The sequence below is a fragment of the Erythrolamprus reginae genome, chromosome 6, assembly GCF_031021105.1.
Source record: "Erythrolamprus reginae isolate rEryReg1 chromosome 6, rEryReg1.hap1, whole genome shotgun sequence".
Lineage (NCBI taxonomy): Eukaryota > Metazoa > Chordata > Lepidosauria > Squamata > Dipsadidae > Erythrolamprus > Erythrolamprus reginae.
The window spans coordinates 59380677-59441624 of NC_091955.1; the positions used below are offsets into that span (position 1 = coordinate 59380677).

The 60948-nt window shown below is 37.3% G+C and overlaps 2 protein-coding genes and 2 non-coding genes across 7 annotated transcripts; 2 read left to right on the forward strand and 2 right to left on the reverse strand.

Annotated features, from left to right (window-relative positions):
- Window positions 1-27624: 27624 nt before the first annotated feature.
- On the reverse strand, window positions 27625-27696 carry TRNAD-GUC (transfer RNA aspartic acid (anticodon GUC)). Its single transcript has one exon. It is a non-coding gene; the product is annotated as a tRNA-Asp (tRNA).
- Window positions 27697-28281: 585 nt separating this feature from the next.
- TRNAW-CCA (transfer RNA tryptophan (anticodon CCA)) lies at window positions 28282-28353 on the forward strand. Its single transcript has one exon. It is a non-coding gene; the product is annotated as a tRNA-Trp (tRNA).
- A 3243-nt stretch (window positions 28354-31596) lies between these two features.
- On the reverse strand, window positions 31597-56043 carry IRAK4 (interleukin 1 receptor associated kinase 4). Of its 4 annotated transcripts, none has more exons than XM_070755869.1 (13): window positions 55697-55781; window positions 52265-52434; window positions 51198-51343; window positions 49646-49795; window positions 47651-47811; window positions 46201-46265; window positions 45014-45128; window positions 43428-43537; window positions 43021-43204; window positions 41596-41658; window positions 39747-39905; window positions 38711-38747; window positions 31597-34229 (listed from the first exon to the last, which is right to left on the reverse strand). In XM_070755869.1, the coding sequence occupies exons 2-12, from the start codon at window positions 52423-52425 to the stop codon at window positions 38712-38714; spliced, it is 1350 nt and encodes a 449-aa protein (XP_070611970.1). In that variant the 5' UTR covers window positions 52426-52434; window positions 55697-55781; the 3' UTR covers window positions 31597-34229; window position 38711. The 4 variants fall into 4 exon arrangements, with proteins under 4 accessions (XP_070611970.1, XP_070611969.1, XP_070611968.1 ...); XM_070755868.1 differs by lacking the exon at window positions 55697-55781 and adding an exon at window positions 55335-55463; XM_070755867.1 differs by lacking the exon at window positions 31597-34229 and adding an exon at window positions 36885-38124 and having other exon boundaries at window positions 55697-56043.
- On the forward strand, window positions 52966-58829 carry LOC139169132 (transcriptional regulator ATRX-like). The gene is given in 6 exon segments (XM_070754957.1): window positions 52966-53037; window positions 56954-57109; window positions 57881-58012; window positions 58015-58421; window positions 58550-58554; window positions 58744-58829. Coding segments are annotated over 6 exon segments (858 nt in total).
- The last annotated feature ends 2119 nt before the right edge of the window (window positions 58830-60948 follow it).

A 60948-nucleotide genomic window follows, 5' to 3' on the forward strand; every position in this document is an offset into this window, starting at 1 on the left:
CCAACTTGCCAATGACAAAATGTAAAATCTAGCCTCATGCTACTCCCTTACCTTCATTTTTACATGTTATATTTATGTTTACTGACAAAGAAATAAAGCGACACTAGTTTAGATCTATTTTAAGTTATACAAATCTAATAAATACAAATTTAGCTCTCATCAGGTAGCCATGCTCTATCCGGGATTCAAACCTGGGCTGCTTGCATGTTAGGTAGATGTAATAACAGTAGTGGGTTGCACCCGGTACGGTAGAGTACAGCGCACCAGTAGCTCTTGGTGTGCTGTGTGTGAAGCTTCAGTTCACAAAAATATGCGTGCATTTGTGTGTCCCCATATATTTTTGCTTCGTGCACATGCGCAGAAGCAAAATCTTGTGAGGGGACACAAGCAAAATTTTGGTGGCTTTTTGTGCATGCGCGGAAGCAAAAAACCCACCAAAATCTCACATCCCCTTGCAAGATTTTGCTTCCTGCACATGTGCAGAAACAAAAACATAGTGGGATTTGCAAATACACAAGAGGAAGCTATGCACGTAGCGCACTGGTAGTAGCAGTAATGGAAATCCACCCCTGTGTCTACCTAAATATGGGAAAGATCATATTTTCCATTCATTCTTACATATCTTTCACAATAAAAGGGGAAGGAGAAAAAAAGGAACATATATAGTGCAAGGGAGAAAGCATCAGGGATACCACTCTGGCCGATCGCAGTCGGTGCTAGCAGGTGGCAAGAGGTCAACTCCTAGGTCCCTCCCTTGTGGGGTTCCTCAGGGGTCGGTCCTCTCGCCCCTGCATGAAATTGCTGGGTGAGATCATCCGAGGGCACGGGTTGAGTATGCTGACAATACTCAGCTATACATTTCCATCCTGTGTCCACCCAGTGAAGCAGTGGAGGTAATGTGCCAGTGTCTGGAGGCTGTAAGGGTCTGGATGGGCATTAATAGGCTCAGACTCAACTCTGACAAGACGGAGTGGCTGTGGGTTTTGCCTCTCAGGGACAATACAAACTGTCCGTCCATTACCCTGGTATTATGGCGGGAGGAGACAGGGTTAGAGAAAATAATAAGAGAAAAAAGTGAGGGGATAAAGGCGCAAGCAACTAATATATACAAACTGCTAGTGCAGTCAGATGGGGACACGATTGATGGATTGACTAAATGGTGGCAAAATGAGATATTAGTAGAGGTACAAGAAATGGAAAATATAGTAGAAGATATAAGGAAAATTAAAAATACAAGAATTAGGGAAATGAGAAGGAAAATGTTACATAAGTGGTATTTCACTCCCGTTCAATTTGCACATTTTCAGCAGAATGTCAGGGGGAATTGTTGGCATGGTTGTCAAGATAAAAGAGTGTTTATGCATACGTTTTGGGAATGCCCGATAGTGCAGGAATTTTGGCAAAAAGTGAAAGAGGATATCAATAGAATGTTAAATATACCATGCACAATCACTAAGGAAATGGCAGTACTAGTAAAAAGTAATGCGATGGGAGAATTTAGAGAAATAAAAAAAGCAGCAATAGAAAGCACTCAGACAGTAATAGTTTTGGGTTGGAAGGATGCGACAAAATGGACAATGCAAAATTGGTATAGGTACATGGTGGACCATATTCAATTTGAAATTATGGAAAAAAGGATAAATTCGGAAAATGAAACTGAATTGGGACAGCTGATGGGACGGTGGGACAAGGTAAGACGATATATGACGAGCAGAATCCGAGACCAAGCTACAAGAAATAAACTGGAATCACTCTATAATATGTAAACAGATATATTGCTCTTGGGTTAAGTGGATTATACAAGAAATACCCCCAATTTGGTGGTGGGGAATGTGTGTATGTCGGGGTGGTGGGCACAATTCACAATTCACTACGCACTTTTTTATGTTGTGTGATTTTAAATTGTTAAAAATCAATAAAAATATTAATTTAAAAAAAAAGAGGGTCCGCAACTTGGGCATCCTCCTCGATCCATAGCGGAGCCTAGAACACCATCTCTCGGCTCTGGCAAGGTGGATGTTCACAGTCACCTCGAGGTTTGATTACTGCAATGCTCTCTACATGGGGCTGCCTTTGAAGAGTGTTCAGAGACTACAACTTGTACAAAATGCAGCCACACAAGCTATAGTGGGGCTACCAAGATCTGCCCACATTTCAACATCACTTCGTGAACTGCAATTGGTCTCCAGGCCCACTTCAAAGTGCTGATTATGACCTACAAAACCCTACATAGCTTAGGACCAGATTATCTTTGGGACTGTCTTCTGCCTCATGTATCCCAGCGGCCACTTAGGTCCATAGAGTCGGCCTTTTCCAGCTGGCAGAGCCTAGGGGAAAAGCCTTCTCTGTGATGGCCCTGGCCCTTTGGAATGAACTCCCTCGGGAAATACATACCGCCCCCTCACTCCTGGTCTTCTGTAAAGCTTTGAAAATCTTCTCTGACAGCAGGCATGGGGGCCGTGAGTGATGGGGCTGTCTACGGCCGTTACTAGATATGATTGGATTGGATGAATATGTGTGATGGTACATGGGGTCTTTTAAAGTTCTTTAGAAAATCTCCATAATCTTTTATAGTTATTTAGACTTCTTACATATTGTTCTATTCAATGTTGTATGCCACCCTGAGTCGCCTTGATAAGAGCAGCATAGAAATCAAATAAATAAATAAACAAACAAACAAACAAATACTCTTCTGCTCAAAGCTATCTTGGCCACATTTTCATCAGAGCATCACCTGAACCACAAGTTAATTAGCCTAGCTTCAGATGTGCTTTCAAAAGACAGGTAACATTGTGCAGATACAAAAACATGTTACCAATATGAGACTGGATCACCTCCTGTGGGCAGAAGTGGCTTGGTTCAAATAAAATGATGATGACCAAGGCTCAACCGCACTTCCAAAGCCTTAGTCTCCAGAACTTCAGAGCATTCCCTCATTCTACAAATGCCTCAGTGATAAAACAAAGTATAGCAGATGTGCAAGTGAGTTAATGTTGAAAGACTTTCCTGAAATTTAAATATAGCAGCCTCTAACTTGCTCTGTGAAGGCCAATTCATCATCTATACCCACCAGGCAGCAATCTGCCATGCTGCTGCAAACCTTTCAGTTTAGCTATATTTCTTTTCCTCCTTTCACTGTCTCACCAGTTCTAACTTCAATTCCCTTTCCACTCTCTTTCTTAAGACACTACAGCAAATTGTACCAATCCAACTGCACTGCAACATCATTTTTCCTTTGTCTTTTTTCCCTTGCCATTTTAACTCGTCTTTAACAATGTAATAACTGTTATTTTTTACATCTTCTCAATAAAATTACATTTCTGGGCCAAATACTGAGCTCTTGTATATTGCATTCTTGAATAATCTTCAAAGTCATTTCACTATTAAAGCTACAGGATATAAAAAGGTTGGGAAATGATCAGACTTCTAATCCAGCTGTATGCTCCAATGCAAATAATGCCACAGGAAAAACTAGTCATTTTGCACATTAAGACAAAATGCCTACAGTGTAGAATCAAAAGTCCCAAACTAGCTTTGATATGTTACATTTATCTTATGTACATTACAGTGGAAAACTCTACCATTAGAGGTCAGTACTGCACCAAGCCTTTTGGCCTTCCAGAAAGGTATTAAAACTTGGCTTTGCTGGTTGGCCTGGGGCCTGAGGGCAGCACTTAGATGGGTAAGAAGATCTCACCCCTATCCTGTTCGTCTCTTAGTTCTGGTTTCAGTATAGTTTTAAAATTTTTCTACTGGTTTTATAAATTGAAAGCCACCCAGAATTATAAAGTAAATGAGAAAAGGAAGGAAGGAAGGAAGGAAGGAAGGAAGGAAGGAAGGAAGGAAGGAAGGAAGGAAGGAAAGAAAAATGGAAGGAATGATGGAAAGAATGATGGAAGGAATGATGAAAGGAAGGAAGAAAGAAAAAAAGAAAGAAGGGGAGGGAGGGAGGGAAGGAGGGAAGGAGAAAGACATAGAGAAGAAAGATGAAACCCTGGAAACTCTTTCTTTGTGATTCCTATCTACCCTGTCGTCACATTCCCATGGGCTTTAATGGTTGATTTTAACTTATTTATGTTTGGATGGATAGATGATTGATTGATTGATTGATTGATAGAGAGAGACAGAGAGATAGATTTATTTTTATAATTGTAAGCCACCCAGAATTACCCTATAGTAAAATGGGAAGCCAATAAATTTTATAAATTAATAAATTTCCTCATGTCTCTTCCAATCAATGGGAAATTACATAAAACACCCCAAATGATCCAATATGACCTAACACCAATCATGATGTGCCATGAAGTCAGTGTTCACTCTTAACCTAAAAATAAACAATACATATTAAAAAGGGAGGGAGGTATTCTCAATATCATAATCTAAATTGGAAAAACACCAAGAAGAGCCTGAACCTCTCACATGTGGCATACTCTCATCCCCTTGCATTATCACCAGGCCTGTTATGGCCTTCACTGTCCGAAATATATTCAATGAGCCTTCCAGTCATTAAAAAAATCAATTTCGTCTGTTTTTATGAGGTTTACCTTAAAATTGTGGGAAAGTCAATATTTATTCACACCATACTTCAAGAAATAATTTGCAATATTTTATGCACCGGGAGTACATAAACAGTTAGAAATGAAATAAGTGCTATAAAACTTTCCCAGATGCTACTTTTTCATTCAAGAATTATATTACTTCCTAAATTTATAATTGCACGGAGAGTTCTATCACAAGCTAACAAAAGTGGTCTTATTTTCAGGAAATAAAAGATTAAGGGAAGAAATGTAAAGGGTTGTTCTATTCAAAACCCAAGATTTCATTTTTATTTTCAACATGCAATCACATCTATTGTGGGATAAATTATGGGATAGATTTACCACGGCATTAAAAAAAATATGCAGTACATGCTTTTCAAAAGTGCTGTATCCTTAAGATTTTCTCAAAGAAGTATTTCTTCATGTAAAAAAATGTAAATCATTCATCTTCAAAACCCAATCATTTTTACAAATGTATTTGAGGCAATTTAAAATTACCTTTTAATCCAGTGGTCCCCAAACTACGGCCTGTGGGCCGCATGCATCTGCATCCTGTGCTCCTGGCCACTGTTCCCTCTAGCCTGTGGGGGCGGCAGCCGCACAGGCAAAAAACAAACTCCACGCAGGTTTTTCAAACCCCGCGCGGTAGAGCTGGCGCTGTTTCTCCTGCACGACAGCTGATCTGCTGTCAGCCGGGAGAAACCCCCGTGGGCTCTGAGCCCCGTCCGGCTTCTCCGACTGTGTCTGGGCACCACGCCCCGCCCACTCCTGCCGATATTCTTCCCACCACCGGGAAGAAACAGAAAGCAAAAAAAACCCCCAGGAAACAAGAGGCAGCAGTTGGATGGCCTCGCCACCCGCGCCCTGGGGAAAAAGCAGCGGGCATAGATGTGTGCCTACACCGGAGCTGCCGCCTCGCCCTCTCTCCACCTTTCCCATAAGTTGACTTGTGGGGAGTCTCATTTTTTCAGTAGAGAGAGAGAGACAGAGAAGCACCCCCTCAAGTTTATTCATCCTGCCTGCTTAGACTTTTTAATATTGGAATTGTTCATTGAAACAATGTGATTACATTACATGGGTCTCAGCTATGTGTTAAATTGAAAAAGCTTTCCCACAGAATATTTTGTGGCGATTTAAAAAAACCACCCTCATAGAAAACCACCTTCTTATTTGGAGTCCTCTCATTTTTCAACAATTCTCTCATATTTTTTAGACATTGGCTTTGTTAAACGTTAAGCACACTTTAAATACAGATTGATAATTTGGGCATTTGCGGTGGAGCCTCTCCCACCCCTGACCCCCCCGAGGCGCATGGCGGGGCACAGAGGTTTTTGTGAGAGAGAGGGAAAAGAGAGAAAGAGAGAGAGAAAGAAAGAAAAGGGAAAGAGAGGGAGGGAAAGAGAAGTGGAGAGGAAGGAAGGAGGGAGGGAAGGAAGGAAGGAAAGAAGGAAGGAAGGAGAAATGGAGGGAACAAGAAAGGAAGGAAGGGAGGAAGGAAGGAAGGAAGAAAGGAAGGAAGAATGAAATGAATGGAGGGACAGAGGAAGGAAGGACTGTTTTGGGGGGGGTAATTTTTTTAAAATTTTTCTCTTAACATACATTCAAACAATACAGTGTACCATCTAATTTTCCATGAATAAAATGCGGTATTTTGTTAGTAACTAATATCAAAAATCAAAAAAGTTGCAAAAGTTTTTGTTTCTAATTTTGTCATCCAGTTACATTCATTAAATTCCCTCCTTAATGTTCCTTCAAAAAGTACAACACCAATTATATTTCTAACTTGTTAACCATTATGCCAAAGTGCTTCCTTCTTTCTTTATACATTTTCTATAAGCCAAGAAAACTTTGTATAGCCAATCAGATGTTAACAAAAGAAAATTAAAAACAAAACATAAACATATGAATTTCAGACTTCTCCCCCCCCCTCTAAATAGTACGTTCCCATTTTGTTTTTTACTTTAAAATAAGGTATCTGCAGTGTGCATAGGGATATGTTCATAGTTTTTTTTATAGTCCAGCCCTCCAACAGTCTGAGGGACATTGAACTGGGCCCCTGTGTAAAAAATTTTGGGGACCCTTGTTTTAATCATTTATCATATTTAGCCTTCTGAAAAAATGTGCTTTCTTACTGATTTGATTTTAGATGGACTGCAACTGCAGTCACAGGCAAGCATAAAAATAGCTTTCCTATAATATGTCTATCAGTTCAATCAGATAAGACAGTGAAGATGGAATCAAATACTGCTGAAAAAAGATTTCTTTAGATGAGCATCTGTAGCTCCATCATTATTGAACTTCTTGAAAATAATAATAATAATCATAATAAATCTGTGAGGAAGCCTGCCACATAGTGGCATCATTTTTCACAACAATTTACACTATATGCTGGCTGATCTTTTTCCAGTTGTGGCTTTAAAACTACCTTTGAAAAATTTCCAAGCTGATGCAAACTGCAGTGACTAATTCACTGAGAAGAGTGCTCGATATGCCCATATACTACTTGTATTAGCTGCCACTTTGTTTCTGTATGCAATTGAGAGGTTAGGTAATCATCTGTAAAGACTTGGGTCTTGGTTATCTACAAGTTCACTTATTCCAAGAAAAATGTACTGACCTAAAGTATTTTGGGAGACAATGATGGAGAGAAAGCATGCTAAGATCTTCTGTACCCTATGAAGTATAGTACAGGGGAAAGAAATTTGGAAATGGATTGGGTGATGGAAGATCTCCTTTATTTCTACTTTTATTCACTTTTTCCCCCCAAAACAAAAACTAAGTTCATGAATACCTAAACAAAACAACTGATAAAAGAAGATAGTGACAACTCCAAGTAAGTAAAGACATGATTCAGAAGCCCTGGCAACCACAAGCAACTTTAAACATCAGTTCATCTGGGAGTCTTTTAAAAAATGTATGGATAGGGAATGTATCCTGAAGCTCCTTTCTGTCAAACATGGAGATTAAGATTAAATAGCCTTCTTATCTTCAGAGAGGAGAAAAGGGGGGATTTGGTTAACCACAGACTACATAGAACAGCTAATTTACAGCTAATTTGTGAGCATTTAAAAATAAATCCATTGCTTGCTCAGCCATGCTGAGTTTATAAAAATAAATTATGCCAATGTTTCTTTCTTTCTTTCTCTTCCTCTCTTTTCCTTCCTTTTATCAGTTTATTAACCAACATTCACCACAATGTCCTATAAAATTCAAGGAAAGTGCTCAAGTTAAGTGGGTGGATGCAGAGCTGGTATGTTCATCATGTCCCATAGTTGGACTTCATACTAGATTGTGTACCATATGAATTACAAAGTATTTGGATTAGAAACATATTGTACAGTAATCACATATGCAAACAACACAGATCTGAGGAGTAGAATAGCAAACACAAGTTCAAAGTTCATAGCCTTTATTATCATTGTACCTCATATATACAATGAAATTGCTTTAGCCTCTATGGGTGCAGTCCATACAAGAATACAAAACAACATTAATAATATAAAGAACAATCCTTATACAAGTAGTTGGTGGGGGGCACTAGTCATACGTTTCCATATGTACGTCATATTCTGTGCAACATGTGTACTTATTTGATGTAAGGCAGTTTCAATAGGGAAAAATATCTAGCCCTACAACTGAGTAAGAGTACTCAAAGGCAATTTGGAACAATGCACTTTAAATAAGATATAGACAATCTGAAGAATGTCTACGGGCAAGAAATCCAGATGATAAAGTACCTGGAAGGAAAAGCAACAGTGGGAGCACTGGAGAAGAAAAGACAGCAGGGTGACATCTTCAAGTATTTGAAGAAGCGGTAAAAAGAAAAAGAGGGAAGAATGACTCAGAGTTTTTCTATCAGCCAGAAGAAGAAATAAAAAGTTTAAACTATAAGGGAAAAATGTCCTAGTAGATGTTCAACAATGGAATGCATTGTCTCAAGAAGGAATAGGCTTCCTTCACTGGGAGTGTTTAAATAGAAGCCTGAAGGTAATTTATTCGAGATGCTGATGAGAAGGTTTCATACATTGGGTAAGGTATTGGACATTGATCTCCATGATAAGTTGTAGTATTTATAGTTTATGAATCTATGAAATGAAAAGCAGATCCTCAGTAGATCTTTCTGCAACATCTATTATTAAAATATACTTCATTTTCCTTACCAAATCCCCCAAAATCAAGCTGAAATCGCAGCTGAAGCTTGAATGCATTCTAACAAAGGCATAAAAACTGAATGCTTTTTTCCACTGTGAATTGTGTTCCCAAAGTGCCTTCCAAATACAGCTTTCTATATTTGAAAGGGTGGCTAGTTTCTGAATAAGAATTGAATGTACAGTGGTACTTCTACTTAAGAACATTTCTACTTAAGAACTTTTCTAGATAAGAACTGTGTGTTCAAGATTTTTTTGCCTCTACTTAAGAACCATTTTCTACTTAAGAACCCAAGCCTGGAAAAAATTCCCAGGAAATTTGAGAGTGACACGAAGGCCCGGTCAGTTTCCTGCCATTCCCCCTTTAATCCTAGCCATCTCGGGCTTTTCTGAGCTGCCCGAGGAGCCTTTTGCAAAGGGATAGAAATTTTAAACTTAAGTTCAAAATCAGTTTTGAAAAACTAATTTCAGCATAGAAATTGGAGGAAGGAAAGAGGATCAGCTACCCTTTGTAGACAGTCAGTGCCTACCCTCCTAGAAGAATGAAATATTTTGATAAATATTAAAAAGGCAGAATATTATATTTCCCTAAATGAGAAATGGAGAAACATGTTTTTTTAGAGGCAGGAGAAGATTCCTGCAAGTCCCTTGGACTACAAGGGGATCAAGCCGGTCAGTCCTAGAGGAGATCAACCCTGGCTGCTCTCTAGAAAGCCAGATCCTGAAAATAAAACTCAAATACTTTGGCACCCTAATGAGAAGGAAAGACTCACTGGAGTAGAGCCTAATGCTGAGAAAGATTGAGGGCAAAAGAAGAAGGGGACGACAGAGAATGAGGTGGCTGGATGGAGTCACTGAAGCAGTCAGCATGAACTTAAATGGATTCCAGGGGATGGTAGAGGACAGAAAGACCTGGAGGAACATTGACCATGAACATTGTCCAATGGGACCACGATGGGTCGGACATGACTTCACAACTAACATCAACAACAACTTGGTATTGTACATGCCAACAAACAATCTGCAGCCAAAAACCCTAGTCTTTTAAAATCCTGCAGGATAGGATCCCAAGCTTTATCTTAAGACATGGTTTTAAAATCTTTAATATCCTTTTTTAGTGCAGGAAAATTATTGTTATAAATTTGGCCACCAGGCATTACAAAACTGAGACTAATCAGTTATCATCAGTATCTTCCATGAGTATAGCTATGTAAGGAGTAAATTGTTGTGGTTAATTGCTTTAAGCAGTAGTCAGGTGAAACCAATAAATAAGGTGCTTGACTTATTGTTTGAATAATTTGGTCGACTTAGCTCAGAGCAACAATGGGTAATAAAGTATGAATTTTCAACTCTAGAACTCTGGCATAAAGAAAAAATGTTATTAAAGCAAATAAAAGAACTTAAGAAACAGTAGTTTTAGTCACAAACCATTAAAATCTGAAAACAAGAACTTATGTAATTCTTAGCCTTCAATACCAGTAATCATTCTGTCAAAGAATGGCTAATTTGGGCATATTATGAACTTTTTCAGATGCTTTTGCCAGGCTTAAATGTCATGCTTACCGCTGATGAAGGAGGAAGGAAATCAAATGCTGAATAAAGATCCAGAAAAAACCCAGCCAAGGCACAGTTCCCATATGAACAAAGCAACCTTCCTTAAAATTAGGGAGTTGTATATTAAGTGTTGGATGCTGTCATTCCTCTCTGATTTGTAGGGAAAGCTAACTTTCTTTGAGACAGAGATCTTGCAGGATTAAGTCTCCTGCAATTTTGATCAAATAGCTGCATCTGGGGTAAAAAAAAAAGATACCTTACATTACAGTATCAAATTTGCATCTTCTCCAATATGTATTAGAATTGAAACATAAATATGAATGGATATTAATGCTTCTTTTTAATGCTTTTTTAAAATGCTTCTTTAACAGTTGGGAATAGACCCTGCACTTTTCTCCAGATGCATCTAAAGGATAGGATTCTTTTGTCAAAATGACATAATGAATATTGCCCTAGAAGCTCAGACCCTCCTTAGATCAATACAACATCAGGACACATTTACAAAACAGGCAAAGATTGCATCATGATAGTGCAATTCTTGTTTCATTATTTGTCTTTTGAGACGGATATTTCTGCTACTCTCTGTGAAAGATACGTGCATAAGCTACGTTTTCAAACTTAGTTAAAAAAAAAAAAATTTATCAGAAAGCTGCCTTTTTAAGGGTCTTTCTGATTGTTGCATTGTCTGGGGATGGTTCTGTTGTCTGAAGCAGCTCAACCCCAGGAGCAAAAGATCTAGACTTTTTGACTTGTTAAAATTTGGCTGTTTTTAAAAGTTTTTAGGACTTGCATGTTGTGAATTAACTGTTTTGTGATGTACTAGATTTCGCTTGACATTATTTGTTTTACTCTTGTATTAGCTTGGCCCTAGCTGTTGTATATGTCTTTCAATTGAAATGGCATATAAATTCATAAATAAAATAAAAATAACATTAATGCTTCCCTTATACCTAATAAAGCACAGTTTTGACCAGGGAAAGCATTCCAGTAGGAACCCTATTTCTTTCAATAGATGAGGACCAAAGAGTTAATCCTTTTATCAATTTTTAACTTGCTCCAAAATATTGCCAAGTCCTTGGCTTTATTTCTGCTCCCCAAGAAGTAATCAATCTTATTTCTCCCCCATGTGGACAAAACAAACAAGACACTCTAGCATGTGAACAATAAAATCACCAATGTGTTTGCTTTTTAAGCTCTACAGAAAAGACTAAATAGCACTTGGATTCATGGGGGAAGAACATAACAAATACTTGATGGGAAGATAAAACAATTAATTTCGGGATCATAGGTACTTCCTCCTTTTCCTAATCAACCAAACTACTTCAGAAAACTGAATGTCCCATCAACCTGCATTCTTGTTATAGGAAAAATTGTTTTTATTTACTTTTTGGAGTATTAAAGAATATATTAAAATTTTATTTATTTATTTATTTATTTATTTATTTATTTATTTATTTATTTAGTTAGTTAGTTAGTTAGTTAGTTAGTTAGTTAGTTAGTTAGTTAGTTAGTTAGCTATTAGATGTGTATGCCCCCGTCTCCGAAGACTAATTGTTCTTACAAATATATGTCAGAAGACATATATTTATATATGTGTACTTTAAAAGTATCATTTAAAATCTATTTCTTAAATGCTTCAAATAGTCCTTAATAAACTGGCATATCACAGTTGTTATCCCTATTTAATTGGGTGTGCATAGCTGAATTTAAGGAACAACATATAACTAAGAAGTTCTTTAATGAAGAGAAGGTTGAAACAATTGCCACTTCAGTACAGTAACTTGTTGACATATAATCACTGTTTTGTGTAGAGTGGCAGTATAACAAATTTTATATGCAACATTCATTGTTAAAGAACTCCCTTCTTCCATCTCTCCCCCACTTCTTGATATCTTAGCCCATGGGCACTTTGAAATACATCATTAGCACAGCTAAATTATCAATATAAATTCTGAAATGATTCATCTGCAATTCAGAGACTAGCCTGGAAACTCAAACATGAAAATTCATATTGTTCAGGAAAAAAGCCCTGAGAAAAGGAAATAATTTGGTATAAAGTTTTATTCAAAATAAAATAATATATTAAATAGAGCGTGTTTATGTTTGTGTTAATTGATTATTCTAAACAGATAATGCATTCAGGAATGTGTACCTAAAATGTTTTTTCTGAACTGGAATATGTCTCCAATCTGTATTGTGAAACTAAACTAATTACTTTGAATTCAAATAAGGTTTATAAAAACAGTTCCATGCTGATTGAATATGTGTCTGTTCTACCTCCCACCTCCACCACCAAATCCCTCTTTCTCATCATGTGGCATGTTGTAATTCCTTGATTATTTTTTATTGTACAAAGCTCACATTATGTTAGTTATCTGGACCTGATTCTAAGTGGCTGAGTCTAGTTGACAATTTAAACTGCTATGATGTCCTGAAGCTATACTACATTCAGAAGCATTTAGGAAATGCCTATACCTATCCATTGCAGCAATACCTATCCATTGCAGCCTGCCATTAAGTCTGTTAGACTCATTAATGAAGGTGACACCATTCTCAGGTTTCTCTCTAAACAGCAAATACATTATTGGAAGAGAAGCTAAAGACAAATGCATTTAAATTGCATCATATTATCCTTACACCTTTTTGCAAATATACTTTGCTAACCGTCATTAAAACAAAACATATACATTCACAGGTTTGTTTCTAACAAACCATAGTTCTTTTTTCCAGATTATCATCCCCAGACATTTATAATTTCAGGTAAAATATAAGATAATTCTGCATATGACTCTTCTATCCTACAATCATATAGCTAACACAATGACATAAAGAAACATCTGCAGCTATCATCATCATATCACTGTCGTTACTTCTATATCTAATACAAGTCTACTTGGGAAAGAAGAAATAAATGGGCTCCTCGGGATTGTTGATTTACAATATATCTCACCTTAAAAGGACAAATCAACACCTAGTCACCCTTAAGGGAACACATGGAAGAAAATAACTAATGTGATAAACACAGAGGGGATCTTTTTACAATGGTTCTTCTAGAACATTGTAGCTCTGACACTACATTTTATGATGATCTTGCTGGGTTGATTATGCCTGGAAAATGTCATTGGGAGAGTTTCTCGTGGCTCTTTTTTCCAGCATGTTTGCAAAATCCCTCCTAGTTCGGTGCTTTCTGCAACTTCAACTGATGTACAATTTAATTATTCCCTTGCATCATTTATGAAGCTATTAAAGCAGGCAGGAGCCAATTAAGGAAGGGAAATACGATTTAGAAGAATGGAGAGACTGATGCTGTTTCAATGTCATGCTTTGATATTCTCTCTTGGAGGACTGCTGGGAAAATGTGCTATTTGAAAATAACTACAAAAAGTAACTAGTCATTTTCACTGCATCCTGAGGTTAATTCTCCAAGAACACTTGATTTATGCAGTCTTTGCCCCCTAACGCATAATGTATGTTTATGCTTAATTAGCCCCTAATCAAACTTTCTGACTTTCTGGACTAAATCACATTAAAAGGTAATTAAAAATAATCCTCAGGTTTCACCTTCCTGCTGGTTATTCTTCATTATCCTAGAAGCCTATTTATATTTTTAAAACTAATTTTGCCCTCTTCAAAACTTGTATTACTCCTAATTAAGGCACCTCTATATGAAGCAAAAGTGTGGAGAGATAATACACACATGTATGTATACATATACATATAAATGTATACCCAGGGCCGCCATCAGGAATTTTGGGGCCCCATACAGCCTAAGTGTCGCCCCCCCCCCACCATTTTAAAACTACTTTTTTAAAGTTTTTAAGAAGATGTTAGATAATCATCTGAAAATAGCTGTAAATAAAACCCGATGTTCCCAGAATTAACTTTATTCATAAGATTATGATAGCAACAACTTGACCTTAGTTTTACTGGAACTATAGAATAATCATATAATAACCGCTGATGTTACAGGCCGTATAACTATATAAAGAAGGAACTGTGAGGATAACAGTTCAAAGGGGACGGGGGTGGTGTTTGTTATGTTGTGTTGTTTTGTTGCTTGTCTTATAAAATGCAAATACAAAATTTAAACAAACAAATAAGTATATTGTAAAATGATAGATTATGTACTATCTTATTTTTTTAATGTTTACATAATAACTACTTTTTTTTAAAAAAAAGCATGTACGACGTCCAGCAGCACGTCCAACCGCCACGTCAGGGCTCCCGCTTGCAGTCAGCTGAGAGAGAGAGAGCGCTCCCTCTCGTCGCCGCCTGGAGCTCTCTCTCGCCGCCGCCATCTCCCCGCGACTGCCTGCGGCCGCTGCAACCACACACCCCTCCTACCGCCAGTGCCCTCCCACCGGGCCACAAAGGACACTTGCCGCCGACGCCAGGAAAGTTCCAGCTGGGCGGGGCGCTGCCGGTACTTCCGTCCTGTGGCTCCTGCTCGCAGCTGTCCCCCGGCTTCTGATCGATGCCGTGGTTTTCGGCGATCTCCTGCTGGGCCCCAAAGAAGGAAGGCAGGAAAAAGGCGCAAAGAATGAAGCTCTCCTTCTTCCTGCCTTCCTTCTTTGGGGCCCAGCAGGAGAGCGCCGAAAACCGCGGCATCGAGCAGGAGCGCACCGGTTGGGAAACGCTGGTATAAGTTACAACCGGGTTCTGAAGACCAGCCCCACACGACAACAAACCTCCCTTCTTTTGCTTTGGGAAGGCGCCTCGAGTTTCCCTCACGTCCATTCATCCGGGTTATTTTTCTTTTACCGAAGGGAATCTCTGATTGATGGCATTAATGCGGGGCCCCTCTAATCACCGGGCCCGGTACGGGGCTCCCTGTAGTACCCGTCTATCGGCGGCCCTGTGTATACCCACACCTACATATATGCACATTCAACTTCATACACACTCAACTGGTACTTTTAACCACCTGGAATTAAGGTTTCCAACAGATTTTTTGCTGGTGCAATTGGTGCCATTTATTAAACTTTTACCGGGCACTGTAACTCCATCATAAATAAATGTCTTACTCTACTTCTCTGCTCCTCTTTGGTGTACTACAAGCAGGACTAACAGAAACATTGACAATGTTTACAGAACACATGAGGGAAGCATCTCATGCTATAAAGCAGTCTGCCCAATCTGATAGGTTCTCCAGATGGACTGGGACTACAACTCCAAGTATTTCCAGCAAACATGGCATTAAGCCATGGGCATTGCAGTCCCAACACATCTGGAAGATATTACATTGGGAAAGGTTGTTGCACTCCTTCACATTCCCCTGTGTCTACATGGGATGTTTTGTAAAAAAGCATTCTAAGCTCTGCATATCAACTTTCTATTATTATATTCATTATATACTGTATTATATTTAGTTCAGTCCTGCCACCTGCAGATTATATCCATGTCCCATCTGGTTCTTTTAAGTGTTGCAGCTGGCAACTGGATTCAAGCAGTGGTAAATTTATCGTTTCGGGAAGAGGAAGCTGTACTTCCTTCTTTGAAGAAGATGCTAGTGCAAATTCCCCTCCTAAAGAAGCCATCTCTCTACCAATCTGTGCAGGATGATTTTTACCCTATCTCCAGTCTTTTGGAGAAGATTTGAGGGAAGATGATGGGATTGCAACTGCAAAGAATCTTCAATGAAGCAGATTTTTGTAGTTCTATTTTAGCCAAGTTTTTGTTGTTCTTGTGGATGACCTTTGGGATCTAGATAAAGGAAGGGCTGCTTTCTCATGTTAGTTATGTGATCTTTCTCTTAGTTATTTAAGCATGTTAGATATCATCATGGTTTTCAGAACTGAGCAGGTAGGTACAGTCAATAGTAAAGGAGACCGGACAATCAACCCATTCTATATCGGTTGCCATAGAGCTCTGTTCTTTTCCCCACCTTGTTTAACATCTACCTGAAACTATTGGATGAAGTTATCCACCACTTTAAAAAGAGATATAATTGGTTTCTTGATGATAACCAGCTATATATCTCCACACTGGATTCAACAATTACAACTAAATTTGTTATCCAGCATCTACTCTAGGTTTGCAATTGGATAGAATGAAATAAGTTAAAATAAATCCTAGACAGACATAGTTGCTGTTTGTCCAGAAGCCATCAGGTTTAACAATAGTCTCTAAACTAATATGAGCAAGTCCACAACTTAGAAACACATCCTTTGTTTGATGAACAAACAGGGAAGGCTAGACCATGGGAACTTTTCTCAACTTTGGCTTTTACTCTGTCTTTTTTAACTTAAGATTGGATTGCTGCAACCTGCTGAGGAAAACTATCTGGAAACTTCAGTTCATTCAGAATGCAACAACCTTCATTGTGTTGTTTTGACTATTTTGGGCCAACACATAGAGCTTAGAACACCTAAGAACATGGACAGGAATAATTTGAAAACATGAGCACGATTGAAGCAAGAAGTGTTTCTAGGTAGACAACTCCTACTAACAGCAGTTTAGAGCTCTAACTTTTTGTTTCTTTAATAATGAAATTTGGATATCAGAAATTTGCATCTGGACCTTTGTAAAATGTTCACAAATACAGTTTCAAAGTAAATATCTGAAACCATTAAAGTTCATATCAGAAACAAAGGTAGAATTCCTCCTGAAAGGAAATAAGATTAAATGTTTGATGATGACAGATTAATGAATCAAGGTAAACATGAACTGAATAGAAAATATTATTAATAATCTAATTAATTTTAATTTGTACTACACACAGTATGAAAATTATAACAAGACAAACCACAAAATTCAAGTAGAAAGATAAATGAAGTTAAGTTTCACTTGAACAGAAGATTTTTTTAAAATCTAAGAATCAGTACTAACAATACAATTAAAATATCAAAAATTGCAAGTATTTATAATGGCCCTTCATCCCCTTTGACTTTTTTCATCCAATGAGTTATAACCAATGTCTCTTTCTAGTTGTATGCTATTGGTTCTTTTCCTTATCCATTAATTCTCCACAGAATACACAAAACACAGCTGCTACCTTTGCTCCAAAGAAAAGCTACCAGGTGTTGAAAAGAGAATTGGCAAGAGTTAACCATGCTGTGATAATGCCAATTTCTACAAAAACTCCCTTATGGAGAGTCAAATGTAGTTATAGACAATTCATTTCATTGAGAATACTCTCTCTGGGAAGAAAAAGGAGGAAGGAAATATACTTTTGTTCTTGTATTGGAGAAAACCCCTTGTTTATACAGTACTTATGAACAGATCAACTGAACTACCAGCCAGGTAAACTGAAATTCATTTCTAGAACTAATGAAACAACAATTGTGCTTGAATTTTGTATGTATAAAATGTGTGTGTGTAAAAGAGAGAGCCAAGCACTTATGTTCTTTTAACGGCATCATATATTATCTCCTAATAGTTCACATAACTTGTACAAAGAAAAATAGTTAGAAATTTTGTATGGAACAAAATATATAGATGTGTTACTTGCTCCCCCTTCTGGTTTTATGTGTAGTAGCACAGAGTCCATCTATCAGAATGTTTATTTTGTCCTATACTGTACAGAAAAGAGGGGGTAAATCATTTAATAAATCTACTTGTATTGCATACAATTTCAAACACTATTTTTCATTTTTCATCCTTGTAACAGAAGACTATTAAAGAAATAAATGATTTGCCAAAACAAACTCACACACAAAAAGCACCTTCAAGAAATATGCTCAATTTCCCCTACTTGTTAGAAATAAAACAAAATGTGTTTAGATATCTCCGTGACTGATATGTTTCAGGATTTTTCCCCATGATCAGAGAGAAAAACTAATACTTGGGTACTGTTAGCTGGTTTAGGATAGTTAGTAAATGTTGAATGATATCTGTTGAATGAAATGTTGAAAGAATGTGTATTCCCAGCAGGGTCACACAAGTAGCCAGGTACAGCAAACAGACATCTGTATCAGGTAAAGATGTGTATAAAAGCATGCTGGGTGAGATGATAACTTCAGTAACAACAACACAGTCATTATTTCATACTGAGTGGCAGAAGGGAATAGTAAGCCATTTCTGTATTTTATCAAGAAAAGCTCATGGCTAGACAATATGAAGTGGTTGTTTATCCATTGCTGGGAGATGGAACCCTCAGTTCAAATGACACTTGACATAAAGCCTTTGGAATGTCTGGTTGCTAAATTATTAGGCAGAAAAGTTTATCTGAAGCTACAAAGACAAAATTACAGTGGGGACATGGAACTTTAGAAGCATAAATATGGAAAGCTCAGCAAAATGAAATATTAAAGGAGTCAGATATGGGTAGTCCTCACTTAACAGTGGTAATTGGTAAGTAACCATTGGTAAGTAACATGGCCGGTGTTGTGGTTCCGTCTGAGGCCCCTCAGGGAACGGCTGATCTTCTGTCGGTTTCCAGCTCAGAGGGAGAGGTGCAGGCAGACGAGGAGGAGGAATCCCAGGCTGAAGAAGAGGGAGGACAGCCAGAGTCCCCCCAGAGGGAGCTCTCCCCAGCAAGCAGCCTGGATTCCTTAGAGGAAAATGCACAAGCCATAATTGATCTGCGACAGAGAAGAGCTACATAGCGAAGGGACCAATTGGCTAGGTACTTTCAGCATTAAAGAGGCAACAGCTGGGTTTGGGTGTGGTGCTCTTTGGAAAGGCTAAAAGGCAGACCCACCCTTCCTGGCTTGTGGAGTTTTATCTTTGAGAGTCTTGGGACCTAGCTGTGAACTTTGGCGTCTTGGAATCCTGGTTTGTGCCTTTGACTACTGAAACCTTGGGGTGGGTGTGCCAGCAAGAAGCTTGCTGTATTGTCTGGACATCAGGACTCTGCTGTAAAGTATTATAGCCTGTCTGTTGGGAAGAACAGGTTTTCTTCTGTGTTTATTTTTTCCAGCTATAAAGTACTTTTGCTTTTACCAGAGTGTCTGGCTGTTTTTTCCAGTTGGTGTTGAGGTCTGGGGGAACCCAGACAGAACAGCCATAAAGCACAATGTCACATGACAACATCAACTTATGACAGTAGCTGCTGTCATTCCAGGAATTCTGCATGGTCAAATTCTGTGATTGCCATATTGCCGCCCGAGTCTTTGGAGAAGGGCAGCATACAAGTCTAATAATAATAATAATAATAATAATAATAATAATAATAATAATAATAATAATAATAATATGCTATGTCCTGCATGTTTCCCCATTGACTTTGCTTGTCAGAAGCTGACAGTGAAGGTTGGAAATGGTGATCATGTAACCAGCAGTTGGTGTAACTGTCATAATTGTAAGTTAGTTGTCCAATATCTGAATTGCAATCAGGGAATGCTGAAATCATCTCAACTATGAGCACCAACCATAAGTATCCTTTAGTTCAGGGGTAGGCAAAGTTGGCTATTCTGTGACTTGTGGACTTCAACTCGCAGAATTCCTGAGCCAATCATGCTAGCTCAGGAATTCTGGGATCTGAAGTCCACATGCCATAGAAGAGCCAACTTTGCCTACCCCTGAATTAGTTCAATGCCATCATAACTTGAAAGAGTCGTTGAAGGAATGGTCATTCAACAAGAATATACATACATATTGACATCTCAGACATTAGTGAATTAAAATGCATTGAATCTGAATGCTATCAGTCAGATTGTGCTGTTTACTACTCAGGACATGAAAACCAATGAGGAACAGTATTGCCTTCATAGTCAAGAAGGATGTAGCAGTGACACAAAGATACAAAGTTTTGGATATAAACCACTCAAATGATGAGGCAATATCAATTGGACTTCATGGACAATCCTTTAATATTTATTTATTTTATGTATTTGTCAAACATGTATAGGATAGTAGTAGTTTATATAAACATAACAAAAGTTTTTTTTTAAAGTAACGATAAAAGAGGACAATGGAATAGTAGTACAGGGCGGTAGGCAAAGTGGTGCACTTATGTACGGCCCTTACAGACCTATTAGAAATGTGGAAAGGTTGACTGTAGACACTCTAAAGTTAAAGTTTTGGGGGGTTGGGGAAGAAACCACAGAGTCAGGTAGTGCATTCCAGGCATTGATCACTTTATTGCTGAAGTTGTATTTTCTGCAGTTAAGTTTAGAGCGGTTTATATTTAGTTTGAATCTGTTACGTGCTCATGTATTGGTGCGGTCGAAAGTGAAATAGTCATTAACAGGAAGGACATTTTGGTATATGATTTTATGAACTATATTTAGATCAGATTGGAGGTGACGTAGTTGTAAATTGTCTAATCCCAGTATTTCAAGTCAGGTGAAATAAGGTATTTTGCAAGCAGAGGAGTGAAGAAATCTTCTTGTGAAATGTTTCTGGGCTCTCTGGATTGTTTTAATGTCTGATATGCGATGCGGGTTCCAGACAGGTGAGCTGTATTCCAGAATTGTGTGTCCTAACAAATGTTTTGTAAACTCTGGTTGGCAGTGTAATATTGCCAGAGAAGAAGCTATGTAAAATTAGATTAACAACTCTTAGTGCCTTTATGGCAATGTTGTATAGTGGGGTCCAGCACTTAGGTTCTTGGATATGAGTACTCCAAGGTCTTTGACAGAGTGAGGGTCATCTACAACTTTGTTTCCTTCAGGTTTGTATTTTGTGTTCTGATTCTTTTTGTCAATGTGTAAGACAGCATTTGTTGGTCGAGATTTGAAGTTGTCAGTTGTTTGACCATTCTGCTACATGATCAAGGTCTTATATAATGGTTATTCAGGTTTACACTCAGCTTCTGATGATGAAAAGGAAGGAGATTGACAAGTTTAACACGTGCTTACAATTTGAAATCAACAAAACATGCAAGCTTGATATGCTGCTTCTGTTTAGGGAATGGAATGCCGAAGTTGGTAATATTAGACTGCCAAAGACCAAGAAAGCACAAAGAGTTGAAACTTTTACAAAGATAGAAGCTAAAGCCAAGAAAAATAAATCTGTCATGAAGGAATTTAACAAGAATTTCAGAAAGGTGTTAGAAGAGTCAAGGAACTATATAAAAATGATATGTATTAAAAGGAAGATTGAAAGAGACAAAGAAAAACAAAGAAAGGTTTCTAAAATATCTCCAAACTCAAAAGAAAGTTCCAACCTTGAACTGATACACTAAAGGATGTCAAAAGCTAGACAGTAACTGATTCAAAGAAGTTCTAACAAAAATGGAAGGAATATATTACATTCTATATGGCGGGTGTGATAATATCCAAAGTAACTTAGAAAATATTCCATTTTTTAAAAAAGACTCTATTGCTGCAAGAGGAAGCCCAAAGACTGGATTCATGGAATACATACAAAAACCTTGCAAGCAACGGAAGAAAAATCAGTTAAGGAGTTTGGACAATAACACAATGGCCAAAAGACTGAAAATTATCAGTGTAAATATCAATGCCAAAGAAAAGAGACTTAAAAGATTTTGCAATATCCTTAATATCCTTAATTTCATATTGTAGCAAAATAATGCTGAGAATTGTCCAACATAGCTGGAAAAGGAAATGACCAAGTGCTTGAATTTCTTTTCATGAAGGCTGGGGAACAAGAGGTATTAGTATTAATGCATGCTGAAAAACACAGATAGCCACAGTATACTAAAAAGAACTCTGTGCGTTCTTCATTAACTACATAAAAGCCTTTGACTATATCATTCATATCAAATTATGGAAAATGGGGATTCCAGAACTTTTCATTGTCCTCAAATCTTATACACATATTGTTCCAAAGTTATAGTTATGGAGTCTGCCAATTATAGTTGCAAGTCATACTTGTTGTTAAGTGAGATTAATGATGTGATCATTAAACACTGGCCCAGGTCATTAAGTGTGCCTCAGTGGTTGGGAAGACCTGAGAGGCCTAGCTCAGGCCCACACTGGTCTGCCTTAGACTTCAAAGGCCTCTCACAACCCTGAGACACTCCATGCCCTGCTTTCCATCCTTCAGGGGAAGCAGCCTTGGGCCTGGTCCCTACCTCATAAGTTTTCATAGGCCTTGGCTTGCTTCACACTCAGTCACTCAGCCACCCAAGGAAGCGTAAAGTCAGCAGCAGAAACCAACCAGGGATTGGAAGCACTCTGCCTGCTCCTTAGTCACATCCACAGTCCAGAGAGATGCCCGCTTGATGCAATGTTATAGGATGTTCAGCTTTCCTACAGAGGCTGCCTCATGGCAACCATTTGTGATTCTGGAGTCACCTTAAAATGGGAGCCCCTTGTTGTAAGGAATATTCTTCTGGGTTCAGTTCCAAGTGGGAAAAAGACACTGGGTTCGTGGAAGTTGCTTGGAAAGAAGTTTAATGGTAGACAGGAGCACATGGCTTGAGTTCCTGAACAGAAAAGGTGGATCACATGCTTCCAGATGTTGAGTGAGGAAGAAAAAAGCTCGAGATGCTGGGAGTTTCTTGTTTTATGCCCCCTCTTGGGCTCCGCTCCAGGAGCCTCCTGCTCCTGTGCAAGAAATTCACTCTGATTGGCTGTTAGACTACCATGGGGCCATGCAGGGGCAATTCTGTAGACTGCATTTTTGAATTCAAGTTTGACTAAGCCTTGCTGGGTGATGGTGTAATGAAAGCACTTTAGGCAATTCTTAATACGGCTGTCCGAAGGAGGTAAATCTTTGTTATGCAGAATAGACTTGTACTGTTAACAAAGGTGGGCGGAGATGTGTGAGCTGGGCCATTCCTTGATGGCACATTGACAAAGGTGGGGTTATTAAGAGTGAGTCTTTTTTTCTGCCTAAAAACATGTTTCCAGGGATATTCTATATAATATTCTGCCTTTATATTTCCTAGGATATTTCATTTTTCTAGGAGCGGGATGGTGCTAACTTCCTACATCCTTTAAAAACCTGTGTATTGTTGTGAGTGCTCCTCGTCCAACTCTGGTAATGATAGATTCTGAGGAGGGTGAGCCAGGCCCATCTTGGTACCCTGGGCCAGTGGTGTTGCCAGCTGATGCAACAATGCCAGTGAGTGTGAGGGAGAAATAGACCTAGATGAACCTGAAGGACCCCCAGAGGTAGCAGATATGCTAATGACAGTAGACTTTGACTTAGAAAAAGACAAGAATACATGTATGGGAAAAGGAAGTAGTCTGTAGTTTGTAACTCTAGGGAATTGTTGACCATTTCCTAGAGGTATTTAAGGGTGGCGTATGGGTAATTCAGGGTGGAGCTCCAATGTTTTGCAATGGAGTCGGATGATGTTTGAGCTTTTAGCCAAGTTGAGTTAGTCACCTGTTATTTTCCTGCTAAAATCCTTGGAGTAAAAGTGCCCTGTCTGCAGAGATGCTGGGAAGCTGTAAAAGTAAGTCTGTGAAACTGGAGACTCCTTATCTCATGAAGGAATGCGCAAATAGCTTTTTATTTTTATTATTATTTATTAGATTTGTATGCCGCCCCTCTCCGTAGACTCGGGGCGGCTCACAACAGTTATAAAAACAATACATGGTAACAAATCTAATAATTAAAATCTAAAATAACAGTTTTACATTACAAAGTCTAAAAAGAAAAAAAACTCAATAGATAGAATACATACAGCTTTGATCTTTGGCAGCAGCCTAGTGGTGGAACTATTATTTCTTAATTACCCTCACTGAGAAACTGCCAAGATTATCTCACTTCCATGACTTTGGCTTGTAAAAATGAGACTTTATATATAAAAAGATTGATTTGAAATATCAGCGCATGGATTCCTTCTTTGTTTTTAAGCTGCGTAGGCCCGGGATAGAACACATATAAGGGAGCTTCTGGGTCCTGGAGATGGTTGACTGGCTGGGTTGGGAACAGACCAAAGGACTGCGGGCACTTGGTGGGATGGAGGAGGGAGATGGGGGAGGGGCACTTCAGAATTCCTGTAGCTGGTCAAAAGGGTAAACAAGCACTGGATCAACACAAAGGCCACGGCTTATGTAAGGCCACAATAACCTGCTTTTTGGAAAGTCTGTCATAACTTCAACTATATGTCAAGGACTAACTGTCTAGGACAGTGATGGCAAACCTTTTCCCCCTTGGGTGCATGCGTGAGTGCCCACACCCATAATTCAATGCCTGGGGAGGGTGAAAACAGCTTCCCCCACCCTTCCAGAGGCCATCTGGAGGCCGGAAATGAACTGTTTCCCAACTTCTGGTGGGCTCAGCAAACTCATGTTTCGCCCTCCCCAGGCTCCATAGGCTTCCCTGGAGCCGGGGGAAGGATAAAAACGCCCTTCCCTATCCCCCCGGGAGGCTCTCTGGAAGCCAAAAACACTCTCCCAGAACCTCTGTACAACCCAAAAATCAGCTGGCCGGCACACACATGCACGTTGGAGCTGAGCTAGGGCAACGGCTCACGTGCCAGCAGATATGGTTCCATGGGCCACCTGTGGCACCCGTGCCATAGGTTCATCATCACTGGTCTATGACAAGGTACTATATTCTGGCTGGAAAATAATAATAGACTTGCTCTAGATCAGCAAATGTGTGAGACAGGGCTACATATTCTCTGTTTATTCAAAGCACGTGCCAAATATATATTGAAGAAACTTAGACTGGCAAGAGATGAACATTGTGTTGAAATTGCAGGAATAAACATCAATAAAATGCTGTATTGATATGATAGTTGAAAAAGGATATGATAAAACTCACAAAAACACAAAGAAAAAATGGAACTAAGATCAAGTGTAAAGAAGATGTAATTAAGTAATAAATACAGCAACTGGCCTTAGAAATAACAATGAAGAGATTTCTCAAGGAAGAGGAGTGAGTCATTTCTGCCTTTTATAAATCAACAATTGACAGTAAAGGAAACAGCAGTGAAGAAATCTTGTCATTACACCAGGGTTTCTCAATTTTGGGAACTTCAGAATTCTTTTACTGTTTTGTATTTATTCTTATACTTGTACCGCTGTTGTAAGCTGCCCTGAGTCCTTCGGGATTGGGCGGCATAGAAGATGATAGATAGACAGACAGACAGACAGACAGACAGACAGACAGATAGATAGATTACATTAGATAGAATAGATAGATAGATAGATAGATAGATAGATAGATAGATAGATAGATAGATAGATTACATTAGATAGAATAGAATAGATAGATAGATAGATAGATAGATAGATAGATAGATAGATAGATAGATAGATTACATTAGATAGAATAGATAGATAGATAGATAGATTACATTAGATAGAATAGAATAGATAGATAGATAGATAGATTACATTAGATAGAATAGAATAGAATAGAATAGATAGATAGATAGATAGATAGATAGATTACATTAGATAGAATAGAATTGAATAGAATAGATAGATAGATAGATAGAATAGATAGAATAGATAGATAGATAGATAGATTACATTAGATAGAATAGAATAGATAAATAGATAGATAGATAGATAGATAGATTACATTAGATAGAATAGATAGATAGATAGATAGATAGATAGATTACATTAGATAGAATAGAATAGAATAGATAGATAGATAGATAGATAGATAGATAGATAGATAGATAGATAGATAGATAGATAGATAGATTACATTAGATAGAATAGAATAGATAGATAGATAGATAGATAGATAGATTACATTAGATAGAATAGAATAGATAGATAGATAGATAGATAGATAGATAGATAGAATAGATAGATAGATAGATAGATAGATAGATAGATTACATTAGATAGAATAGATAGATAGATAGATAGATAGATAGATAGATTACATTAGATAGAATAGATAGATAGATAGATAGATAGATAGATTACATTAGCTAGAATAGAATAGATAGATAGATAGATAGATAGATAGATAGATAGATAGATAGATAGATAGATAGATAGATTACATTAGATAGAATAGATAGATAGATAGATAGATAGATAGATAGATAGACAGACAGATAGATAGATTACATTAGATAGAATAGATAGATAGATAGATAGATAGATAGATTACATTAGATAGAATAGAATAGATAGATAGATAGATAGATAGATTACATTAGATAGAATAGATAGATAGATAGATAGATAGAATAGATAGAATAGATAGATAGATAGATAGATAGATAGATAGATAGATAGATAGATAGATTACATTAGATAGAATAGAATAGATAGATAGATAGATACATAGATAGATAGATAGATAGATAGATAGATAGATAGATAGATAGATATATTACATTAGATAGAATAGAATTGAATAGGATAGATAGATAGATAGATAGATAGATAGATGGATAGATAGATAGATAGATAGAATAGATAGATAGATAGATAGATTACATTAGATAGAATAAAATAGAATAGATAGATAGATAGATAGATAGATTACATTAGATAGAATAGATAGATAGATAGATAGATTACATTAGATAGAATAGAATAGAATAGAATAGAATAGATAGATAGATAGATAGATAGATAGATAGATAGATAGATTACATTAGATAGAATAGAATTGAATAGGATAGATAGATAGATAGATAGATAGATAGATAGATTACATTAGATAGAATAGAATAGAATAGAATAGATAGATAGATAGAATAGATAGATAGATAGATAGATAGATAGATTACATTAATTAGAATAGAATAGGATAGATAGATAGATAGAATAGATAGATAGATAGATTACATTAGATAGAATAGAATAGATAGATAGATAGATAGATTACATTAGATAGATAGATAGATAGATAGATAGATAGATAGATAGATTACATTAGATAGAATAGAATAGATAGATAGATAGATAGATAGATAGATAGATAGATAGATTACATTAGATAGAATAGATAGATAGATAGATAGATAGATAGATAGATAGATTACATTAGATAGGATAGATAGATAGATAGATAGATAGATAGATAGATAGATAGATAGATAGATAGATTACATTAGATAGGATAGATAGATAGATAGATAGATAGATTACATTAGATAGAATAGATAGATAGATAGATTACATTAGATAGAATAGAGATAGATAGATAGATAGATAGATAGATAGATAGATAGATAGATAGATAGATAGATAGATAGATAGATTACATTAGATAGAATAGATAGATAGATAGATTACATTAGATAGGATAGATAGATAGACAGACAGACAGACAGACCACCCAGCATGTCAGACCATAGGCTGCTGTTTTACTAGGGAATTAAAATCCAACACATCTGGAGCATACTAAATTGGCAGCAATTATTTAGATTTTGATTAACATCTGTATAAACAATTGCAGCACCCTGGCCAGAATAGAGAAAAAAGGCAAATTTACTAAACAAAAACACACAAGCAAAGCGTAGTGATAAGCATTGCCCGTGGAAAAAAAGAGAATTGAATTTAAGTTGTAACCTTCACTTTTAACTGGCAGTAAAATATTTAAAATCATGCAGTGGGCCGATCAGCTCGTTAAACTGACAGGGAAAAAAATATTCCATTCTCCCCGTCGGGGAATCGAACCCCGGTCTCCCGCGTGACAGGCGGGGATACTTACCACTATACTAACGAGGAGGTGGATAGCTTCGCCTTTTTTTTCTCCCACCCATATCGCTGTTAAAAGGTCGTGCCTGAGGTAATTGAATTTTGTGGAAATTTTCCAGGCATCCTGCGAGATGTTGGATACAAACAAAACACCGAGTCTCTAACGAAATATTAACAGTGGAAGCCGCGCAGAGCGACGTCTGCTCGGGAAAGGAAGGGCGCTCTTAGGTTAAAACTCTTTTATGTTAAAAAAAAAAACAGTCTGCAAATGGACGGCGCGTAGAAATGTGACCGCTTTCCTCACAAGGCTGCTTGAATTCAGGAAACCAAGCAAATAGGAAAGGAACAGAAAGGCAAATAAAATAGGCGGTTTTTGTTACGAGCCGAAAGTAAGGAGAAGACTTCCACTTAGTTGTTCATCCTGCTATTCGAACCCAGCCGGTCACCTGGCCCTGCGGGAAAAGAATTGGAATATCGGAATTCGTGTCTAATGACGAGACTGACCAAGCTTTTCTCTTTTTCGCGCGCTCTGCTCTTTTCTAAACCACTAGACAACTTTACGCGAGGAAGTAACGTTCAGGCAGTTGTACAGCTTTGCCTAGTGCAAATCCGCAGGACCTCGTGGCGCAACGGTAGCGCGTCTGACTCCAGATCAGAAGGCTGCGTGTTCGAATCACGTCGGGGTCAGCTTTTTAGCCCAGTTTCCTGGTTTGTTTAAAATTCTTGATCCCCCCCCCAAAAAATTAAAACGTTGCTTTCTTTCGTGAAAGCAGTTCACCGTTCATTATAATTAATGGAATAAGTGTATCGCCTTCATATATATTTTACCCCATTTCCCTTTACCTTCCTGCCTTTTCTTAAACTAGGAAAAACATAGAATCATAGAAGACTGATGGCAGAAAAAGACCTCATGGTCCATCTAGTCTGCCCTTATACTATTTCCTATATTTTATTTTAGGATTTATATATGTTTATCCCAGGCATATTTAAATTCAGTTACTGTGGATTTACCAACCATGTCTGCTGGAAGTTTGTTCCAAGCATCTACTACTCTTTCAGTAAAATAATATTTTCTAACATTACAAAAATTTGCGTTAAAAAATGGCTGGGATTTGAGAGTGGACAGTACAGGTAGTCCTCAATTTATAACCACAGTTGAGCCCATTTCTGTTGCTAAGTGAGACACTTGTTAAGTGACTTTGGCCCCGTTTTACAGCCTTTCTTGGCACAGTTGTTAAGTGTATCACTGCATCGGTTAAGTTGCGACACGGCTGTTAAGTGAATCTGGCTTCCTCATTGTCTTTGCTGGTCAGGAGGTCGCAAAAGCTGATCCCACAGATATGAGCCATTTGCCAAGTACCTATATTTTGATTCTGTGTCCATGGAGATGCTGCAAGGGTTGTAAGTGTGGAAAAAAAATCATAATTCACTTCTTTTAGTGCTATTGTAACTTGACAGTGTCACTGAACTGCTGTTAATTCAAGGACTTAATACAGCATTCAATGCATATTGAATGTAGTAAGTTGCTCCCGGTATGGATGAGATAGCTGCACCGGTGGTGAAAACTGAGCTGTGTCCAGGATGTGCGCGGGGCGGCATACAAATTTAATTAAATAATAATAATAATAATAATAATAATAATAATAATAATAATAATAATAATAATAATAATAATAATAATAATAATATTTTTGCTTCTGCACATGTTCAGGAAGAAAAATATCGTGAGGAGACGCAGCTGTGTGAGATATTTTGGCAATGTATTGCTTCTGTGCAGGAAGCAAAATCTCGTGAGGAGACGCACTTACGTCAGATATTTTGGTGGTTTTTTGCTTTTGCACATCCACAGGAAGCAAAATCTCACCAGGAGATGCACCTGCGTGAGATATTTTGGCGATTTTTTGCTTCTGCGCATGTGTGAAAGCAAAAAATGCACATGCTTTTGCTAAGTTGCTACCGGTATGGATGAGATAGCTGCACCAGTAGCGAAAACTGAGCTGCGCACACAGTTTCGTGTCTCGGGTGTGTGCGTCCCCCCACATAATTTTGCTTCTGCACATGCTCAGGAAGCAAAATCTTGCAAGGAGACTTACCTGTGTGAGATATTTTGGCGATTTTTTGCTTCTGCACAGGTGTGAAAGCAAAAAATGCACATGCTTTTGCTAAGTTGCTACCGGTATGGATGAGATAGCTGCACCAGTAGCAAAAATTGAGCTGTGTACACAGCTTCGTGTCTCGGGTGTGTGCGTCCCCCCACATAATTTTGCTTCTGCACATGCACAGGAAGAAAACTCTCGCCAGGAGATGCACCTGTGTGACATATTTTGGTGGTTTTTTGCTTCTGCACATGCACAGGAAGCACACTCGTGAGGAGACGCACCTGCGTGAGATATTTTGCCGATTTTTTGCTTCTGCACATGTGTGAAAACAAAAAATGCACATGCTTTTGCTAAATTGCTACCGGCATGGATGAGATAGCTGCACCAGTAGCAAAAACTGAGCTGCGCACACAGCTTCGTGTCTCGAGTGTGTGCGTCCCCCCACATAATTTTGCTTCTGCACATGCACAGGAAGCAAAATCTCACCAGGAGACGCACCTGTGTGAGATATTTCGGTGGTTTTTTGCTTCTGCGCATGCGTGGAAGCAAAAAAAATCGCCAAAATCTCTCTCCTGTGTGTGTTCTCTCATGAGATTTTGCTTCTTGCACATGCACAAAAGCAAAATGTTGCTCAGATGCACACGCGCACGCACTGGAGATGCAAAAGTGCATGTGCAGCGCACCAGTAACAGCGGGAACAGCCTGTGTCTCACATTTAGATTCTTGCCAAGGGAGCCTACCATTTGACTGGCAATGTGGCCAGCATCTTTGCCTCTGAAGATGCCAGTTATAGTTGCTGGCAAAATATCAGGAAATCTGTTCTCCTGGAATCCTGAAATCCAACATTGCCCAACAAGAGCATTAGATCATATTAAGTTAGTGTTCTTCCGAATAAGGAAATGGTTTCATATTTCAAATTTTATTTAATAAACATTGTAATTTAATAAATCAAAGAATTTAATATAATTTAATTTTGATTCTCCCCTTTAACTGCAGAAGCATAGTCTTAACTCATAAGGGGCTTTTTTATATCACCTTTCCAAAACTACTATGGGGAGTGTGTTGAAAAATACAGTACTGTAGACTGGTGTAAGATTTCACAGCTGAAATCAAATATATATATTTGTTTTCCTAGATTTTCACGGGTATATGTATGTAGATTGTTCTGAGTTCGGGTTTTGCCCCGTGTAATATTTTGAGTGTCTATGCGAAATATATATATAGAAATATTCTATATTTACAGCAGCACGAAGCTTATAACTTCAGCCTGATGATGGTGAATGTGATTTCACTGAAACGTCGCATAGACACTCAAAATATTACACGGGGCAAAACCCGAACTCAGAACAATCTACACACACACACACACACACACACACACATATATAAAGAAAACAAATGAAAGTTGTTGAAAACAAAATAGGTGACTCAATCTATGGAATATAGAATAATATAATGTATCAGTGATATTTCAATAACAAAGATAGCAATATTATAATTTGTAAATATTTAAAAGCTGTAAAAGATTGTCTGATTTTTGTTTTAGATGTATATTTTATGTCTTTTTAATATGTTGGTTTTAAAAGAAAAAATCTAATAAAGTTTATTTTTAAAAAACAAAAATTACAGCTGGTGTCCTCTTATACGTTACACTCTATAGATTCTACTGACCCACCATATAACTTTTTACTTGATAGAACACCTGGCTGATTTTGTTATTTACAGTCCCTGCTTTCAGATCAGTATGATTTAGTTTCCTTGATCATAGACAAATTCTGTTTTACGATCTGTAAAATTAGACACTGAAAAAACCAGCAACCAATTTTAACAATTTATTATTTTGCAAATTCTTATTTTATTTTTAACATGCTTTATTTTGAACTTTGTAATAAACTCTGTATAAATCTGTAGCCCACATCTCATAATACATCCAGATTTATTGAAAAATTTATACATTCAGTTAAATGGCTATATTATTTATTTTATTTTTATTTATTTTGTCAAACATATATTAAATAACAGATATAAGTATAAACATACCGTAACTATGAAAACTTGAAAAGGATATGAATAAAAGGGAACATGGATGGTAGGTATACTGGTGCGCTTATGCACACCCCTTAAAAACCTCTTAGGAATAGGGTGACATCGATAGTAAAGTCTAAGGATAATGTTTTGGGGATTTGGGGAAGAAACCACAATGTCATGTAGTGCATTCCAGGCATTGATCGTTCTGTTGCTGATATCATATTTTCTGCAATCAAGTTTGGTACATTTTACCATAAGTTTGTATCTATTATGTGCTTGTGTATTGTTATGGTTGAAGCTGAAGTATTCATTGATAGGTAGGACATTGTAGCAGCTAATTTTATGTACTATGCTTAGATCTGAACAAAGATGGTGAAGTTCTAAGTTGCCTAAGTCTTAAGTTTCAAGACTGGTGGCATAAGATATTATGTTATGAGGAGTGGAGTGGAGGACTCTTCTCGTGAAATATATCTGGACTCATTCGACTGTATTAATGTCTGATAATGCAGGGCAGGTTCCATAAAGATGAGATGTATTCGGGAACTGGTCTGACAAAAATTTTGTATGCCCTAGTTTGCAGTTCAATATTACTGGAAAAGAAGCTACTCAATATCAGGTTAACTACTTTTAATGCTTTTTTGGCAATGCTGTTACAGTGAACTCTGGCACTTAGATCATTAGAGATGAATACTCTCTAACGTCCTTGAAGGTCCTTGACAGAGTGAGGGTCATCAATTGGGTCGCATCTGCCAGATTGCATTTTGCGTTTTGATTTTATTTTTATTCTTTTTGCCAATGTGTAAGACAGAGCATTTCTTGGTTGAGATTTGGAGTTGCCAATTGTTTGACCATTTGACAGATAGGTTTTTTTGTAGGGTAGCAGTATTGTCGGTGGTGTTGAACAGTTTTCCATCATCAGCAAAGAGAACGGAGTTGCTTATAATCTGATCGCAACGGTCATTTATGTAAAGTATAAAGAGTGTGGATCCTAAAATGCTTCCTTGGGGAACACCACTGAAGAGATTTGATAGGTACAATAGTACAGTTCTATGTACAATTGTACAATTGTATACAATCTAAAGATTGCAGAGGTTATGCTGGTGGAGAAATCATAGTTCTACTCCAGGTTTCAGAAAGCTCAGGGTAATGAATAGCATAGACTAGACTAGATTAAATTAGGCTCAGCTAGGCTAGGCTAGGCTAGGCTAGGCTAGGCTAGGCTAGGCTAGGCTAGGCTAGGCTAGGCTAGGCTAGGCTAGGCTAGGCTAGGCTAGGCTAGGCTAACTAGACTAGACTAGACTAGAACAAAATAGAATTCTTTATTGGCCAAGTGTGATTGGACAGACAAGGAATTTGTCTTGGTGCATATGCTCTCAGTGTACATAAAAGAAAAGATAGGGTTGTCAAGAATCATGAGGTACAACATTTAATGATTGTCCGGGTACAAATTAGCAATCAAATCATATTAGGAACCAGTCAATATAAATTGTAAGGATACAAGCAACAAAGTTACAGTCATACAATCATTAGTGGGAGGAGATGGGTGATGGGAATGATGAGAAGATTAATATTAGTGCAGGCTTAGTAAATAGTCTGACAGCATTGAGAGAATTATTTGTTTAGCAGAGTGATGGCATTCGGGGGGAAACTGTTCTTGTGTCTAGTTATTCTGGTGTGTAGTGCTCTACAACATCGTTTTGCAGGTAGGAGTTGAAACAGTTTGTGTCCAGGATGTGAGGGCTCTAAATATTTTCACAGCCCTCTTTTTGACTCGTGCAGTATTCAGATCCTCAGTGGAAGGAAGGTTAGTAACAATTGTTTTTTCTGCAGTTCTTATCCTCTGAAGTCTGTGACTGTCTTGTTGGGTTGCAGAATCAAACCAATTATAGAGGTGCAGATGACAGACGCAATGATTCCTCTGTAGAACTGTATCAGTAGCTCCATGGGCAGTTTGAGCTTCCTGAGTTGGTGCAGAAAGAAAAATTTTTGTTGTGCTTTTTTTGATGATGTTTTTGATGTTAGGAGTCCATTTTAGATCTTGCAATATGGTAGAACCTAGAAACTTGAAGGTCTCTACTGTTGATACTGTGTTGTCTAGTATTGTAAGAGATAGAAGTATGGGAGGGTTTCTCCTAAAGTCTACCACCATTTCTACAGTTTTGAGTGTGTTCAGTTTCAGATTGTTCTGGTCGCACCAGGTTAGTTGTTCTACCTCCTGTCTATATGTGGATTCATCATTGTCTCGAATGAGACTGAACACTGTTGTGTCGTGTCGTCTGCGAACTTCAGTAGTTTAACAGATGGATCGTTAGAGATGCAGTCATCGGTATAGAGAGAGAAGTGGAGAGAGCACACAGCCTTGGAAGTGCAAACTTTATCTTCATTTTCTTCTGTGTGTGAGCAAATTTGAAATAAACTCAGCACCATCTGACTGTCCTGCAACGGGAAAGAAACCTTGCTGAAATCCTAATAGCTGTGGGAGATTGAAACATCAGCTAGCCAATCATAATGTAGCTTACAGGATCTAAAGAATCAAGTCCGTGTATTTTTTCTTCAGAAAGAGCAATTTTTTTTTGAAAAATTCTGACTCACAAATTTTATTTCTACTTAAGGAACAAAATACTATTCATTAGGATGATTCTGCCACTAATATGCTTTTAATGAACACAGTAAAGACTTGTCTAATCTCAATAAATTCAATTTGTCTACAAAAATTGCTACTTTGTCACTGTTAGCACCAATACTATTCAGAAGCAAGGAAAAATGTGAGCCCTATTGCAGTTATAGTATCTTAAGAAAATTAAAATACAGTGGTCCCTCGATTTTCGCGGGTTCAAACTTCGCAGAAAGTCTATACCACGGTTTTTCAAAAATATTAATTAAAAAATACTTCACGGGTTTTTTCCCTATACCATGGTTTTTCCCACCCGATGACGTCATATGTCATCGCCAAACTTTTGTCTGCCTTTAATAAATATTTTTTTAAATAAACTTTAATAAATAAACATGGTGAGTAATAATCTGAATGGTTGCTAAGGGAATGGAAAATTGCAATTTAGGGTTTTAAAGTGTTAAGGGAAGGCTTGGGATACTGTCCATAGCCAAAAATAGTGTATTTACTTCTGCATCTCTACTTTGCGGAAATTCAACTTTCGCGGTCGGTCTCGGAACGCATCACCCGCGAAAAGCAAGGGAACACTGTATTCCTATTATTTCTAAGTGTCTCAAATTGTAAAAATTATAGTGATTATATTTTTTAGAATAAAAGGGTGAAATTTTGGGTGTGTCTTAAACAACAAATGTAGCCCCCACCCCACCCTTCAGTCATTTTTGGTCTCTATAAATCACATGTTCCAGGCTGTAGGGATTGCCCTCTATGCCTCTCATTTTCAGCCTCCAAATGCCCTGTTTTTTTGGTTTAGGTTTAGGTTTATTGGATTTATATGCCGCCCCTCTCCGCAAACTCGGGGCGGCTCACAACAATAATAAAAAAAAACAGTACAGTACACAATACCTTTTTGCCTCTGTGTGTTGCGTTTTGGGGCAGTTCCAGGCGATCCCCGCTGGCTGGAGCCATCCGAAAACGTGATGTGCAGAGGCCAAAACTGGGGCATGAGGAGGCCAAAAACGCAATGTGCAAAGGTTCAAAACGCAATGTGGAGGCAGTGATCGGCGGCAATGTGCTCTGGCAATCCGTGCAACCTTGAATGGGTCTGAAACTGAATGATCAGGGGCTGAAAATGCGAGGCACAGAGATCAATAACATGAGGCACAGAGACGGCCGATGGTCTGTGGCAATCCCTACAGCCTGGAACAGCTGATTGGGATATTCCAGGAGGCTGATCCACCTGCCAATCATCTGCTCTTGCCAAATCAGGCTGCAATGTGTTGAAGTTATTGAATTTCTGACCTGACCTTCAGAAAGCACACACAAGTAACTGATTCAGCAGGATTCAATAACTTCTCTTTATATATAACATAACACGTGAAGTAAATATACAATACCAAAAGCAAGTATTCCAACGTGGTAATAAATACAAGCAAGACACATGCAGAGGAGAAGAATTGCAATTTCAGTTTCAGTGATCAGCACAGCATGCAGCTTTATAGTTGAGCTAAGCCATGCCCAGACTCCTTCCTGTCTCCTTGTCACACAACAAGTACTGCTTCAATTTGCAAACAGCCCTCATCGGTTGACTTAGTTGCTATGTCTATTCATTGGCTGACCTTGTTACCATATCTTCCAAGTCATGAATTCTCACACAAACTGACAGGACAGTAGCCAGATGAATGGATGCTAGGAGTTCTTTTTTGGAATGTTTTTTCTTATTTTCCTCTCCAAAAAGTAAGGAACATCTTACACTCTGAAAAATATGGCAATCTTATCAAGTGTCTTCTAACATGCCCATTAGAAACTGAAGCCTCAAACTTATTAAAGAGGGCCAAATTCACACAGTATCCATTCAAAAATAAAAACACTGATTAATGTAGTCTTAATCTATGGGTTATTTATAGGAAGTAATACTCCTATATTCATTGGCTTTTGCTTCCTTGTAAATATGCAGGTTTTATATTTATTAAATAAGCATTTTATATGCAATGAATGAGAAATGTGTAAGCTATGTTTCTAGAGATTAATTTCATTTCATTTTTTTCTCTTCTTGTCCCTATATAAAATGTATATCAATAAATTCAGTAACTGATTAATAAATAAGGTTTAATTTGAATTATTAATAAAGTTTAACTTGAATCGTTTGTGAATCAGCATTGATGCTATCCTTAATTTTAAACACATAAAATAAAAATAGAATAGAATTTCAGTTAATTTATAAAACCTTTAGAAAGCAAACTGCCATTTATTTATGCATTTTTTTACAGTATATGCTGTGGAATGCAACACTACGGTTTTAATGATAATAAGGTCGATTATTAATTCATAATAGTGACAGGGTTGTTAATTTTTCTAATAACATATCTAATACTTTAGGGATTTTTGCCCATAATAATTATTCAAAAATAGCATCAACTGGAAAAAAAAGGGTAACTGATCCAAAGCAAATAAAGATTGCCTTGTAAACCAAAAAAAAATCCTTTTTTAAAGTTTTTAAAAGTTTTTTTAATTGAACACACAAAACAAACATATAACAAACAAGTGGGGTATTTAAAGCCCCCTATCTTCACCAGTTGTCAGATATATACATTTTACACAGTATATTGCTCTCAAATTACCTATCCTATTTATACAGCATATCTTCTAAAACCTTTATAAGATTACTTGAGAATAAACCTTTATACTTTTATTTATTACCTCTCTTTCAATCAATTATAAAATTTGTCCCACTTTATAAAAATCAGACTCCTTTTTTCTTTCAGTTTTCTAGACTAGTGTTTTTCAACCAGTGTGCCGTGAGACATGGTCAGGTGTGCCGTGGGGAAATTAAATATGGGTCCCCAAACTATGGCCCACGTGCCGGATACAGCCTGTAGAGGCCATTTAACCAGCCCGCCGCCAGCCGCATCTATGCGAACATAAACATTCCCCTCACAATCCCTCCAGCTATCAGCGACAAGAAGAGTGGAGACACAGGGAATGCTCACTGGCCAATCACCTTCTAGGATTAATCCTGACCACTAGCAATGAACCAATAGCAGGCCGCCTCTCATCCATACCCAGGAAGGTCCCCACTCGGGCTGCCGCGCACTTGGCCGTGGTGAGTAGTTGAAGCTGCTACTCCTCCCCATGGTCCCGATTTTTAATCCTGGTCAGGACTGGAGGTAAATGTTGCCATCACTAGATGAAGCCTCAGCCTCAGCTGGCTATGTCTATCCTGATGGTGTATATAGATATTTGACCTTTTTCTTTTAACTATATGTATAATATGTACTGTGTTGGATTGCCATTTGTGTCATTTTGGTTGATTGTGTGTCTCAGGATTTTGTAAATTAAAAAATGTGCTGTGGCTCAAAAAAGGTTGAAAATCACTGCTCTAGACAACGTCCATTTCCACGGAGTCCATTATTTTATTATTATTATTATTATCATTATATCTCCCTCATTAGATATCTCGTTATTTTTCCAGTACTATGCATATGTAATTATTGCTGCAGTTAAATATGAATGATAAGATTCTTTTTATTTCTTTTTTGTACTTTTTATTAAAGATACCTAGTAAAAACAGTTCCAGGTTTTATTTCTATATCTTCTTGTATTATTTCTTTTAACCAGCTGGTTATCTTGTTCCATTTGTTTTTTTTGCCTCCACACAGGTCCACCATAAATGATAGAATGTGCCTGTTTCTTTTTTACATTTCCAAAATTCAGGTGATGATGCTGTTAAATAATTAAATAGATGAGTGCTTAAGGGCGTGAATGAGAAAAGCAATACCTGCTCTGCTACATTAATATATCATAGAAACATAGAAGACTGACGGCAGAAAAAGACCTCATGGTCCATCTAATCTGCTCTTATACTATTTCCTGTATTTTACCTTATATGTTTATCCCAGGCATGTTTAAATTCAGTTACTGTGGATTTACCAACCATGTCTGCTAGAAGTTTATTCCAAGGATCTACTACTTTCAGTAAAATAATATTTTCTCATGTTGCTTTTGATCTTTCCCCCAACTAACTTCAGATTGTGTTCCCTTGTTCTTGTGTTCACTTCCCTCCTGAACCTTATTTAACCCTTTAGCATATTTAAATGTTTTGATCATGTCCCCCCTTTTCCTTCTGTCCTCCAGACTATACAGATTGAGTTCATTAAGTATTTGCTGATACGTTTTATGCTTAAGACCTTTCACCATTCTTTTAGCCTGTCTTTGGACCCGTTCAATTTTGTCAATATCTTTTTGTAGGCGAGGTCTCCAGAACTGAAAACATGTTTGTTTAAACACAAAGTTAATATACAGAACTGACCTTATTCAATCAACATTTCTTTTAAATGTTCTTTGACCTGAAACAGAAGAAATATAAAATTCATACTGGCAAATTTAAAAAGTGTGTGTATACATATATACATAAACATACATATATACATATTATATATAATACAGTGATACTTCTACCTACAAATGCCTCTACTTACGAACATTTTCTAGATAAGAACCGGGTGTTCAAGATGTTTTTGCCTCTTCTCAAGAACCATTTTCCACTTACAAATGCGAGCCTTCGAAACTGTAACCGGAAAAGGCAGGGAGAAGCCTCCTTGGGGCCTCTCTAGGAATCTCCTGGGAGGAAACAGGGCCTCCACCCTCCTTGTGGTTTCCCCAATCGCACACATTATTTGCTTTTACATTGATTCCTATGGGAAAAATTGCTTCTTCTTACAAACTTTTCTACTTGAGAACCTGGTCATGGAACGAATTAAGTTCGTAAGTAGAGGTACCACTGTACATACACACACTCACATATACAAACACATACATATATGTACTGTGTTTCCATGAAAATATGACCTCCGAAAGTAAGTCCTAGCTAGATTTTTACACATGCACCAAATATAATAAGACTCCTCCCAGGGATAAAAATTAAGCTACGGTGGGGATGGAGGGTGAAGCTGCCCTACTACTTACAACTGGACAGCTGCAGCCAGGCCTCACAAACCCTGACACCTGTCTTGATAGCCCATTTTTCTGCAGCCCGCAAGGCTTTCCTGAAGGCCTCTAACTCAATCCAGAGCTCTATAATTGGCTGCAGAGGCCTTCAGAAAAGCCTTGTTGGCCTTTCGGGCTACAGAAGAAGTTCCTGAAGGCCTCAGACAGTGAAAAGGAGGCCGGGCAATGTGCACAAATGAGGTGAGTCAGTGGCCGACATCCCCTTCCCCCAAAATAAGACCTAGTGCCTCTTTTGGTGACAAAAAAAAAAGACAGGGTCTTATTTTGGGGAAAACACGGTATACATACATATGTGCATGTGTGTGTGTGTGTTGCATCACCATATTTAAAATTGGTACCCTTTCAATATCTGGCCTCCGGTTCTTCTTCTCATGGAGACACATGGAAGCAATTGAATACATATGTTCAATTGAGGCGATGTTCCAATTGCTCATTTTTTTATCAACATAATCTTCAATAGTTTTTTCTTCATCTTCAATTTCCTCTTTGATGGACAGCTGAATGGAGCAGCAAAGGATTAAAATAATATTACTTAATAATATAGGAATCCAATAAGGAAGAAAAACAGATTGTTCTTGTGAATTGATTAAATGGAATAATACTAGCTAGGATTGAATGGGCAATGGGGGAGATCATACGTTTGTATCACCCTATAGGTCATCTTGTACATTCATTCCAAGAAAGGCTGTTGAATGCCCCTACCCTATGGAGTTAAAGGAGTAGGTACCCCTATATTATAGAATGCAAATAAATACAGTTTTCAGATTTCCATGTTATGTTTTGCTTAGATCCTGATAAACTTTTTCTATCCTATTTTTCACATTATTACAGGTTCCCTTCTTCTGGAGGAATATTTTTAAGTTAATGAACAGTTACATTTGAATCCCATTAAACATTTGCTTATCTGAACTTGCATATTTTTTTCTTACTTAGAATTGAATAAGTTGGAAGGGACTTTGGAGGTCTTCTACACCAGCCCCCTGCTCAAGCTGGAGAACCTATATCAATTTAGATAAATGATTGTCTAGGCCAGTGATGGCGAACCCATGGCACGGGTCCCCCATGTGGTACGTGGAGCCATATTTGCTGACACGCAAGCCATTGCCCTAGCTCAGCTTCAACGTGCATGTGAGTGCTGGCCAGCTGATTTTTGGCTCTCACAAAGAGCCTGGGAGGGTGTTTTTGGCTTCCAGAAAACCTCCGTGGGGATGGGGGAGGGTATTTTTACCCTCCCCCAGTTCCAGGGCACTCACGCAGGTGTGCATGCTATTTTGGCACCTAAGGTCTAGGCTCTTTGGCATCACTGGTCTAGGCTCTTCTTAAAAACCTCTAGAGATGAAGTTCCCACAATTTCTGAAGGCAAGCTGTTCCACTGGTTAGTTGTCCTCACTGTTAGGAAATTTCTCCTGAATTCAAGGTTACTTCTCTGACTATTTTCCAACCACTTAACATCTTCATTACTTTTATTGATAAGAAATTATTATTATTATTATTATTATTATTATTATTATTATTATTATTATTATTATTACTATTATTATTATTATTATTATTTATTAGATTTGTATGCCGCCCCTCTCCGCAGACTCGGGGCAGCTCACAGCAATGATAAAAACAATATACAGTAACAAATCTAATATTAAAGTTTAAAATAATAATTTTACATTAAAAAGCCTAAAAAACCCCAATTATTATCTCCAATTAGGCTAATGCCCACAGTTTCCTTCCTCCATGATTCATATTCAGATACTTCTTCAGTTTCCAAAAGGAATCAAGAAACTGCTTTATTCTATGACTTGATCGTTCTGGTACTACCAAAGATTCCACAGAAACACACTGCCACACTGGTTCTACATGGATCTAACTTTAAAATAAGCCAGCATAAGGGCAAAAGTATTTTTTTAATTCCCCAATATTGATATTACAAATATTTGATGTTCACTTCAATAATCATTCTGAATCCATGTTTTAACTACAACTTGTTAAATAAGCCACAAGCGAATCATAATACAAGTTAGGGCAGTATGTGAATTTGGCAAATGTTAGCTTTTACAAAATCTGCCAAACCCACTGAAACAGTAGACCAGCTTTTCTTAGTCTTGTGCCCTCCAAAGATGCTGAACTTCAGTTGGCATGGCACTGGCACAGTACTGAAACTGACACACAAAACTATATATATAAACATACCAGTAACTGGGGATCCCGATTTTCATCCATAGGGCTAAGCCCAGTTATTATTTCAAGTAATACCTGGAAACAGGTGAAAATTAATAAATGAAATAGATGTCACAAGTTTTCATCAAATATCACTGTACAACAATCAATGTAAAAAAGTTATTTTATTTCACCGAGGGACACTTAATTACCTTAGCAACAAAGTTAGTGAGCTTTGATACAATTCCCTAAAGACTTAGTTTATAACTACTGATCAAAAGGGTACCATTGAATATATGAACAAGCAGCATTTTCAAAATCTCTGTATGGCTATCAATAGACCAAGGATTATATCAGAAATTTTTTCAAATTCTACAAATTTGGGGGATTTGAAGCCTTTTCATAATAAACCAATATTTAAATAAGTAAGTATCTGATATCTGCCTGAAAAAGAAATAAGATATTATTATTATTATTATTATTATTATTATTATTATTATTATTATTATTTATTGGATTTGTATGCCGCCCCTCTCCGCAGACTGAGGGCGGCTAACAACAACGTTAAAAACAGCATGTACAACCCAATTAATAAAACAACTAAAAACCCTTATTATAAAAACCAAACATACACACAAATATACCATGCATAACTTGTAATGGCCTAGGGGGAAAGAATATCTTAACTCCCCCATGCCTGGCGATAAAGGTGGGTCTTGAGTAATTTGTGATAGACAAGGAGAATGGGGGCCGTTCTAATCTCTGGGGGGAGTTGATTCCAGAGGGCCGGGGCCGCCACAGAGAAGGCTCTTCCCCAGGGGCCCGCCAAACAATATTGTTTGGTCGACGGGACCCGGAGAAGGCCAACTCTGTGGGACCTTATCGGCCGCTGGGATTCGTGCGGTAGAAGGCGGTTCTGGATGTATTCTGGCCCAATGCCATGTAGGGCTTTAAAGGTCATTACCAACACTTCGAATTGTGACCGGAAACCGATCGGCAGCCAGTGCAGGCCACGGAGTGTTGTAGAAACGTGGGCGAATCTAGGGAGCCCCATGATGGCTCTCACGGCTGCATTCTGCACGATCTGAAGTTTCCAAACACTTTTCAAAGGTATTATTGGATTACTGTATCCTCTGACTACTAGGAGTCAGGCTATTTCGAAAACTCTAGCTAGAGATAAAATAATGGGCAATTCCAACTAAATACCATTCATGACTTTCTTAGTGAAGAAAAATGATGTCTGTCTGCAAAAGCAGAGCAATTCAACAACAATTGAGACACTGGCATTACCGGAAACGTGGAGTTAAATTTAGTTATGCATTCCAAAGTTGGAAAACAAGATAGAGTTTGTAAGCTAACAATAATTTTCATTAGGCAAGATGGTTTAAGAAACAGAAAGGGAACAAAAAAGGAAAACAACCGTCATTTACTGACTTATTTTAAAAAATAGCAACTTACCACACCAAAACTGAAGATATCCGATTTAGGAGTTATCTCCCCTCTTAATGCTTCTGGAGCCATATAAGCTGCTGTTCCGACTATTCTATCTGTTAGAATAGTATGTGTAAATCTTACCGATGCCCTTGCAAGCCCAAAGTCAGACAGTTTTGGTACAAATGTTTCTGTTAGTAAGATATTTGCACTGGGGAAAAAATAATAAGCTAAACGTTATTTTTTGTCCTCTCCCTGAAAAAGGGACAATATATCAAACAGAAATAACAGCTGGTTGAATCCAAATGGTGGGGAACCTTTCTGGAACTCATTTCACAAGGAACTCAGAGGAAAGGGATAAATCTTATAGCCTTTTTATCCTAGTGCCATCCTTTTAGGATGCTTTTTACAGAAATGAATTTTACAGATTCTACCTTTTAACATCTCGATGAATGTGGTTATTTTCATGTAAGAAGGAGATTCCATTTGATGTCCCGTACGCAATGTTACATCTTGTTTCCCATGGTATTGGTGAAGAGTTGTCCTTTATAATCAGGGAGAGTAGAAAAATCTTAGCACTTTATTGGGATCACTTATTTTATTCAACAAAATTAAAGTAACAAAAGACGAAAAACATTCCCAAGAACAAGCAGCACTGACCAAAGCTACAATAGCTTCTTATTTATTTTTCAAGATAAGCTGCAGCTTATAAATTTGGATCTTATTTTTTCATGTCAGTAATTCCATGAATCATATTTGGCAATTTGGAAAAGAAGTATATTTCTATCTCATTTTTATATATTATGTAAATTATATAATTTTATATATATACTAATTATATATTATGAAGTCCAATCTTTAAAGTTTATCCTTAATTTGCTCAATTAGTATTAGCAGGATTAGTAGTCACTAGTCAAAGAAAACTGGTCATCTTATAATGAACTTTTTGACTACAAAATTTATGAATTACAATACAAGTAGTCCTCAAGTTACAACAACAATTGAGCCCAAAATTTATGTTGATAAGTGAGATATTTGTTAAGTTAATCTTGCCCTGTTTTACAACCTTTCTTGTCTCAGTTGTTAAGTGAATCACTGCAGTTGATAAGTTAGAAACCTGGCTTTCCCATTGACTTTGCTTATCAGAAAATCACAAAAGTTGATCACATGATCTTGGGACACAACAATGGTCATAAATATGAGCCAATTGCCAACCACCGAATTTTGATCATATGGCCATGGTGTCGATAGAATAGTCACAACTGTGAAAAATGGTCATGTCATTTTTTTCAGTGCCATTGGAATTTTGAAGTCACTAAACGAACGGTTGAAAGTCAAGGACTACCTGTATTTTATATCTAGTAAAAGAAAATTTGGAAATATATTCAAAAGTAAAACAATAAAATATATTTTAGCATTACATGAATAATATGGCTAAGATATGTACCGTACCTTTCCCACTACTTCCAATAACACTAAATAAAGAACAGAACTCTTTATTAAAGTTTTTTTATGCCTTAACTCATTAAAGTACCATGTTTTGAAAAACAAAAACTAAATTCGCCCTGGATTTTGAACCATTTTTTCCAACAGATACTATACTTTCAGCTAACAACATTTTGCTCCTGTTCAAGCATTAAAATCTCTAATTATTTTTAAAGATAGTAAAACATCTAAAGATAGCACTCCTTCCAGCTGTGCTAAATGAAGAATAATAGTTTAACATTATGTCTGCAAAGGCTACAGCTTTTTCTGAAATCTTGAATTGATTCATAAAACATTTATTAGGAATTCAAACATAAATAAATCTTATGTAGAAAAAGTTATATTAAATAAGTTTTTTCTCCAAAATAGTTAATTGAGAAATAGTTGACAATGTAATAGAAAAGCAGTCTTAATAAGCCATATGGTTTCTGGTTTTCATAGTAAAGTTTTAAAAAGTTAATATTTAAAAAGCATAATCCTGCATGAATGGTGAAGTTTTATACCTTTAGACCTGAATACTGAAGCAAGTACTCACCAGGCAAGCTAATCTATCAAGCAAGGAGCCTTGGGGCATATAATCATATACTAAGCAAGGCTGATCAAAATCATTTGAGAAACCAAGCAATTCTACTAAGTTCTCATGTTGGCACCTATAGACAAAAGTAGATAGTTTTTTTTCAATATGTACCATTCTAAAAAAAATAAGCAATTTAAACTACTTCTAGCCTTCACTGTAAATTGACTATGTAGCATAGAAACTATTCAATTGTCTTCAAGTGACTGATCTCATATTTTCTACACAATATATTCTCTGTTAATTTCTATGGATAGACCTGAAAATATTCCTTTCCAAAAATCTGATTACTGAACACCAAATTAGACATAATACTTAAGTTTTCAACTTTACCAATACCCCACCGATGTTAATTGATCAGATCTGTAGGTGAAGCTCTCAGTTTGGGCCTCTCAATTTTGAGAGCAATTTATCTTAAAATCTTACATGAACATTGTAAAGATATGTCACCTGTCCTATCTGGCCTGAATTTGGGCATTAACTGATCTAACTAGATACAAAGTAATGTTTAAACCTAAAAACTGCAATCTCAAGGATATTTGTATATATAAAATAAAAAACAAATATTTATTTTGACACATGAATGACCTAAAAAATTCCACGAAACTTCAAAGGTTTAAAAAGAGTAAATTTCAGTGGAAATTATGTTTTAGTTCATATATTAGAATAGATCACAGAAATTGTTCAAAGAAAGCTCCCTAAACGTCAAAAATGGGTACGTAAAACAATTGGGAAATATGTTTTTCAAAATTAATAGTTCAGATCAACAAAATAGTTGACTTCTGAAGAAGTCATGAGCACAAATCATGTTCATTTCTGCAGAAATTTCCTCTCACGTTAGAATTGAAACTAAGTTTCTTTCAGCTACCTTATCTTTATTTTTATTTTTTTTAAATTAAAAATTAAAAAAGTTATGGCCCTGTTAGTCCCTTTCCCTAAAGAACTGGCCATTCTAAGCTACTTGTATATTATCAGTAATTATTTCCCTAGTTTCTAATGCGCCTTCTTAAATTTTACCATTTGGAACTAGAAGAAATATCTAATATTTCTATATATTTTCTACTAAGATTTCAACTTTAGTACTAAGACCCTGGCAATTTATTGCAGATATATGTTGCAACAATATTGTAACAATTCTTACTACTTACTTTGCCATAATCTTTACTTCTTGCTCAAATTGTTTTTTCAGGTCTTCAACACTTATATCAGCCAACTACAATAAAATAAAAATAAATGTACATGTGGTTGATAGAAAAGATATATATTTATTTTTGCAGAGCCCTGTTATGGTTGGTTCACACATGCTATGCCTTTGATTTCATTACCTAAGAGAAAGTATATAAACTGTAATAAATTACCAGAAAAGAAGCTACGTAAGATTAGGTTAACAACTCTCAAAGCCTTTTTGACAATGTTGTTGCAGTGGGCTTTGGCATTTAGGTCATTTGATATGAGTATCCCAAGGTCTTTGATAGAGTGAGGGTTGTCTGCAAGGTCTATTAAGCTTGTATTTGGTATTTTGATTCTTTTTGCCAATGTATAATGCAGAGCATTCATTGGTTGAGATTTGGAGTTGCCAGATATTTGACCATTCTCACACAAAGTCAAGGTCTTTTTGGAGGGTAGCAGTGTTGTCGGTGGTGTGGAAGTGTTTTACATCATCGGCAAAGAGAATGCAGTTGCTTGTAATGTGATTGCAAAGGTCATTTATATAGAGTATAAAGTATAAAGAGTGTTGGTCCTAGTACACTGCCTTGGGGTACACTGCTGTTAACAGGAACAGGATTAGATAGGGCACTCCCTATTTTGACCACTTATTGTCTGTTTGATAGGAACACAGTTATCCAGTCATGTAGGGATCCAGAGATACTGTAGTATTTCAGTTTCAGAAGTAGTTTATCGTGAACCACTGAATCGAAAGGTCTATGTAAATTGCGTCTATTGATTTGCCCTGGTCAAGTTTTGAGGTCCATATGTTTTTGCAGTATAGTAGTTGTAGATTGCAGGATTATTTTTTCCTGAAACCAAATTGCTTATTTGAAAGTAGGTTGGTCTGTAGTTTTCTACTATACTGGGATCTCCCTTTTTGGAGATCTTTAGTTAATGAGGGAGTTCTAAAAATGTTTTATGATTCAGCATGTTATGTGAGTTCTGTTAATTCTGGCTGATTTACATATGCATTGTTATATTTCAACATAGTGTGAACAAAATAAATCAATTATGCTCTCAGAACCAGTAAATATCCGAATTTCTACTTATGCCAGCTTTATTTTGTTAAGATCAAAATGTTTGTAGAACAGTAAATTGAAGAATTTTGTTATAAATAATATTTTCTACATAGGATTATTAAAATATGTTAGCAACTTAAAAATTTATGAAGCAAAATTGTTTGAAATAATTTTCCTACTTGACCTGTTAAAGGATTTTGCTCTTGCTCTAATTCCTCTATTAGATACTATAAATGTAGTAAGAAAGGTAGCATAAACTAATTATTATTACATGATTTACTGGTCTCATTTTATTACATAATTTTTAAAATTAAATAGTCAGCATAGAATATATCAGAGATTACTATTAGCAAAACAATTGAAAACTTACAGCTGTAAGTTTTTTCACTGCCACTGTTTGGCCATTGATGCATCCTTTATAAACCACTCCAAAGCCTCCTTCGCCAATCTTGTTTCCACCAGCAGACACAGTTTTGTCATCAAAGTTATTTGTGATACTTTTCAGCTCACAAAACCAGAAGCTTTTCAATCCTGGGCAGAAGCGGGGAGTCAGCAAGAACAAGAGTGAATGCAAATCACAAAACCATTTTAAGCATGGAGATCTTATAAACCAAATTCTACATTAATTTATTTACATATTGTAAATTACATGTCCCAGTGCAATGCCACAATCTAAATATAATAAACAACATTACTCATAGGGCTCAGAGGTTTTCTAATAACTATTATAGTGACCTCATCTCCAAAGGAAGCCCATAACATAGTGACTTACAATAATCTAACCAAGTACTGTAGTGACCAATATACAACAAAGTGGATCAAATTAAAGTTTCTAGATAGTGGTTGGAATCACATACCTAAATGAGGTTCAGCACATACAATTAATTTAATATACTGATGTAGGTTTTCAAGGCTAATATCTGTTGGACTTCAAGGTTTAATTACTGTGGTCTAGACAACAGATTTATTGATGTTTTGAAAGCAACCAGAGCTGACATTGTAGGATTAGTGGAGATTTCCATTATTCTTAGGCATGATATCTTTCCAGTTTAAAGATTTGGTGGTTTATTAGGTTACTAATAATCAAATAAATTAGGTTACTAATAAATAATCAAATAAATAATCAAATAAATAGTAAATAATTAACTAAATTAACATTCGCCAGAGCCAATACATCATGTGTGCCTTTGCCTGCTAGAAATAACATTGGCACAGCAGGTAGTGTGCAGTACTGCAGGCCACTAAAGCTGACTGTAGATCTGTAGGTCAGCGGTTCAAATCTCATCACCGGCTCAAGGTTGACTCAATCTTCCATCCTTCCGAGGTGGGTAAAATGAGGACCCGGATTGTGGGGGCAATATGCTGGCTCTGTTAAAAGGTGCTATTGCTAACATGTTGTAAGCCGCCCTGAGTCTAAGGAGAAGAGTGGCATAAAAAATTGAATGAATGAATGAATAAATAAATAAAAAAATAATCTGACAGCAAGAGCTGGGCGGGGCATGTCCACCACAAACAGTCCATAGGCTCCTATAATCCAAATATCGCCTATAAATCCAGATGTTTCCTATATACTCTAACAAGTTGTGCCTTTGATACTTGCAAGCAAATCTTTTAATGGATTTTTTAAAAATACCTGGTATTTAGCTTAACAATGGTTAGTGGTGTTTAGACAAGGGCCCAGAGATAAATAATTCATGGGGGGGGAAATCACCCCCAGATGTAATCAGCTTGTATAATGATGATATAGAATTAAATTATTAATGGAGTATTGCAGGATAGTTTTGCTTTGTAAACATCTATGACTGTCATATAACTTTGTAACCAATAAGCAATTCTCTTACTTTCGTATTATTGTTGTGAGCCGCCCCGAGTCTTTGGAGAGGGGCGGCATACAAATCTAATAAATTATTATTATTATTTCCTGTAGCGAATTGTATAAAAATAACTGTGCCTGATTGCTGGGGTGCTCCTTGAATGTAAACACCAGAAGCATCCTCTTCTGCTTCTGAACAGAAATAAAAGAGTTTTGCCTTTCCTCAATTCCTATGTGGACATTGGATTCCTCACACCAGGTGCTTGTAGCCAAAAGCATTTTCAAAGACAAGATGGTTTGCTATGCAGACCACAGGCAATTGAGAAGTTCTATCTTTATAGCTAGGTGCCCTGACTGCTGATGGACAATATTACAGTGTCAAGGTATAACACCCAGAATCCTTCTAGAAAGATACAGCCTTGTTTCATGTTGTCAAGAGCTGCAGGTTGGTATATATCTACCAGCTTGTCATCATCTGAAACCAAGCCCTATACTGGAATGGGCTAGCAAGGGTAAAATATGAGTTAAAGTTAGGAAAGGATAACTGTCTACCTGTATCATTAAGGTGACTGCTGTTGTTCTCTGAACTTAGATCACAACTATTTGATGTTAGGAGATCTTCATTTGGATCCAAAGGTAAACATTCAGGTGGTATTTTCTTGCCTTCTACAACAGGTCCTTTTTTATGTAGGAGTACAGTTTCTGGTAAGAACAGAGACATGATATATTGTAGAGGTATTTTCATCATGCTTACAGATTCTGCCATTAAATAAAATCATATAGATGTCAGGAAATACATTCATCCTAGAACACTTTTATAAAGGTGTAAGGAATGAATTATGCTTGACTAATCATTTATTCTCTTAAGCATATCAAGGGGCTAACATAAAGTTATAATGTGAATCACCTAGAATGATATGAAAACTTAGGGCTTGTTAAATTGTGAATGATGGCCTTCATCAGAATTTACAACCACAAATTTTCATAATATGTGTCTCTCATAATCTGAAAGATTCCTCAATTGTAAACTTGAAAATTTTGCTATCATTACTATCCCACTGAATAAAAGGGATTTTAATATATAGTATAAAACAGAAAAATACTATCCCTTTCAAACAAATAAAAGGTATTTTTTTAAACTACCTGTACTGATAAACTCACATATTCTAACTATGTGAGTGTCTTCAAATCCAGATGAAAAAAATTAAAGTCCATTTTATTTAAATATCAGTAAATGTAATAAAGTTTTTTAAATGTAAGTTTTAATTGTACCCTTAGTCTATTTAGTATGCTTAGTATAAAGTAGCCTCACTTTGTGGTAGTTATTCAATTAGGCTAGCCGAGAATTTTTGACTACATATATGTGTAATTGATAAAATTTGTGAGAACCTGTGCTTCACACAAAGAAGGCTAATTGGGATTTATCTGTACTATTTCTTCCATTGTTCAGTCATATTCTAGGTGTCTAGATCATCTTGTAAGAGGATAGTGATTTAGGTGTACTCTCTACAGAAGATTCAGGCAAAGATTGCTAATAATGTTTGGTTCATTATAGTTTAACCACAGTTTAAAAATGACAATGGCTACATTTCATATTAGCAATAAGCCAGAACAAAACATGTTCCATTATACAGTGTTCCCTCGATTTTCGCGGGGATGCGTTCCGAGACTGCCTGCGAAAGTCGAATTTCCGCGAAGTAGAGATACGGAAGTAAATACATGATTTTTGGCTATGAACAGTATCACAAGCCTTCCCTTAACACTTTAAACCCCTAAAGTGCAATTTCCCATTCCCTTAGCAACCATTTAGATCATTACTCACCATGTTTATTTATTAAAGTTTATTAAAAAAAATATTTATTAAGTCAGATGAAAGTTTGGCGATGACATATGACGTCATCAGGCGGGAAAAACCGTGGTACTGTATAGGGAAAACCCCCGCAAAGTATTTTTTAATTAATATTTTTGAAAAAACGTGGTATAGACTTTTCGCGAAGTTCGAACCCGCGAAAATCGAGCGAACACTGTACTTTAATTATATGAAATCAACATTTTCAAGAAAACAAAATTCATGTGTGAAAGATAAAGTGTAGAACAAAATTACCTGGAATCAACAGACTTGCTGGTGCCAAGAACTGATTTCTGATGAGGAGGTCAACCAAATCACTAACTGTGCAATTTAATGTTCCCCAATCATAAAGTAATTCACAGGTGGGACTTTTTCCTACTTGTTTTAATGCTTCAAATCGCCTTTAAGATATATACATATGTTAAACAATTAGCTTTTTTAAAAAAATGTGACATGCTATAACCATTTTAATTGCACTTTTGCTATTGTTTTAGTCCAAGCTTGAACAGCTAAAGATTAAATATTCTGCCAGCTATAAAGTACTAGGATACATGAACCTACTGTCTTAAATAATTTATATAAGCCCAGTAACAATGAGAAAACACGATTACACCTAGCACAGAAATGAATGGTATAAAAAAAAAATGAATTGAACTGAAGAGAAAGTTAATTTCTAAGATCGTTTTTACAAACATATGTAACAAATATAGCAAAAATTAGATATTAAAGAAAGGTTGAACATCAAGGTGCCATTCTTAAAATAAAGTTGCCATTCCTGTTAGACAACCCCAAACTGTAGACACCTAAGTCTTATTTTGGATAGTCAATCTTTAGTAAAAATCTATAGGCAATATAATATCAATGTGATCCAATATTCCTTTTCATATCTCTAGTCTAGATATACGAGCAGGAGAAAACTCAGACAGGTCCATCTCAAAGGTTGACTTTTACTCCCTCAACTAAGCAATGTCCCAACAGCAGCTGTTCTGAAAAAAAAATTTGGTCCCTCACTCCAACTACCAATCACTCACAGTGAGCATGCTAGAGTATACACTATCCTGTTTCCCCCAAAAATAATAAGCCCAATTGGGCTTTTGAGGGCATGGCAATAAGGCTAAGCGCTTATTTCAGGGGTCAAAAAAACTACAAGACAGCGTTTTATTTTTGGGGAAACACAGTAGTTCTGTTGCCTTCATTTTCAACAAACAAATTATTTAGCAAGTTGCAAGCTAACTCTAACTAGAATCAAGGGATTAGGTGACTATATAAATTTATTTAAAACATAAATAAATCTGTAACAATATTTGGTTTCCATATCTTACCTTATTTGCATTTGGTTGTATCGTTTTGCACCAGATGAATCAGTTATATCAGTAGCTAATTTCTTCCATCCTTCTTGAGGATCAATGAAATCTGCCAGCTGTCTCATCATTCCATAGCCAAGGGAACGTACATAGGTAGAAGGTGTTATGGAATTGGTCATTTTTGATTCCTGACAAATGCAAATGAAGTTGCCTTTAAGAACCCTTTTTTAATAATCCAAGACTATAAACTAATCCCAAACCTGTAATACAAGTTTCACTTGTACTTTATTTTTACACGTTTTTTCCACAGTACCGGGTTATAATGCAACATTTGATTACCATGTCCCTATAAGCTGTGAATTATTTTAGCAGCTTCTTTTCAAAACAGTCAATCATCCATCACATACATTTATCCTGCCAGATAAATGTGAACCAATCCCTTTAAAGCAGTGTTTCTCAAATAGTGGGGTGGGCACCCCTGGGGGGACACGGAGCGATGCCAGGAGGGACGCATAATCCCAGGGGAACGTGCGTTTTTGCCATAGGGAGCAGGGGGGGGGGGGGTTGCACCGAACAATAGCACACAGCACAGAGTAGGAGATATGAAGTGCATATAACAAATCCTTAAGAGATACTATGGAAAAATATTTAACAGGATGAAAAGGAAGGAGGAGCGAGATGGAGATAATGAGACAAATGTAAGTCTCCTGAAAGCTAAGATGAGGAAATATGATGAAGCATATGTAATGATTGGCTTCTCTGTGACTATGGTGGGAGACGAGGAAAGACTGGTATGTTTACTGTGTCTAAAAATGTTGGCAGAGGACAGCATGAAGCCAAAGAAATTAAGGCATCACTTAAACACATTACACCCCAATCACGCTGATAAGTTTTTTCAGTAAAAATGTGCCAAATATTGCAAACAATCGTCCCTGCGGAGAATTTGGGGGGGGGGGGGACGACGAAATGTTTACGTACTTCTTCCTAAGGGGGGGCGTAACAGAAAATAATTGAGAAATACTACTTTAAATGATAACAAATACAGATAGTCTTCAATTTACAATAAAATCGAACCCAAAATTTATATTACTAAGTGAGACATTTGTTAAGCGAGTTTTGCCCCACTTAGAACCTTTCTTGCCACAGTTGTTAAGCGAATCATTGAAGTTGTTAAATTAGTAACACAGTTGTTAAGTAAATCTGGCTTCTCCATTGACTTTTGCTTGTCAGAAGTTTGCAAAAGTTGATCACATGACCCCAGGACACTGCAACCATCATAAATATGAATCAGTTGCCAATTAGTTGATCGCATGACCGTGGGGATGCTGCAACAGTCATAAATGTAAAAATGGTCATAAGTCACTTTTTTGTGTCATTGTAACTTTGAAGTCACTAAGTAGCTAGTGATATAGTCACATAGCTAGAGATAGAACAAGCAGGAAGAGGGAGATTGTGACCTCTTATATAGAGCGCTGGTAAGACAACATTTGGAATACTGTGTTCAGTTCTGGAGACCTCACCTACAAAAAGATATTGACAAAATTGAATGGGTCCAAAGACGGGCTACAAGAATGGTGGAAGGTCTTAAGCATAAAACGTATCAGGAAAGACTCAATCTGTATAGTCTGGAGCAGTGATTTTCAACCTTTTTTGAGCCACGGCACATTTTTTACATTTTAAAATCCTGGGGCACACCACCAACCAAAATGACACAAAATGACACCCTAAGATACTCTCCTCTCTTTTTCCATCTGTCTCCTCCCCACCCTTGTGTGTGTATACACACTCTTGAGCCATTTCCAAAAACAGGTGAGGGCTGGGGGGGTTTTCTCTCTTATTCTTTGGGTGCTTTTTATCATATGCTTTAAATCAAGAGTCACTTCTCACTCTCTTTTGTTTCTCTCTCTTTCCTCTCATTCTCTGTCTCAATCATTTTCTCATTTCTCTTTTTTCCTCCCCTTTTTGCTCATTTCTCTCTCCCTTCCTCTCCTTTTCTCTCTCTCTCTCTCGCTTTCTTTCTCTCTCTCTCTCTTGCTTTCTGTTTCTCTTTTCTTTCTCTCTCTCTCACTCTCTCTCTCTCTTTCTGAGCAAAAAGTTGCGACCGTAACCTGAGCCTCCTTCTTCGCGGCACACCTGACCATGTTTCACGGCACACTAGTGTGCCACGGCACACTGGTTGAAAAACACTGGTCTGGAGGACAGAAGGAAAAGGGGGGACATGATTGAAACATTTAAACATGTCAAAGGGTTAAATAAGGTTCAGGAAGGAAGTGTTTTTAATAGGAAAGTTAACACAAGAACAAGGGGACACAATCTGAAGTTAGTTGGGGGAAAGATCAAAAGCAACGTGAGAAAATATTATTTAACTGAAAGAGTAGTAGATCCTTGGAACAAACTTCCAGCAGACGTGGTTGGTAAATCCACAATAACTGAATTTAAACATGCCTGGGATAAACATATATCCATTGTAAGATAAAATACAGGAAATAGTACAAGGGCAGACTAGATGGACCATGAGGTCTTTTTCTGCTGTCAGTCTTCTATGTTTCTAAGTAAACTGTTGAAAATTGAGGATTACCTGCACAAGGCAATCTCTTATTACCCTATTACCTTAATACCCTAACCTTAACCTTCAACTACATATTTATATTCATCCATAGCATTTACTTCCCAAACATAAAAGGATACACTATAGCAAAACTGTTTAATGGGCAGAGCTGCTATCATAAAAAGTGAAATGCATATAACCTAATTAACTAATGTACAATATCCCCCCCCCCCAAAAAAAAGCCCCACTAACTTCCTCCGCGTGTTTATGTGGGGGACAAAATTGAGAACTTATTTTAAAGACAAAGAGGGGCTTTAGGAAAAGTCTCAAAAGCCAATCTTAATGCAACAAATAGGCACCGGGCGGAAGGAAGATGACAAGAGAAAGTGGAATAGCAAAAGAGATAACTTCCCAAGGTTTACGCCCATTCTCAATATTATTTACTTAATATTTATGGTATTTTTCACGTTATGCCAAATTGTAAAGAAAATGCGGTATTAAAAAAATATCAGTATGATGTTTAATTAAATTGCCACTTACTAGCAAGAATTATGAACCTGGCTGCCCTCCCAATGACAGAACTTCTGCCGAAAGTCTTTTTCTGAGAAACGACTCAGTACAGCGGGACTCTCTCATGCGCAGAACCCGGCCGGACGCCGCCATTTGAGTTCTTTTATCCTCTGCGCACGCGCAGAGGGTAAAAGAACCCAAATGACGGCTCTCGGGCGAAGTCTCCCGTTTCCCTCGCTACCGGTTCTCTGACGACCGCTAGGTACGCCCGAACCGCGAGCCTTCCACCCCTCCCATAGATTGGTGGTTGTAAAGAAAAAAGGAGTCCTAAATCCGCCGCCTTCAACTCCGGATGAAAAGGTAGAATCGAAATCTAGTAAATAAATACTTACTTATAACACAAGGAAGCGTCGCAACTTTGAATATGTTGCGCCCTAATCCATCGAAGTAGAAAACAACAGCCCCACCTCCCAGCTTGCCATCCGTTGCTCAACACTTGCGGGGTTCGTGGCGCCGACGGCTTTGTTTCCTCTCAGCGCTGGAAGCTGGCCCAGCCGTGAAGGACAGCGACGGAGACAAGACCGCGGAGCCGGCGAGTGAAAGCAAATTGAATACATTGGTGCAGAAGCTTCGTGGCTTCTTGGCTCACCCATCAGAAGAAGAGGAGGATCCAAATCCTCCTCCAAGATTATCTATGACAAAAATATAGATGGTGACAGTATAGAGCAGTGTAGTGTTTCCCAACCTTGGCAACTTGAAAATATTTGGACTTCCAGATGAAGTCCAAATATTGAAGTCCAGATATCTTCAAGTTGCCAAGGTTGGGAAACACTGCTATAGAGAGTGACAATATTCCAACCCCAGTGGAAAACAAGGAAGAGGGTAGTAGCTTTTCTGAAAGATCCAAATTATTAGGATCATCGCGCACCAAAAGAAAATCCACAGTTGTAAGATGAAGAACAAACTTTAGATTACTCAAGATGTTTCAAATAAAAATTTGGAAAATGAAATTGGTACGAAAAGTTTGCCAAGAGGAGCTATTGTACAATGAGAGCCAGGACTTAATGAAGACAAAGATGACTTTAAAGGGCCTGAATTTAGGAACAGAAATACAGTGGTACCTCTACTTAAGAACTTAGTTCGTTCTGTGACCAGGTTCTTAAGTAGAAAAGTTTGTAAGTAGAAGCAATTTTTTCCATAGGAGTCAACGTAAAAGCAAATAATGCATGCAAACCCATTAGGAAAGAAATAAAAGCTCAGAATTTGGGTGGGAGGAGGAAAAAGAAAAGGAGGCGGAGAGTCGCTGCCCAGAGCGAAGGGAGCGTTTCTTTTCTCTGGGCGCTGGCAGAGGTTTATTCCCTCTCCAAGCGCCCAGAGAAAGGAAAATGCTTTGTTCGCTCTGGACCGCCAAAGCCTCCTTAAGCACCACTGGAAGGCTCCTCTGGTAGCCCAGAAAAGCCTGAGATGGCTGGGATTAAAGGGGGAATGGCAGGAAACTGGCTGGGCCTTCGTGCTGCTCTTAAATTTCCTGGGAAATGTTTCCGGGCTTGGGTTCTTAAGTAGAAAATGATTCTTAAGAAGAGGCAAAAAAATCTTGAACACCCGGTTCTTATCTAGAAAAGTTCTTAAGTAGACGTGTTCTTAAGTAGAGGTACCACTGTACTGCTAAACTAAAAGCAGAAGCTCAGAAGAAGCGAGGAGAGGAAGGGTTTCTTGGAATTGTTAGCTGTACTGCTTGTGGTCAGCAGGTGAATCATATTCAAAAAGATTCTATGTATAGACATCCAACATTGAAAGTTCTTATATTATTGTTGTGGTTAGCTTTGGCCCAGGTCCTACCCCAAGGACTGTGGATGTGGGGGAGACATCCACATGCTGCAGGCCTGTTTTGCCTCCCCCCCTCGTGGAATCTGATGATGAAGGCTCCTCTGACCAAGAAGACATGAGTGACAGGGAGGAGGAGAGTGTGGCAGACAGCTCAGAAGGAGATCAATTACCTAGCTCCTCCTTGGATTCAGAACCAGAGTTAATGATACAGCCATGCATGTGGAGAGGGATGCATAGGCAACAACAACTGAGAGATTATTATCAAAGAAAATGAGGCCACCTGTGGTTGGGTGGGGCTGTGGTAATTAGTGAGGCTGCTATAAATAGCAGCCTGTGGGTTTGGCCATTGTGGAGGATTATCTGATCATTGTGTTTCGTGACTGCTTTACTGACTTCGACCTTTTGTGTGCTGATTTCCCCCCCCCCCCCCCCGCTTTGAAACTAAACCAGAGCAAAGTGTGTTTCACTTTGTGAAAGAAGAAGGACTGTGAATTGCCTCACAGCTGCAAGCTAAGTATCTCAGAACTGATAAGGGACTTGTACAAATTACCAGTTGTTTGGAGATGAGTGCTCTTTGCTATACCAAAAGAGGGCTTAGTTTAAGTGAATTTTCATTATAAAGAACATTGTTTTGAATTTTCAAACGTGTGGGTATCTGAAATTTGTACCTGTGAATTTTTGGGAGGAGTCTACCAGAGAGCCCGACAGAACAATTATTAATTTATTAATTTATTAATTACATTTGTATGTGTAAATATTGTTTCAAATATTATATGAATGATGACATCAGCTATGAGGCAGATGGAATGGATGAACAGTGTAGATGGTGTGCTGAAGGCGGAAACTTAATTTGCTGTGACTTTTACCATAACAAAAAATGTACATTATATTGTGCAATTTAAGCCGAAAGGAACTGTCAGCTATAATGGATGACAATAATAAATGGCATTACTATGTTTGTCAACCAGAACCTTTGTTGGACTTGGTCACTGCTTGTGATAGTATATTTGAAAGTTTGGAACAATTATTACAGCAAAATAAGAAGAGACTCAGAGTCAACAGTGATAAAAGTAAAATGTATGATAATTCCCTTAAATATTCTTCAAGGAAAAATAGTTCAAATTGTAATAGAGAAGAGGAATTAGATCATCCATTTTCTGGTACTCTAACTTGTAAAGCATTAATAGTATCAAATGTACTGCTGAAAAAAATAAAAAAGCTTGCTGAAACCACAACTAACATGAATGCTGGTTTTATAAAGTTTCTCAAGGCAACGGGAAATTCTAAAATGTATTTATTTATTTGTTTATGTGTTTGTGTATTTATTTATTAGATTTGTATGGCACTTATTCCCGAGGGACTCAGGGTGGTTTACAACAATAGGAATAATAAAACAATATAGCAATTAATAACAACAGTAACAGTAGTATAAAGTCATATAAAATTTCATGCATGCAATCACCCCATATCATACATCCCAATTCATGTCTTATTGAGACCAGAATCAATACTCATGACCCCCAGGACTGCCGGCAGAGCCAGGTTTTCTAGGCTTTTTGGAAAGCGAGTAGGGTGGGAGCAGTACGAACCTCGGGAGTAGTTGATTCCAGAGAAATAGTACATATATGTCAGTTGAGGGCTTTTAAGTCTGTGTTAAATGACATTAAAATGGTGCTGTTCTGTTCTGGTCTTATGTGACCCAAAGCCATTTTTGAGACCCTATAAAAATTTTTCCCTGCATATCTGGAACTTGAAATTCCATGACTTTATATCATATGAGGGGTACTTTCTTTGAGTTTTTTTTTGGGGGGGGGGGGGGCTTAGTTTTTGCTGTGCAAAAAAAGTCACACTTGTACTGTTCAGATCCTATACAACCCGGAGCAAAAAAGGTTTAATTTAGGTACTGTACTTAGATTTGGTCTTTTTCCAGAGCATGATACAAAGCATCAAATAACTATTACTTCCTAAACAGATTATGGAAATTTAAAGTCATTCAGAATACAAAAGTATTCCCAGGCCATTTTTCAATCAGATGCAAGTTCCATTCCTTTCCTTTTATCTGTTCTTCACAGCTGCTTTGTCAATACACTTTCTCCTTGTAAAACACTGAAGTTATTATTTATTAGATTTGTATGCCGCCCCTCTCCGAGGAAGTAAAACCGTAACTGAGAAGCTCTTTTTTTCCTTTGAATTTAAACTGTTCTGAAACTATTTCTACAATTTCAGACTACCTGTTCACACTTCCTTAGTATATTGGTTCCTCTTTTTATTCATATACAGTTTTTTAGCTCTTCACACTTTTTATAAAGATGTGTTTGATTCTTTTGCTACCATCTAACTTACTTTCATTATAATTATTTGTAATTGTGCTGTTATTATTCCACCCTCCTTCCTAACTTTAAGTTCCTATCCCCATTAGGTTCTCCTGCCATAGAATCTTATTACTGGTACTTAAATTACTTCATTAAAGGGTATGTATTGAAATTGAACATATGTATCTAACTGTATTGTTTTAGTTTCTTTTAACACCTATAATTGGTGTTGCTTTGGAGTCAGTCTTGACTACTGGCATCTGCCTAGATTGGTCTCTTCTTGGCAATATTTTTTAAAACTGATTTGCCATTTTTTCATAGAGAGTAACTATCCATCATCCAGCTGGCTTTGTGGCAAAGGCTGAACTGGAACTCATATAGTTTTTTCCTTCTGTATATTAACACCACACAAAACTGACTCTCAACTGTGGAATTATTTTCTCCCAAGCCACACCTATGCAAAGGTGCATTATGTACTTTTGTCAGCCAATCAGGTTACATTACAATTTGCATATTCACCGTGACTACGCAGTTTTACATGTTAAAGTTATACAATTCTCTCTGCAATTTGGAATATTCTCTCAGGTAGGCCAGATCTTGACAGCTACTTCTTTGACAATCTGCCCCCCCCCTATAAATTAAGAGTGGATGAGCCTCTTTCCTTCCTCCAATTTCTATTAGCAAAGTAATCAGTAAGTAAATCATTTTAGAGACCTTAGTTGATGTCAGTTAGTACTAGAACACAACATCAAAATTTCATATTTGTAAACTAGACTGAGAACTAAATGGCAAACCACCTCTATATTATTGTCAAGAAAAAAAACCCCTGCACTTTATCAAGACTTGAATTTACCTGAGGAGATAGTTATTTTATCACAATCCAATCATGCCTTAGCCATCTCCCAAATAGACCACTGCAATGTCAAACAAACAAACAAATAAATAAACAAATAAATAAATTTTACATGAGGCTGCCTTCGTAGAACATGCAGAAGCTGCAACTGATTCAAAATGCAGCAGTGCAGGAAAATTATGTGTTTGATTGATGCCTGTATTCCTCTATTCTGAGAACTGCATTGCCAGTGTTCTTCCAGTTTCAATGTACTGTACTGTATTACTAGAATAATATAAGAGTTGGAAGAGGCCTTGGAGATCTTGTCCATTCCCCTGCTCAAGCAGGAAATCCTATACTATTTCAGACAAATGAGGGTCCAATCTCTTCTTTAAAACCTCCAGTGTTGGAGAGTTCACAATTTCTGGAAGCAAGTTGTTCCTCTGGTTAATTGTTCTGTCAGGAAATTTCTTCTTAGTTCTAGGTCAGTAATGGCAAACCTATGGCACAGGTGCCACAGGTGGCATGCAGAGCCTATCTGTTGGCACACGAGCTGTTGCCCCCTCTCAGCTCCAACATGCATGTGTGTGCTGGCCAGCTGATTTTTGGCTCACACAGAGAATTTGGGAGGGCATTTTTGGCTTCCAGAGAGTCTCTGGGGGGATGGCAGAGG

Excerpts from the sequence above, each read along its gene's own strand:
- IRAK4 (XM_070755869.1), bottom strand. The coding sequence starts at position 52,425 with ATGACCAATTCCATAACACCTTCTACCTATGTACGTTCCCTTGGCTAT. Across the intron at positions 49,796-51,197 it reads AGCAAGTCTGTTGATTCCAG|AAACTGTACTCCTACATAAA; the intron begins GTAATTTTGTTC and ends TGTTCTTACCAG. Across the intron at positions 39,906-41,595 it reads ATCGGGATCCCCAGTTACTG|CTGTCCATCAAAGAGGAAAT; the intron begins GTATGTTTATAT and ends TGCTCCATTCAG.